The following is a 72,089-nucleotide window of genomic DNA, read 5'->3' as shown; positions in this document are numbered from 1 at the left end:
AACGCAAGGAGATGTCTCGAAGATGCATATTTATGAAGATGCAATGAGGGCAACGTGACTTGCATCTACTTGCACTTTGGAAGCAGTGTGGAGGAGAACTTGGCAAAGCTCTTGTACACAAATTTGACCCTTTGGTTGCCATGCTCCTTACTTAATTAAGGGAGCAAGTTTGATGATTGAAGCATAGCAAAAGACTTCATGGTGTCATGAAGGTCCACAATGCCTTCAAGCAGAAGACTTGATCTTACCAGGTACTTTGTCCAATCAAATATTATGGCCGTTAGAAACAAAAGCTGGTGTCAGCTAAAGTCAACAAGGCATGTCCAAATGAAGGTATGTTACTTGCGCATCGCAAGTGATGCAGTGCAAAGATATCTAGTTCAAATTCAACTCATATGAGAGTCTCCATGCATTCCAACACAACATATGGTTTTGCGCACACTGGGTTACCTTTCAAAAAATGTTCAAGTATGGGGAATTCTACTTATACATTCAAAGCATACCTTGAGTTCTTTGTTAAAATCCAAGGTCAAAAGGCCAGGTGGATTGAGATTCTTTAGGAGCATGATACAAAGCTTTAGTATCGTGGAGGATGATACAATGCGGTAGCTGATGCTCTTAGTCGTATGCCGAAGATCAACTCTCTTCTTTTCACTGAGCTTCGAAGTGACTTCCTGGAATCTCTCAAGGTCAAATATGAGGATGATGATGCATACTCCAAAGTGTAGAGCCATGTGAAAATGAGGAATCCTTCTCACTCCAATGTTGATAGTGTGTCTTTAACCTCCACACCCTGCAGAGATGGAAGAATGTTTCTATAGATGACGGGTACCCACTCCATGAGGGGAGAGTTTATGTATCAACGGACGCAGATATTCGGCGCCAAATTCTTTATGAATGTCACGACAGTCCTAGTGCAGGGCACCTCGGCATAAATAAAACTTAGGCACTCGTACAACGATAATTTTATGGCCAAGTTTACACGGCTATGCTCAAGACTATGTCTTGTATTGCCAAAAATAAAGTGGAGCGTCTAAACACAGGAGGTTTAGACAAGAAAGTATCTCTATGGATTTCATTGTTTCGTTGTGGGTTTACCAACCATCGTACGAGGTCATGACTCGATATGGGTTTTCATAAATTAGTTGACTAAACTTTGCAAGTTTTATTCCAACAAAATCCACAATTAAAACCCCAAAGTTAGCTAAATTATTTGTTGACAATCTATACAGGTTGTATGGATTGCCAAGTAATATTGTGAGTATTGTAGATGATCCTGAAATGGATGGTCAGACTGAATGTGTTGACCAAGTGCTAGAGGATATGCTACAAGCATACGCTAGCAAAAGGCAATCAGATTGGGAAGATTATCTTTCTATCCTCGAGTTTGATTATAATAGTGCTAAGCATGTGACGATGACTTTTAGTTCTTTCATGCTTATGTACGGTTTTCAACCTAAATCACCAGTTACAGTGGGGTTGGCGACTGAGAAACTTCATCAGGTCAAGGTTTTTCTCCAAGACCACAAGGAAATGTTGAGACTAGCTCGTCAAAATGTTTGTCAAGCACATTATCAATATGAAAAGTATGTTGATGAGAGAAATGTCGGCAAGTTACCTTCACAGAAGGGGAAGAGGTATTTTTGCATGTGCCAGAGCATTCATAAAGGCTAAAGACTAAGCCAACACCTAAATTATCTCCGAGATATTGTGGGTCTTTTAAGATACTCAAGCGAGTTAGTGATATGGCGTACAAACTCTCATCACTTGTGCACTCTCGCATTCATGCGGTGTTTCATGTAAGGCATAAATGCTTACATAAGGACGCTAAAGTTATTGACCAAGAGATTTTGGTTGAGTTCATTGAACCTCCAACCCAGTCGCATGAACCTAAGCGTATTCTCGATTATCATGATCTACGTATGCTTTGTCCGTTCAGTCGCATGAACCTAAGCGTATTCTCGATTATCATGATCTACGTATGATTTGTCCGTTTTCACAAGCAATAGTCAAGTGGAAAGACAGAACTGAAGAAGGTGCCAGTTGGAAAAACATTAGTGTGCTTAAAAAGAGATTTCCCACTTTTGTTTTTGAACACAAAAACGCTCCTCCAAGGGGGGAGTAATGTTCAGGCCACGGGCCAGTCTGTACACGCTTGGGGGTGCCTATATAAAGGCAGTGGATGGGCGAAGAAGGGAGGTTTAGACTCTTTCTGGTCTTATACCAGGGTTGTAGTGATTTGGGATCTAATCAAGAACAAAGTTGTACATGCAATGGAGTGTGTCTGGGTGGTAGGTAGAGGGGATAGATAGATTGTTGAACCTTAACCCAAGAGGATTACGCCCTTCATTTATTGAGGATGACAAGAACTAGACTACATAGATGTGCAAGTATGAGAATCTTGCCTCTCTATAAATTTTGAGCATTCCATGTTGTGCTATTATAATAGATTCATTGTTATGGTATAGGTATAAATTCACACTTGCTTACAAACTCATAAACTCATTTATACTTACCAAAAGGTGGATTTAACATGCATCTTTTTTTGAATGACATGTGATATTAGGAAGCCAAAGGGAGAGGCCACAACTGATTCTAAGTGTTAGTAGATTTTTTAGGATGAGGGGTTTGGTCTAAATCAAGCCTTGAAGTAGCAAGAAACTTCTTCAATCAAGCATACCTAGGTGGAGCTTCGTGGTGTGTACTTGAGGGAATAGGTTTTGAGTAATTATCACCTTTCTCAAGAAACATGATTAGATAGGGGATGCATTTTCTGTATCTTTTTCTCTCTTTCTTGTGCTCTCTCTTTTGTCTCCCGTTTGTTAAGGCATGTTGGTACTCTATTGTACCAAAATGATAAGACAAGCACAAATTGAGAGGAGTAGACATGTGCACCTCCAAAACCAGATCTTTATGCATGCATTTGAGAGAGGAATAATTACCAAAACCAAACTATTCACATTTGGAGAACCATTTGTAGAATGGTCTAGTAATTGGTGTTACCTAAACTTGCGAATTGAGAGGAGTAGACATGTGCACCTCCGAAACCAAATCTTTATGTATACACGTGAGAGAGGAATTATTACCAAAACCAAACTAAATGCATTTGCAGTCAACCATTTGCAGAATGGTCTAGTAATTGGTGTTGCCTAAACTTGCAAATCGACACCCACCTAGGAGAGAAATTAGCTCCGTGTTTGTTACACACATAAGATTTTTTTCGCCATGGTCTATGCCTAGAGTCCTCAAAATATGTAAGTGTAGCACATGAGTTCACTTCAAGGGGTTTTTTATATTTCAAAGAGTTGCAAAATTAAATGTACAAAAGGGGTTTAAAAATGAGTGTTTTAGAAAAAACTCTAGGTTTATGGGTTCTTCAATTCGTGGTGGTGTGCATGTAGAGGGATTTTATAAACACCTCTTGAATGCACATGCTATATGTATTTCTGAAATGTGAACCCCCCTGGGGATCCATGCCTCCTTAGGAGTGTTTGTCTAGCTTTGATACCACTCCAACAACTGGAAATGTGGTGTACCTACAGAATAATAGGAGAAGCACAAATCAAGAGGGAGTAGAAAGTGACCATACATGTGCACCTTCAAGGTAGGAGTGCATGGAATTTGTTTTACTAGAGGTTTATTGATAGGATGACATTGCTATCAATGACTAACCTATTGTGGTGTGTGAAGCAACTTCATTATTTGATCCTCACAATGAAAAAGGTAGACTTCAACCATGACTTCTTCGATGACACTATAATGCTCCTACTAACTAGGCATGCTCATTGAGTTATTTGTGACAACATTATATTCTATATCCCACTCAACCCTTGAAAATAAAGATCTAAGTGATATTCGTCATTTTTTAAGCAGGGATTACCCAAACCTTTAAAAAACAGGACATTGTAAAATAGGAAAGTGTAACATCTTAGGTCAAGGCTAAGTATATTAGGGAGGTTTTTTAATTTTTTATTTAGAAATTGATACAAACTTTGTAGATTACATACATTGCATATGCAAGTGAGTGTGATACATGATATAATTTACATATAGGAAAAATAAAAGACCTTCTCTTGAGTCTCTTGTGATTGCGATAATCTTTAAGTTTTAAGTAAACATTTGACAATCCTAATGGTATTCCTAATTGTCTCAAAAAAATTAAAAGGTATTCCTAATTTAAAGATTTTCTCAATAACAACAAAAACGATGGGTTAGTCTATAGCATGCAACAATGGGCAAAGCACTTAGATTTGTAAGAGTATGAGTTGGACGTGAGAAGGATGTATACAACTTTGCATATGCGCATGTGCAAGTGAGTAAGTGAGTGTGTGTGTGTGTGTGTGTGTGTGAGAGAGAGAGAGAGAGGAAGGACACTTTATAGAGAAGAAAACGTTAAAGGGAAAATAAAGGAGAATAGAAGAAAATGCTAAAGAAAAAATATACAATGTGAAGTTGATCACCTCTTTATATGGACACAAAACGTCTTTTGACTTTCCATCTTCATATGTTTTTTGACTTTCCACCTTCATCTGTCTTTTCGTTTCCTAAACTGACGCTTTAGTTACGCACTTAATATGTTTTGAAAGACTTTATATTTTTTTGAGAGTGGGGATACCTAATCATTCTATGTAAAGGAAATGTGCACATGTAAGATGGAAGGTTTTTTGTGTGGGCGCAATATTTGAAACACACAGGGAGAGCATAGGCAAAAGAAATACTTGGGGAAAGCTATATACCTTGATTCTTCTCTTCGCTAGGTGAATTGGATTGTATCAGTTGGTGGTAGAAATTGTGTATTTGCGCTATAATGAAAGGTGGCAAGGTTCTTGAGCTATAAGTCATCGCTCTAGACAACCAAGCTGCTATCTACATGAAGGGTGATTGTTGCCATGAGAGGTAGTGTCTAAAAGGACCCAAAATCACACTTGGACATGTTCACATGAATTGACCCAAAATCACACTTAAACATGTTCACATGAATTGACCAAAATTCTCTTTGTATGATAGAAAGAAAGGAGGGTTCTTTCTTGGGTTAACCTACCTCTCTCTCTCTCTCTCTCTCTCTCTCTCTCTCTCTCTCTCTCACTCTCATTGATGTCTAGATAGTCTCCAGAGTAAATGAGCTTTTTTATAGCACCAATCTATCTGGCTTGGGAGAAATCTGAGAACTCACGCTTCATACATTACAACACATATGTTTCCTCTAACGACAAAACCATCTTCTTCTCCAAATGAGGGAACCGCACCAACCCTTACAAGCTCGACCCTATTCCCTTAAGTTTGATTTGCACTATTTCATCCATCTGGCTGCTCAGCTCTCATTCTATACCATGCAAGACACGGTGTTGGTGCACTGGCGAGCGAGGATTCTTACTGACTATGCACTTTATGCCCCCAAAAAAGATTGGAAGAGTATCATACCTACTTGAGTGCTCAACTTTTGATCACATTAGAGCTTGCTTTCTCATATTTTTAGCCATGAGCTCTACCTATGCAAATCCTCTCCCAATCACGATGTGGACTCTTGATTGTGACACTCATTCCATAATTCTTGAGGATTGAGAATCAATTATCAGCTATAGAAACCCCACATGATATTTTGCTTCCACAAGTCATATTTGACTTTTGTGGATGATAATGAAATCTCTCTACGCTTATATACCATGAGCAAATAGGAACTAAGGTGAATACATGATTGGTAATAAGAAATAATCTCTTCTTATTATCTTTGTTTCCATAAAAATTTCCAAGCTCTAATGAGACTATTTGTTAACCCTCTGTGTGTGTGTGTGTGTGTGTGTGTGTGTGTGTGTGTGTGAGTGAGAGAGAGAGAGAGAGAGAGAGAGAGAGAGAGAGAGAGAGAGAGAAGCGAGTCCTTCAAAAACTTGGGGGTGAGATACATGAAATGGCAATCCAAGAAGCACAAACATAAATTGGTGAGACCAAAAATTTGTCGTTAGGGATGCTCATTCATAGAATGGACTTTAAATTTTGAACATGGACTTTATTCTACACCTCACGAGTGTAGAGATGACAAAGAATCAATTAATGGTGCAACTCACCTTGAGTGCACAGGGAGTTGACATCAACACCTAAAGACCGAAGCATAAATTTATACAGAGCATGTGCGATGCAAAGAGAGAGGAAGACACAAGATGTTATCATTATTTCATGCTAAAAATTTGGGAATATGTTTAATCATACATTTCGTTCAAAGACATACCTAGAAAATTGGAAATCAGAACTAATGAATGCATGACCATTTGTCTTCACAATGTCTCTTTAATGCTCAAGAATCTAGCAATATGTTTAATCATACATTTGGTTGAAGACATATCTAGAAAATTGGAAATCACAACTAATGAATGCATGACCATTTATCTTCACAATGTCTCTTTAAAGCTCAAGAATCTAGCTTTGATGAAGGCATGCCATGAGTGCTATATTGTAATTGTTTGACTAGATATCATTGCTCATGCTCTGACATTAGATGCAAAAATTGCACATCTATTCAAATTGTGGGCATAATATCATGGAATTCAAGAAAGAAATTGCATCACTTGACACCTTTTGTATACACTGGGGTGTGTGACACATCCGCACCACCAACTAGTGAGAACCCCCTCTACATTAGAAGCCTACACATTTAACATCACTGCCTATGACATCATATGCTCTCTCACAAATCTATAAAAGAAGCGTAAGCTACACACTTTATATCCGCTTTGCACCACACTCATTACCCATCATTCTATCCTGCTTTGTACTCATGATTTGCATCTAGTTAATTCATCAACCACTTATGATTTGCTACTTCCATTAGTCTTAATCTCTCTCTCTCTCTCTCTCTCTCTCTCTCTCTCTCTCTCTCTCTCTCTCTCTCTCATCTCTTTGTAATTAACCTAGTAATCACATTATGAATGGCTCATTAATTTTTTTGCCATAATTATATTCCCTTTCATGTGGTATCATAGCTGGTAGTTCCACACCTAGGTCTATTAATTACTATTACATTAGTGTTCTTAATAATCCCCCTCCCTAATCACTACTTGGGCATGAGCATGCTCCAGTACCCTTTGGTGATTAGAAGAGGAGGACGTTCCATTTAGCGTTGATATCTTACATAGTATTCACTTTCAATTATCCTTGTGTAATTAAGCTCACTAATCCCTCATCGATTAGGTCGATTTTCTTCACAATTAGGTGCACTCTCTCTTAACTTTGACTCATTATCATAAATCCATCTTGTTCGTGTGCATGCATGAGAGAAAAGCCTATTGCTCGAGCTTTGAGAGATGAGCCCTTAAGCTCACAATTTGCTTGAGATTATCTCCTTTAATTTTCCTTCCATTATTGGGTGTGTGTTCCTTTGTACACCTCTATTGAGATATGCATAAAAAGCTATATTTAGGGATTCTCAACAAGCAAGGAGCCTGACACACTTGGCTAGCTCACCAAAAATAGGCTACTACCGGTTGGAGATTCAAACAACTCGCATTTTTGGGAGTGTGGAAATGTGGGCGGACTCCAATTCGGAGCTCAACTCCAGCTAATACTCAATTCGGGTCCATAATAGGTCATTCCTATGCCACAAAGCCTTTTTACTCATGCCTGGATGCCAAACTCACTACTTTAAAACTTACTCAAGCCATTAGTCCATAAGGGACTACTCCCGTGCCGTCTCTAGCCTTGCTTGCGAACAAAACCAGTGCTTCTTCAATCTTGGGACAATCTCATTACCGAACATGTCCAGTTCTTGGACACAAAGAATTCCAAAGTTATGTGCTTGAGGGGAGAGAAAAGCCTCATCAAAATTGGAATCAATGTAAAATTTGCTAAGTCTATTAATCTTGCATCTTGCTTTGTACTATCACTATGCACGTATGATGTATGTAAACATGCACATTTTTCCTAGCCTAGTGCCATCACCAAGCACTAGCTACATTGATATGTATACCAAAGTTGATTGTCACTTTGATCATATGATGAGCTCTGTCTTTGTACAAGGATAAGACACCTCCCGACTTCAGGTAAGACCATCCATTACTTGCACACATGTTTGCACAAAATCCGGCACACATGCCATGCGGGCATCGGCACCTACTTTGAATATTTTTGACAACACATTTGGAGGGGAGGAGAATCATCAACGAAATCGACAATTTGTAGCTGGCATCGACAACAATGACATACTTTGACAATTTGCAGTAGGACTTCACCTTTGATCTCTGACATCAGAGAAGTCCATTTGTGTTTGACCTAACACCTAGTTGTCTACCAATCTCTAGGGGAGGTGTATTTTGATCCTACACCCAGTTGACAAATCTCTAGAAGGATGTTTTGACTTTGGTCCTACACCCTGTGGTTAAATTCTCTAGGGGAGGATACCTTTGCATTTTTGGGTGCTACAATGACACACACCGAGAAGCTTGTTGGGGTGTGTGGTGAGAAACCCCTCTATATTAGAAGCCTATACATTTGATAGCACTGCTTATGCTATCAAATGCTCTCCCCCAACTCTATAAAAGAAGCCTAATGTTGGGGTTAAAGAGGCAAAGGGCCTTACTTGGGACCGGATGTCTGATGTTCGACAGCCCACGGCCTACACCATCCTTATTCTTGTAATATACAAAGAATAAGGAGCCTTTCATTCTAGAGTGTTGCTCCACCCACACATTGCACTTTTCTTCTCCTTCTTCCCCTTCCCCACATGTATGCATGCACGCACGCATTTATGCACCACTGCACTCAACAACTGGTATCAAAGCTTTTACTCTCAGTTTGACAGGTTTTATCACTTCAAACACGATTAGTATTCCTTGTACCCACTCTCATAGGAGTGAGATTTGCATATTCTTGTGTGGCTACATATTACAGGCAGTCACAAGGTTTATAGGTTCTACAGTTTTTTGGACTTTTGTCAGATCTTTGCAGGCAGTTTTCTTGTGGGATATGGATTGAGCACTGTGTTTTCTCACTACTTGCATATATGGTTATGCGCTTTATGCTCGATTGAGCTGTTTGTCCCATATTGGGCTCACTTGGTTTAGTGACTGGAATCAGAGTTGATCTCTTCAAATAGCTGATTCCAGTGTTAAAATTTAAAGCTACTGGTAGGTCGTCAGTTCAATTAGTGAAACTGGAATAGAGAACTGAGACTGGACTGAAATAGTTAACTAAACTGAAATAGTATACTGAGATGAGAGATATACTGGACGACTGGAAAAGTATTTGCAGTTTCAAATTCATAGTTCAAGGACAACCAATACAATGTGTAATGGGTTGAATCTCAAATGATTACAAAGTGAAGCTAGAGGTGAAGAGATTGTAACTCGAAAATACTTGGAAGCTATAGCCAAAAGATAAGCAACTAAGCCAAGAGACTAAGAAGCCAGAAGCCCGATTACAATGTAATGGGTCCTATTTATAGCTCCCAAGAGTTACTGTAGTAACTGCCTGCGATAACTACTGATGTTTGACTGTTCCACAGTTCGGCCTTTCAAGAGACGGTTCCCGCCTGTTGGGATTGTCCACGCCTTCTACATACTTCCCTCCTTTCTTGAATTTTGGTATAACTCCAAAAAATTTGAAAAAATCCACGGCCTAATTTTGATTGACTAATTCTGATTGAATGTGAGGAAACCATCCGGCCTTCTGGTTAGCCTAAACCATAAACCCTAAACCCTGCTGGTGGCTGGTTTTGGCCGATGTTCCTCGTGGTATGGTCGATGTTCCTCGTGGCAATACTCTTTTGGTATTGCTAGATTTATACCATACTTCATGCTTGTTGAGTGCTTGACACCCCTATAGCTGTAATTCCAAGGGTGCCCAGTCAAAGAAATTCCAGTGCCTCACTAGGAAAATCCACCATCTGATTTTGAGATGGAACTACCCAGTATCCTTCCACTGAACCCGCTTCCTCTTGTCCTTCTTCTATGCTGGTGCCTCAAAAGTCCCAATGTCAGCATTGTCCTTCTGGATGAGTCTGTAAATGGCCTCCTACTCAAGCTGATCCGGCCTTTCAATGGACATCTCCAATTCATAATAGAGGATTGTAGGTTTTGGTGTCATAATCATACAGCGTGCGTCTACCCATTGTCAGACGGGTTCTAGCCAGCTTATGACAATGCAAGGTTGTGTGGATCCATCCCTGCAGAAGAGGCTGATTTGTTTTAATCCTAGCTTCAAAGAGAATCTCAACCATTTCTCTGTAATCTAGCCCTAGTCCTGGTTTAGCCGTGAGGGATCTTAAAGGACTCCACAGTTAGTTGAAGCAACTGATTTGTGATCTTTGTAAGACCACGGAGCTGGATCTTCCATTGTCCCATACAAAGTTTGATCCTCTGCATTTCTCCTTGCAGTTCCATAACATCATTTAGTTGGAGAGTATCATTGATCAGTGTTTGCCAGGTTTTCCATTCTACAGTGGCTCGCTCATACCAGTCCTGAAGGTCATCAATGATATTAAAGTATGTGAGCCGATCCACTGGTTCTAGATGTTGATGATACATTGTTGGGAAAAATATGGGCAGTTCAGCTTCCTTAGCAGGCAATGCATACAGGAGAATTGGTGAATCAGACACAAATTCCAAGAAATTAAGTACAATCTGGTTCTCTTGCTGCATCATCTTTCGAGTCACTCGGACTAGCTGAAAGAGTCTTTGCAGAGCAGTTGCATGTTCCCCTACTGTCATTTGAGTTCGAGGTCCTTTACTGCCGCTGGAAGTCTGATCCTCAATAATAGCTTGCACTCTCTGGTCCAAAACTCCTCTGGAAATTTGCATCTGAAGTAGAACTTCTTTCTGTTGGTTCCTAACTTCCTTCATGCAATTGTATGAAGGCCTGTTCCCAAGCAATAGATCTAATTCAAGGGCTAAAGAGTGTCTGCCTGCTAGACTGTCGATCCCAATGTCGCTGCCAGTGTGGATTGACTAGCTTATCATCAGAAGTCAGTGCCCACTCAGGTACCCTTTCCAACAGCTGGATGTTGCTGGGATGCACAGACAGTTGACACAATTCTTGATCGTGGAAGGTAGTTGATTTTGAATGCTGAATCATCTCTCTGGCATCGACATATAGTCTTTGAAAGCGTTCCAGATCAGAGAGAAGAACATCATCTTTCAAATACATCCTAGTGAGAGAAGCTTGTTGATGTCTCAATCTCTTGTTCAGTGTGATGAGTTGTAATGAATGTTGCTCATTACCCTTTAAGGTATCAGTCACAACTTTGGCTTTTCCTTTCACATTTGAACTGTATTGTTGACTGATGTACTGGAGAGTCTTCAGTGTTGTCCGTATGTTCATTGCCTGGTTGCTGATCATCAGCCCACTAGTCTCCCGACTGCTGGTCGGCCTGACCCTTGTGCTGGTCTTGCTGGTCTTTGTTGGGTTGACTGCCCCCTGTGGCAGCTCATCCACCAGCACCAGATCCTGAAGTGGAGAAGGAAGAAAGTCATTATCATCATCAGGTTTATTTGCTCGTTCATCCTCCCTTTCCTCATCCTTCTCTTTTGCTTTCTCAGAATCTTCATCAAGGTTATTCTACTTATTAATGTAGTAAAAAATAGCTTGATTTGCCAAAGCACTCTTATATTCAAAAAGCTTATCTTGCAAATCACTCTGCATAGTTTCCATATGTGCCTCCAGATTATCCATATTGAAAGTGGCCTTGCCTTCTAGATTCAAAATATCAACCAAGTTATTATATATATACCTCTTCGTTAAAGAGGCTTTTAATGCAGCGTGGCTAGTTAGTAGTGCGTTGAAATCGACCCTCTTCATTCTCAGCATAGTCTCAAACTTGTCGGCAATTCGCATAGCTTTTGCCTTGTCTTTAGTTAACTGCCTATTCTCTTTTTCAAGCTTTGACAGCTTCATTTCCAGTGTCTGAATTGTCCTGGCTGACTGACTTTCAAGAATACTGTGCCGCAAAGATTGTGCCCCTATATCCTGCTTTAATTTTTGAACTTTCTGCTGACTGTTTTCCAGTTCTTCTCTTAGCTTATTCACTTCATCCGTGGCATCCATCATTTGTCCCAAAGCATTGACAATTGTATTCCATGATGATTGGATAAGCTCTGAGCAACCATCCATTACCATCGCTAGGCCAGAGTGAATTGGCTCATAAACCATAATAGGAGCCATGTATGGTAATGTTGCAAAGTCAGGTTTCTGAAGAATTAGTCATCCTTTGAGAGGGTGAATCTGTAATTGATGTAGTCTGTCCTTTTTGGCTAAAGATAAAGCCAATTACCTGAAGGGAATAGGAATTTTAATGGCTAGACTGGCAGGTTCTGGACCCTTTCCCTTGTCAGTATGAACCGCCAACTAATCAACACTGGTCCTCTCATGTTGGTCTTTTCCAGCAATGGTATTTGCTGGAATATGCTCTTGTTGCTGGCTGGTCCCAACAATAATCCTTGTTGGAGGCTGTTCTTTAGGCGTTGCTGAAGCCTGGCCTACTAAAGTCTGGCCTACTGAAGGTTTTGCAGTAGGCAAAGACTTAACCTGACTTTCTAATTGCTCTAAGAAAGCGTTGCTTTTGGCCAATGTAGCCTTCGGTTTCTTTGAACTACTGGCTTTCACCTGCATGGCCTTCCTCTTTTGTCTAGATAGAGCCAAATGAGTGCCTGGAGCTTCTTCATCTGAAGATAGATCAACATTGTTAGTCTCTGGGATGGGCTTCTGACTCCAAGCCATCCGTACCTGATAATGAGCATCTGGAGAAGTTTCCCAGTAAAGAAACTTCCAGACACACCAAGCTTTGAAAACATTCTGAGATTTCAACTTGGCAGTCTGCTCAAGCACATTATGAGATAAGATCTGACATAAGTTGATTGGAGTTGTAGCATCTAATCTTTTTGCAAGCAACATAGCAAACAACTTTTTTGACACATACGTGGGGTTATTTTTCAGACTAACAGCTTCAGCCACAAACCGATAAGTGGCGGGGATGTCCAGACCTGCTACTACTGGAACCCCTTGTGCACTACCCTTTCGTTTTTTCTTGGCTAATCTGTCTTCCCTGAGAGCTGAACTTATATGTTCTGCAATTGCTATGGTCGGCTTTGGCTCATTTGGCATTTTGAAAGCATAAGCAATGCTGTCAGGAGTTGTTGACACTTTCATACCACTCACTACAGCACTGCCCTCATCGACATTGAAGGAATCAAGAACCTGCTTGATTATAGCCATGTCAAAATCTATTCTTGTGGCTTGTACCACTACATGCAAATCCCACAGTCACAACAACACTTTGGATTGCTTAGTAAACACATACCGCTGTATCTTGCTATGGGGAATAAGTGGTAGAGAAGCTTTAATAGAGGTGATAAGTGCCGAAGTCTCGTCTATGGTATCCTGCATCTTCTCCCATATTTTTCTTCTACCCATGCACTGTGAAGATGATGAATCTGTAGAGGAAGAAGACTTACTTGGATAGTCAAAGCCGTAGCCAGTGTGTTTGGTAAGGATAGACAGTGATCGATAGATGCTTCCTACGAGGAAGTTTATGGTTGTAGTGAAGAAGCCTCTCGGGGGGTGCACTGTGTAATCATGTTAATGTACCACGTGAGTTCAGCGGGAGGGGTTTTTTAATGGAATTTTTTAAGGTAAATTAACAGAGATACATTGAAATAAGGGGTTTTTATATTCAATTTTGGAAAAATTTCCTAAAATAAGGGGCCATTTTATTCATTTAGACATGTTAAAAGAGGGATTTTTTAAACGCACGTTATATAGGGGGGTACTAAACGGTGAACCCCCCGAGAGAAGCCTCAGAGCTTGGAGATGGCGAATGTGTAACAGCAAGCAGGCATTGCACAGGAGATTTATGAGGAAGAATGCCCACTCCTTATTGTTATAGGAGTTCGCGCCATAAAAGTTCCACTACTTACTGTTCCTAGAGTTTTGTGCACCTCCACGACGTGGCACACATACATTGGTTAATACTCCCCATGTTCCATTTATCACATGCAGTCCCATTGACTCTTTTGCCCATAAAAATTGATAGTGGCTTGGATACGCTATTGTCTCTGCAACTGGCACAGCTTTGTCGTATTAAGACTTTTCTGACACCTTGACTGGCTCTGATACTGGTTGTACATGAAAAAGATTTAGAATGGCTGATTCTGAATTTTTCTAGCCATCAGTTCCGAAAATGCCAGTATCTTCTTCTTTGGAAGCCTCTTTCTCATTAGAATAATATAGCTTAATCTTGGCCCCATTATAAACACATGGTAGCAGTAATCCAGATAAATCTTTCAACCTTACTGTGCCATTGGAAAACACCCAATTAACCTCATACGGACTGGCCCAAACTATCTTCAAATTTGGTTTTTTAGGCCCCAATTTGGATGGATAGAGCAGAACCAAGTCGCCCTTCTAACTTTGATTCGTCTGTCATGCCAGTGTTTTCTTCTTTGTTGAACAATTTCCTATTCCAGCATAGACATTGCCTTAACTCATCCAACTGTGCTAATTCCTCCAGTCTATTTTTAAGATTGTGATTGAAATCCAATCCATACTCTACCGCCATTCTGAAACTGGGGATCACAAATTCCATAGGCACTACTACTGGTGTTAGTCCAGTAGTAACTTTATAAGTTGTCTTGTAGGCCCATAGAGCAGTCTAGAGCTTAAGATCCCACTGGTGTGGCTCCTTTTGCACAATCTTAGTAAGAATGGTCTTGATGGTTTTATTACTGCTCTCTGCTTGCCCATTGCACGTGGGATAATATGGCATGGATTTTCGGTGCTTTATTGAGAGTGTTTCCATCAAAATATTCATAGTAGCATTGATAAAGTGTGTCCCTTGATCAGACACAATCTCCACAGGACATCCATATCGGCATATGATATTTTCAAATAGGAAAACAACAGTGGACTTCGCTGTGTTATTTGGAAGAGCCTTGGCTTCCACCCATTTGGTGACATAGCAAGTGGCCATCAATATTGTCATTAAATATCGAATATCTAACCAACCCAAATGATTTTCTCATATTAAACTAATCATTTAATGTGGGATAATAAATGGGAACAAGGGTTAGAATATAGACATGTGCTTACGAATCTATCTCAACACGAGGCCAATGGTAAAGGGGCCCAAATGAGAGATGGTCTGTCAAAGAGCAAGGTTAACTAATGGAGCTTAAAAGACCTTAGGGTTAGCTTCATTAAAGACCTCCAATGGTTAGTAGTAAAAGTCCTTTGACCTTAAGCAAGCTAGGGCTGAGCTTGAGATGGAAACCCGACTGAAACTTGTCTTTGATCTTAAGCAAGCTAGGGTTGTGCTTGAGGTGGGAACCCGACCTAAACTTGCCTTGCAAGCTAGGGCTGAGCTTGAGGTGGGAACTCCACCTAAGGTGCTTGTCATGCTTGATGACTAAGGTAGTTGAGGTACTTGTCATACTTAATGAGGAAGTTGCTTGAGAAGCTTCCTATGCATGGGGGGTAAGATGCTTGAGTCAAAAAGAGACCCTACACACTTAATGAGGAAGTTGCTTGAGAAGCTCCCTATGCATGGGGGGTAAGATGCTTGAGTCAAAGAGAGACCCTACACACTTAATGAGGAAGTTGCTTGAGAAGATTCCTATGCATAAAAGTCTCAAAGTTAGGGGAATCTTTGACCTAACCTTCCACTCACCCAAGGGGCACCCCTTTTCTAAAATGGCACATAGGACACATGTCAGACTCTCACTAAGCTTAACCGCATGGGGTGCTTGAATACTATTGGTTGGGCTAAAGAGGGGTCCAATGAGCTTCTACTTCTATCCAAAAAATATTTAGATATTTTCAAGCTCTCTCTCTCTCTAAGTGGTAAGGAGGACACTTGTCAAAAGACTACCCATGTACTTGATTGCATGTTGCATGTGATTGGCTAAGGGGAGAGGGTTCCAATGAGATTGAAGCATGTGGAAAAGCTACCACTCACCCAAACCAAGGAGGGGGGGTGCTAGGGGGATATACTCCACACACACACTCATTTGGAGGGGCATTCTCACTTGGTGAAAGTTGAGGAACACCACCTCCTTCTCCAAGCTTGTGTGAAGTGAGAGCCTACATCAACACTCTTGGCTATGGAATGCAAATCCAACCAAGAGCCATGCTTCAATGCTTAAGCTTGCCATCTTCTCCATCTCCATTACTATATATTATGTATGCTAGCAAGAAGAGTAATGATAGGTGAGGAACTATTTCTTAATCCTATGGAATGTTTCTTCTTCATCTTCCCTACCCTCATTCCCCGCTAGCTCTCTCCAACTTCGAAGGTGTTTGAGGCCTTGGGACGGAGGCTTGGAATAGTTAATGCTTTCTACAAGTTTATGTTATGCTTGTGATGCATGAAGCTTTCCATCTTCATTGCATCACGTAGGTCACAAGGAACACAAAGATTGTATTGTACCAAGTCTCTCTTAATGGGAGAAACTATAATACAAATGCCTATTGGAGGGTGGACCGCTGGCTCCATATGAATCCGGTCCTCAACTATTGTCATGTTCTCTAAACTCTCTCTCTTGCAAAAGTATTGTTCATGCCAAGTTAACTAAGTACCATGTTTATGTTGCTACCATCAATTAAGTTCACCCGCTATGCTCACAAAAGTAATCTCTCAAAAATGCTTCACCTAATTTCCTAATTCCGCTACTGTCAAAGTTCATAGGCCATTTCCATTACATTGGTATCAAAGCATTTGGTTTCTCTTTTCTTGCTTAAGAAGAGAGGTCCTTAAGTAGCCTATTAATGGTTGTTTTTGTTAATTATATTAGGGTAAGTGGTTCTGGGATCTATTATTGATTTTGTTGAGCCCATCATGTGGGTTATGGTGCACACCTCGAGAGCTTTGGTCTTAATAATGGAGTCTTTTTAGACTTGCCTATGGCTTTACCATTATTGAGCCATAAGAAGTTTGAAAGGAGCTATCCCTCGGCAACTTCGCTATGTTAGACTCACTCCACTACTCTCTATAATTAACCAATTCGAGCCGTGGGTGTAGATACTTAAGTGCCTATTTTTCAAAGGCTACGAGGAGTAGCAAGTAAGTTTTTGAATTGCCAAAGCATACACTAAGTAAACATATAAGTTTAATTAACATGGCTAACAATAACCAAAAGAGTAGAATGAACATTGATAACTTTGATTTTGCACATGAAGATGCCAATGATGATGCCCCCATGTTTGTTAATTATCTTGTCACTAGGTTGCAACAAGCTATGGGCAACCCTACTTTGCAAGCCGAAGTTACTCAACAACTTCGTGCTTATGGGATTTCCTTTCCTCTCCAAGAGGAGAGAGACCTTACGAGGCCTCTTGAAGAGACCCCCAAAAGAAGACTCTCTCCCATACAAGAGAAGGAATCCAAAGATCAAGAAAGCAATGAATCTCTAAATTCCTTCGAAGATGTGGCTCCACGAAGAAGGCAGACTAAAAGATTGCCAACTCCTCCAAAGAGGAAACGGTTAACCCATAGTCCTTCTCCTCGTCACTCCAAAAGGGAAGAGAGGAAACCAAGGAAGAAAAGGGCAAGGAAGAGGTCACCCTCTTCTCCTTCTTCTTCACCTTCCTCCTCTACCAATGAAAGCTATTGCTATTCTCCTAGAGAATATAAGAGGGGAGGACATCGCAAATCTTACCCTGCATGGCGAAGGTCAAAAAGCTCAAGAAGTTCAAAGAGGGAGGAAAGAGTATCTCTTTTCTCACCTATGATGGCACCTTTGGTGCTACCGACAAAGTATTGGCCTTCATCCAACAATTTGATGCGGCCCTTGGAGACGAGGGCTTCACGGAGTCCTCCAAGCTACGTCATGTAGCTATGCACTTCCAAAAATCGGCTCGTCAATGGTGGGCTAGCCTTCGTGGCATAGGCGAAGCCCCAAAGACATGGAAAACTCTACGAGTTTCCATCATGGAGCAATTCCTTGCAAGCGATGCAAAGGACAAAGTGCTCACCGAATGGCGGAGTTTAAGGCTTCTCTCTCATGAGTCTATCCACAAATATGTGGACAAGTTTTGGGATTTACATCTCAAGGCTAGTGTCTTTCAAAAGATATACTTTGCTGAGAAAAAACAACAATTCTGTGCGGGATTACCTGAAGAGATGGCCGAGTATGTCAAATCTCAACGACCTGACTCTATGAGTGAAGTAATCCACCATACCATGGTTGCTTCATGCATCAATTTCCAACAAGGGGTTAGATGGAATGTCAAACCCATGGAAAATAATGACAAAAGTGATGCAAAGGGAAAAATTAATGTCCAAAATCTTTCCCACAGCCATTCCAACAACAACAACAACAATCGGTCCAAGGAGAAAGGAGTTTAAGCAAGGATCACAAATGTTTTAAGTGTGGGGAGCAAGGACATGGCTATCGTTCTTGCCCCAAAAGAAATGCTCACAATGAGACTCCTAGAGCTTTCACTATCGAAGCTCCAAAAGAGGATACTCATTGCAAAGGATCACATCTCTCCTATGCTTGGGGAAAGGTAAGGGAGCATGATGCTTTCATTTTGTTTGACCCTGGTTCTACTCTCAGCTTCATATCAATGGAGGTGGCCACCAAGTTGGGCATTCAAGCTTTTGAGATGGGAGATGCTGTAACTACCGATGCCGCTTTAAGGGACAGCAAGCCTCCGTTACTCCCTTGATTGGGAAGTTGAGGCTTCATGACCTTAAAAGTGGCTACCATCAAATAAGGATAGTGAATGAAGATATCCTAAAGACCGTGTTTCGTACAACGTTTGGCATTTATGAATATCTAGTCATGCCTTTTGGCTTGACTAATGCACCAGCTACATTCAATCGACTAATGGAGAAAATTTTTAGACCCTACCGCAAATTCACTGGAGTGTTCTTTGATGATATCATCATCTACTCCAATTCCCTGGAGGAACACAAGCAACATCTCCAAGTGATTTTTCAAGCATTAAGGGAGAATAATCTCTTTCTCAATCAAAAGAAAAGTGAATTTTTCCTTCAAGAGATTCAATACTTAGGTCATATTATCTCTCGAGATGGTCTCCGCACGGATCCATCAAAGTTGGAGGTAATAAAAGCATGGCCTAATCCAAGGAATCTACATGAGCTAAGAAGCTTTATTGGTAAGTGTGCATACTATAGACGCTTCATAGAAAAATTCTCTCACATAGCAAGACCATTACATGACTTAACAAAGAAAAACATTAAGTATTCATGGACTGCTAAGGAGAAAAGTGCTTTTGACAAGCTCAAAGAGAAGCTTATCTCCCAATCAATCCTTATGCTTCCGGATCTCTCAAAGCCATTTGAGGTCCAATGTGATGCTTGTGGTGATTGCCTTGGAGCAATCTTGCTTCAAGAAGGGCATGCCATAGCATATAAGAGCCGAAGGCTCAACACGGATGAACGGGTCTTAGGCATTTATGAGAAAGAGTTGTTAGTTGTTCTACATGCCCTAGACACATGGAAGCACTATCTATTGGGGACTCCATTCATCTTACGAACAGACCATCAAAGTCTCAAGTACTTCATGATGCAAACAAAGCTTTTCGACAAACGAATGAGGTGGGCAAATTTTCTTTCACAATTTAATTTCCACATTGCTCACATTGTTGGTAAGCACAATCAAGTGGCTGATGCACTTTCACGACGACCAAAAGTTAATTCTGTGTCAATAGCAACTCACAATGATCTATCTTCTATGATAGATGAGTATGCTACTGACCCTCACTTCAAAGACATAATGTCAGCCCTTGCTTTGGGGAAGAAAGAGAAACCATTCACCTTGCAGTATGGTTATCCTCTCCATGGCAATAGGCTATGTGGGTCCCACTCCCTTCGTGAGAAAGTCATGTATGAATCCCATGCTCCTTCCTATGCGGGGCATGAGGCATTCAACCTACTCTTCAAGGAGTAGAGACGTACTTTTATTGGCCTACCATGAAAGTGGACATACAAGAGTATGTCTCAAAATGTGTAGTATGCCAAAAGACCAAGTATGATAGAGGGAAGCAACCTGGATTACTCCAGCCATTGCCAATTCCTAATTCACCATGGGAGAGTATATCCATGGATTTTATCTTTACATTACCAAAATCTATCCATGGGAATACGGGAATATGGACAATAGTCGGCAGGTTTAGCAAAGCATACTTTATCCCTGTCAAGAAGACTATTAAGGCACACCAAATGGCAACTCTCTTCATATCACAAATTTTCAAACACCATGGATTGCCAACATCCATCATGTCAAATAGAGACCCTAGAATGACCACTAATTTCTGGAAAGGTCTCTTCAAACATCTAGGTACAAGATTGAATTTCTTTTCGGCCTATCACCCACAAACGGATGGCCAAAGTGAGATAGCCAATCTTACGATTCTTGATCTACTAAAGACCTATGTTACAGAAGTAGATCAACACTCACAATGGGAAAAGTACTTACCTCTTGTAGAGTATGCGTATATTAATACTATCCATACTTCTACGGGAAAAACACCTTTTGAAATCATAGAGGGAAGACCTACAATTCCCTTTCTACTTAAAGTACATGGGAAGATCTTTGCTGCAGATGAGTATAGCCGTGACCTGTAAGCATCTTTTCAAAAGATTAAGGAGGCTATATCCATCTCCCAACTAAGGCAAAAAGTTGTTGCTGACAAGCACAGAAGGGCCTTAACGTTCAAAGAAAATGATTGGGTCTTACTTAAGTTTCCTAAGGCTCGATTGAGGCAAACGACGGGCAAAAATCCTACGCGCCATCAAAAGTATTATGCTAAACTAGCAAAAAGAAACTATGGTCCTTTTCAAATTTTGAAGCCAATCAATGAGATGGATTATCAACTCAAGTTGCCTAACCATTGGCTCATACACAATGCTTTTCATGTGAGCCTACTCAAGCCATACAAAGGAGAGCCTCCAAATGAACCAATTATTGAAGACCCTCCCGAAACCGAAGATCAAGAAGAGGTACTACAACCCAAAGCTATCCTTTGGCATGACGACATGGTAAGATTATCCGACGGTATCTTATTAAGTTCAAAAATTATCATTTTGAAGATGCTAGATGGATGAAAGGAATCCAGCTTAAGGATAGTATGAACCTTGTCAATGCTTACAATGCTACATTAGAGTAAGTAAATGTACATGTTTCTTTTAATGATCAATGTTTTGTCTTACAAGACTAATTCTCTCTTTATTGTGTACAAATTTAAGTAATATGCATTTTAAGAATCATATTTGGGATGACGACGTCTCTCAAACACCATGTAGAATTTGTCACTCTACTTGGGAAGATGAAATGGACTAAAGAGCAGACATGCTTGCGGCAGTTATATCTCCCAAGCACCAAATGGATTAGTCATCCATCTTGGAATGATGTCGTAGGGTAAAAAGGGATCCTCTACCCGCTAAGACAAATTGACTAATGACTATGACTTTATCTCTTCAACCTCATAGTCGAGGACGACTATGATTTCAAGAGAGAGGTAATGTCATTAAATATCTAATATCTAGCCAACCCAAATGATTTTCTCATATTAAATTGATCATCTAATGTGGGATAGTAAACAGAAACAAGGGTTAGAATATAGACATGTGCTTACGGATCTATCTCAACATGGAGCCAATGGTAAAGGAGCCCAAATGAGAGATGGTATGTCAAAGAGAAAGGTTAACTAATGGAGCTTAAAAGACCTTAGGGTTAGCTTCATTAAAGACCTCCAATGGTTAGTGTTAAAAGTCCTTTGACCTTAAGCAAGCTAGGGGTGAGCTTGAGGTGGGAACCTGAGGTGGGAACCCGACCTAAACTTGTCTTTGACCTTAAGCAAGCTAGGGATGTGCTTGAGGTGGGAACCAGACCTAAACTTGCCTTGCAAGCTAGGGCCGAGCTTGAGGTGGGAACTCCACCTAAGGTGCTTGTCATGCTTGATGACTAAGGTACTTGAGGTACTTGTCATAATTAATGAGGAAGTTTCTTGAGAAGCTTCCTATGCATGGGGGCTAAGATGCTTGAGTCAAAAAGAGACTCTACACACTTAATGAGGAAGTTGCTTGAGAAGCTTCCTATGCATGGGGGGTAAGATGCTTGAGTCAAAAAGAGACCCTACACACTTAATGAGGAAGTTGCTCGAGAATCTTCCTATGCATGGGGGGTAAGATGCTTGAGTCAAAAGAGACCCTACACACTTAATGAGGAAGTTGCTTGAGAAGCTTCCTATGAATAAAGGTCCCAAAGTTAGGGGAATCTTTGACCTAACCTTCCACTCACCCAAGGGGCATCCCTTTTCTAAAAGGGCACGTGGGACACATGTCAGACTCTCACTAAGCTTAACCACATGGGGTGCTTGAATGCTATTGGTTGGGCTAAAGAGGGGTCCAATGAGCTTCTACTTCCATCCAACAAATATCTAGATATTTTCAAGCTCTCTCTCTCTCTCTCTCTCTCTCTCTCTCTCTCTCTCTCTCTAAGGGGTAAGGAGGACACTTGTCAAAAGACTACCCATGTACTTGACTGCATGCTGCATGTGATTTGCTAAGGGGAGAGGGGTCCAATGAGATTGAAGCATGTGGAAAAGCTACCACTCGCCCAAAGCAAGGAGGGGGGGTGCTAGGGGGATATACTCCACACACACACACACACACACACACACACACACTCATTTGGAGGGGCATTCTCACTTGGTGAAAGTTGAGGAACACCACCTCCTTCTCCAAGCTTGTGAGAAGTGAGAGCCTACATCAACACTCTTGGCTATGGAATGCAAATCCAACCAAGAGCCATGCTTCAATGCTTAAGCTTGCCATCTTCTCCATCTCCATTACTATATATTATGTATGCTAGCAAGAAGAGTAATGATAGGTGAGGAACTATTTCTTTCTCCTATGGAATGTTTCTTCTTCCTCTTCCCTACCCTCATTCCCCGCTAGCTCTCTACTCCTTTGAAGGTGTTTGAGGCCTTGGGATTGAGGCTTGGGATAGTTAATGCTTTCTTCAAGTTTATGTTATGCTTGTGATGCATGAAGCTTTCCATCTTCATTGCATCACGTAGGTCACAAGGAACACAAAGATTGTATTATACCAAGTCTCTCTTGATGGGAGAAACTATAATACAAATGCCTATTGGAGGGGGGACCGGCTCCATATGAATCCGGTCCTCAACTATTGTCATGTTCTCTAAACTCTCTCTCTTGCAAAAGTATTGTTCATGCCAAGTTAACTAAGTATCATGTTTATGTTGCTACCATCAATTAAGTTCACCCGCTATGCTCACAAAGTAATCTCTCAAAAATGCTTCACCTAATGTCCTAATTCCGCTACTCTCAAAGTTCATAGTCCATTTCCATTACAAATACATACGAGTTCTTCCTTGGAGTGATTTTCTTGAATGGACCCATGAAATCTAGACCGCATTTCATAAATACTCCCGATAGTTGAATTGGAGTAAGAGGAGTCATATCTGCTGTTGGTCTGCCCATCCTCTGGCAGATATCACATGTTTTGAAAAATCTTCTAACATCAGATATTAGAGTTTTCCACCACAATCCAACCTCCAAAATCTTCTTGTAAGTAATATGAGTGGAGAAATGTCCTCTAGAATCCCCATCATGTGCCTCAAAAATAACTTGCATTCTCCCTTCCATTGGCACACACCTTCGAAGAACCCCATCTACTCCCAGTCTATAGAACATTCCTCCTATGATGGTGAACTTCAAACTCTTAATGATCAGAGCCTTCTTCTGATTTTGAGTCCAGTTTTCTGGGAATCATCCTTTAGAAAGGAACTGGTATACATCATACCATTCTGGATCGGTGTTTTCTCCAGCTGTTACTTGGAACAACTTTGCGTCCACTAGCTCATCTCTCAAGGATACTTCGGAGTAGCCATCAGTACTCCTAGATAGGAAATCAGCACCACAATGGGTTTTACGGGGCTTGTGAAATATACAAAATTCAAACTCCATCAGGAACATCATCCATCTTATCAGTCTGCCTTGAATAATGACTTTGTTAATAAAAAATAATAATGCATGATGTTGCACATAAAAATGAAATAGCTTGCCCAACAAATAGTGTCAAAATTTAGTAGCACTAAAAACCATTCCTAAGGCTTCTCTCTCCGTAGTGGCATATCCTTGTTCAGCCTGACCGAATATCCTCCTGGCAAAATACACTGGGTAATCAGTCCTCCATTTTGGTTGAGCCAATATTGCTCCCATTGCCAGTCCTGAAGCATTGACGTGCACATGAAAAATAACATCCCAATTAGGTTGTCAAAGGACTGGCTTACTGATAATGGAATTCTTCAAATCTTGAAAACTCTCCTCACATTCAGCAGTCCAAATGAACTTGCTGCTCTTCTTTGTGAGCTCATACAAAGATAATGCCTTGGAAGAAAACATATGAACAAATATTCTATAAAAATTGATATATCCGAAGAATGAGCTTAACTCTGATGCCGTGCGTGGTGCCTTAGCTTGCTGGACACACTGGATCTTGTCGTTGGCCATGCCATTCCTGGACACTATGTGTCCAAGTAGTTTTCCTTTCCAGACCAAGAAAACATATTTAAACGGGTTTAGACAGATCTGCTTTTCCTTACAGCGTTGGAAAACCATTTCTAGAAAGAGCAAATGCTTCTCCTCAACTGAATAGACAAGGAAGTCGTGAATATAGCGAGAAATCGGTGGAGAAATTAACTGAACATTTCTATCTTACATCTTTGGAAGGTCGATGGAGCATTGCAAAGACCAAACGGCATAACTAGATACATGAATGCTCCCTATGCCATAATAAAAGTAGTTTTACTTCGGTCTTCAGGAGCAATCTGTAGCTGATTATAGCCACTATAGCCATCCATAAAGCTATACATCTCGTGGCCTGCAATTTCATCAAGAAGCATGTCCATAAAAGGTAATGGAAAAGGATTCTTGATGGTCTGAGCATTCAGCTTTTCATAATCCACACAAACGTTGAGCGCTCCATTTTTCTTGGGCACTACTACAATAGGAAATAACCAGTCACTACTGGCGACCTCTGATAAACCCAGCCTTCAGAAGGTTATCGATTTATTCTTTGACCTTCTTGGCATAATTCGGATTCATTCAATACCGTTGCAGTCTCACTGGTCTGGCATCCGGTTTCAAAGGTATTCTATGTTGACAGACTTCAGGATCTACCCCTTTTAGATCAGTATGTTCCCATGCGAATACGTCTTTGTACTTTTGAAACATGTCTCGGGCTTTTTCTTTCATCCCTGGGTCTAGATGCTTGTTGACTTTGATTAATCTAGGATTTCCTCAGAACCCAGGTTCCATTCTTCGATTTCCTGATCATCTGGAAGCAACCAGTTAGTCCCACCTCCCTTCCTCTTGGTTGACTCCTCAGCGTAATCCCAAGACGGACCCCTTAATTCTGAACCATCATTCTGAACTTCCGTAATTTCCTCAGAGTGTGTTTGTTCAGAGGTCGCTGGCGTACTAGAGTTTGAGAATTCCTCTTTAGAGTCAACTGACTTCTCTGGCCTTCCAGTTAGCTGAACTGGTTGTTCTCCAGAATTTAGTTCGGTGAGCTGACAATTGCTTCCTTTGCTTTTCAGCTTGATCTTTGTCAAATAATATTGCATTTAGATCTATCTCAGCCAATGGAAAGATATTCATTGATGCCAGCATCCTCTTAATTTTCTTTACTCCATACTTCTGGCAAAGCTCTTTTGGTCTCAGTGTCTTTCTCCAGTTCATAGTGTTGTTTGTCTGGATCTGAATTCTTCTACTGGCGCCTTGTATCGTCAGAGTCTGATTGGCATAGTCGTGAACAGCCTGTGCCATTCACAACCATGGGCACTCCAGTATCATCCCATATGCGCCTTGCACGTCTAGTACCAAGAAACTGGTCTTGAACTTTTCTTTTCCCACCCGTATCTGCATACTTTCTATCATCCCAGCTACCTGCACAACTCGATGATCGGCCATTCAAACTTTGAAAGGTGCTGGTTTCAAGTTTGTGATACCCATCCTTTGCTGAAGGTGTGTCCCCAGGATGTTTACTCCTACCCCTCCATCCAGTATGACACTAGATAGTGGCTCCCACTGTTTTCTAACGTTGTAGTCTACCTGGATCACTGGAATTTTATCATCTCTAACAACAGCCAAGTCAACTGCTCTGGCTTCCGCTTCAGCCTTCCTTCGCTGTCCGATGAATTTCGCTGCTTCAGGCAAAGTTTTTCTAATGTCATCTGGTTCAACTGTCAGTTTCTGAATTCTTTCACAAATTTTAACATGAATTTCTTCTTTCTCTTGATCAGGGTTATTATCAGAACTTGAAGAATCGAAATTATCTACACAGTGCCATTCCTCTGTTCTCGTACCTACGTTGCCTCTTTCAGTGTTTCCTGTTTACAGTTATATCTGATTTAACGCTCCCTAGTTCCTCCACCAGTCCCTAAAATGCAGCCAACATAGCCTCAGGAATCCCAAACCTTGATTGATCTGGTTGTGTGTTCTTAGAAGACTGGGCTAGTATCTTCTGAATGACCCGAGCATCAGAACTTTCTGGCTGCTCTAGCAGCTTCTTGGCTAGATCTTCTGTGATCTTAGCCGCCAGTTCTCTCTGCTCCTGTCATTCATTGACTACCTTTTCTTTACCCTTTGCCTTCCACACCTCTCTCTACTGAGCCCATTTGCTACTTTCAGAACTGATTAGTTTTGCCGGCTCATATGGAATTTCCTCAATGACTACCCCTTTACTGCGTGTAACTGCTCGTACTGGAACTGGCTCTAGAACCTTCGCCTCAGTAGCTGCAGTGCTAGGTGCTTCTGGACACTGAGCCGTAAAATGCCCATACTTGCCACAAGTATAATAGTTAAGGCTTCGATTTTGAAAGTTACCACGACCCCGGTCCCGGCCAGTACCTCCCTGGTACCTGCCACGCCCTGTACCAGTACTAGTGGTACCTGATTTCTCCTCTTGGGGTACATTGGTTGTCTCCACTCTGGCTGGTTCAGCATTGGTAAATGCCACTACAGACAAATCTTTTCCCTTCTTGAAGTGATGAATGCGAATGCCACAATTGTTCCATAAATGACCATATCCTTTGCAATAGGTACACTGTGGACACTCATTGGAAACATGATCTTTATATTTGCACCTTGAACACCAGGTTTCCATTCGTCTAACTGATTGTCTAGTCTGGCTGATTTCAGCAATCTGCCGAGCCATTTCATCAATCTTTCTGGACCAAGACCCCTACTTGGCCTTATCTTTGCTCTTTTCATCTGAACTGCTTTCAGAGCTACTAGAGGTCTCACTGGAATCAGAATTCTCAATGGAAGAACTGCTACTACTGGACCTCCTCTTCTTGTGACTCCTCTCCTTCTTAGCCTGCTGTTTAAGCTTCAGAGCTCGTTGCACTAAATCATTAAATTTCTTTGTTGGTGCAGGCACCTCCTGTTCTCTGAGCTTCTTACTGCCGAACCCATTTAGCAACCATGCGCGTAGCCTCTTTTCTGATGGTGGCTCCTGCAAATGCCTGGTTAACTCCTTAATTTTCTCAACATAGCTTTTCCTTGTTTAATATTATCTAGCTCACAGAGGATGTCCTCATCTCCCCTGTTGTCTGAATATTCCAGTTTGAAAGCCTTGAGAAATTTGTTGTATGATCTGAGATGGCAAGCTGGATAATGGTAGCACCATTTCCTCGCTGCATCCTTTAGTGTCTGAGGAAAGTATTCTCCCTAGTCATCTTCATCAATATTCTTCAACTCGGCATATTGTTCAAAAGCTTGGATATGAACATTTGGATCATCTTTCTTCCCTCCTTTGAACAGTGGGAAAGAGATTTTTGATGAAGAGGTATAATCATGCCGGTCATCATCATCTCTGCTTCTTCTGACCTTGGGAGCCTGGCTTCGTCGTGAAGACTTCTTGTAGTGGTATGTATCATCATCCCAATCAATCTCTTCGTCAGTCTCCGTTTCTGTCTCTTCTCATGATTTTTTGTTGGAACTGTGACAACTCCCCTTGCTGCCCTTGGCCCCAACATCCCTATGTGTGGATCGAGAACTTCTGGTCTTGAGTTCTTCTCGCTCAACCCTTCTCCTCCGGGAATGACTGGAGTGCTAAGAGTCCTTGGCCTTGTCAGCGTGACTGTGCTCCTCCTGAGCCTCAGTCTCAGTCTCACCGAGTCCTTCTTAGGATCAAAGTCTCTTTCTGATTCCTCAAGAATAGGGTCGACGCGGTTGGAATCAGTGCCTAACTGGGTAGACAGTTTACGACCACAACTGGCTTTGGGCGCCATCAGTACAACTGAAAATTCTAATTGGGAGATAAGAGTATTCTAGTCGAAGATCGAACAACTCTAACCACTGTGATTGTCGAAATGAAATTGGAGCTGATCTCTTCAGATAGATGATTCCAGTGTTAGAATTTAAAGCTACTGGTAGGTCGTCAGTTCAGTTAGTGAAACTGGAATAGAGAACTGAAACTAGACTGAAATAGTTAACTGAACTAAAATAGTATACTGAGATGAGAGACATGCTAGACGACTGGAAAAGTAGTTGCAGTTTCAGATTTATAGTTCAAGGACATCCAGTACAATGTGTAATGGGTTGAATCTCAAATGATCACAACAGTAATGATTACAAAGTGAAGCTAGAGGCGAAGAGACTGTAACTAAAAAATACTTGGAAGCTATAGCCAAAAGATAAGCAACTAAGCCAAGAGACTAAGAAGCAAGAAGCCCGATTACAATGTAATGGGTCCTATTTATAGCTCCCAGGAGTTACTGTAGTAACTGCCTGCGGTAATTATTGATGTGTGATTGTTCCATTGCTCGGCCTTCCAAGAGACAGTTCCTACCTGCTGGGATTGTCCACGCCTTCTATAGTGATGTTGTTTATGCCTGTAGTTTGTAGAGCTATTTTATGCATATGTGAGCATCGATTTTGATGCGGACTGATCATGGTCATGATCGTGCAGTGGTCAAGTGATCTCTCACTTTGCTGTCATCTTGGCATGTTTTCTTGGTTTGATGTCCATATAGCAGACATGTGTGATAGTTCAGAGTCAATAGTGGATGACTCGTGTGTGAGATGGCGGTCTCGTAGTTACGAATATACGCAATGTTGGCATTGTGGTCACACGAGACATATTAGGCACTGTTGTTTCAAACGTATGAGACAGGAGTGGAGATAATATGCGTGACGCAAATATGGTTTTGATACATGCTAGAGTAGTGGCTTCATATGCCAGTGATGGTGATGTCACATTCACCTTTAGCATTCCTCTTGCTTACATGTCTTGGAGAGGTGGCACTTCTCCCCATTGGTTGTTAGTAGATGAGGATGCAGTTTTTCATGTCACCCCACATCGTGAGTGGTTTAACACTTTCTCTAGTGGGAGCTTTGGTTGTGTACACTTGGCCGATGGTTCGACATATGTTTGCTTGTCATTTCCCAGTGGTGCATCCTATATGCTATGACCTATGCGCTATGGTCCTCAGCTAAGACAGTTTGATCTCAGCGAGAGTTAGCAAATTATGGGTGTCAAACACTACTTAGAAAGCAGTCTTTTCAAATGCATTGTGGATCACTAGTGATTGCCATGGGAGCCTGGAGTGGCTTGGTATATCTTATGCATGTATGTGAGGTAGGAGAAAACATAGTCTTGGTTTTGTTGCTTCCATGCATTGAGCGAGAGATGAGACGTGTCTCCTTCATGAGTGAGCTCTAGTATGCTCAAGAGTGAGATCATGTAGTTGTGCAGGACATGTCAGTGGACTTCGCAGAGGCAGAGGTGGACCGAGATTGCTCCAATGAGACACAAAAGGTGTTGTTAGAGTCTATGCAGACACAGGTAGAGCGAGTCTACTCCTTAGAGACACACGCAGAGATGACGGATATGGAGTTCTTTGATATGGTCATGCTAGAGGTTGATGAGTTGTTGCTAGGATGCATAGTTCAGCCTATGGATGAGATAGACGTAGCCATCCCAGTGTCAACGATGACACATCCATAATGATGAGTAGTGCTGATGATGTAGTGTATGTAGTTAGCGCTGAGGAGGCTAGTACAGCCAGGTTTGTACAGATTTTTTCAGTATTCGGGCGTCTCATGTACGACTAACTAGTGTCGAGGCCCGACCTAGTAGTTGCAGTGGGAGCATTTGCAGCAGGGATTATCAGTCGTATGATGACTGACACCAGCATGATGCATTGTGGAGCTATGCAGATCATTTAGAGATGTCTGTGAGATTTACATGTAGGCTCTAGCATGGATACGCACGCTCGCCTATCACTAGAGCCGATACGGCTGCATGTAGATTGATTGAGCGAGCCAGTGGGCATAGTCCTTCACCTATTTTCTTGTACATACTAGTAGGGCCCACTTATTGGCACATTCGCCTTTAAGTGGGAGGTTGTTGGGGTTAAAGAAAAAGTGCCTTTACTCGGGACTGGACGTCGGTCGCCCACTGCCTACACCATCCTTATTCTTGTATTATACAAAGAATAAGGAGCCTCTCATTCTAGATTGTTGTGCCACCCACACACTGTACTTCTCTTCTCCTTCTTCCCCTTCCTCGCATGCATGCATCTGTGCATCATTGTACTCATCAACACCTAAGCTACACACTTTGCATCCACTTTGCACCACATTCATTACCCATGTCCTTTGCATATGAACTTGCAACTAGGGAAGGTTGAAACAAATTTTCTTGCAACCTAGCTTACAAATCTTAATTAATTCTACATGAACTCTATAAAGAAAGTTCATCCCCATCTCCCACGCCAATGGTTTTGCAACTCATTGCTACTGTATGATATTTTAGATAGGTGAACGAAGGTAAAAGTTGGGTGTCTTTGTTGGTGCATATTTTTTTGGGGAGTGTGTGTGCGTCTAATTCTACATTCCCATCCTTTATAAGGAAAATTACCAAAATACCCCTCAAATTTAAAAAATTCCCAAAATTCCCCCAATATTTTGTCATAAGTTCCCAAAATGCCCTTCACATTTTCTAAAATTCCCAAAATACCTGTGGTTGTGAGATGCAAATTTCTCTGAAGATAAAAACATTTATAGCTTTTCATAAGAAGAGTGATTATCTAGCAATACAAGATGCTAAAACTAGTTGGTTATGTAGGCTTTGGAGATGAACTGCTTCATTATTTTTAGCCTTTTTTTGTGACAAATTACATGCTAGGCACTCAAAGACGGATCTCAATCGTCAAAAAAGAACAAAGGCTAGAAAATCTTGAACAATCTAGCCAAAATAGATAAAGGGTATTTTGGGAATTTTTGAAATTTGAAAGGTTTCTTGGGAATTTCCACAAATTAGAGGGTATTTTGGTAATTTTTCCTTCTTATATCTACAACCTATTGTTGAGGTAGCAGAGTGGGACAGACATCCATGTAGCTTTATCCAATGGTCCACAAATGCTCCCAAGAGTTCAATCTAAACTAACATAATATGGCAGAAGGGAGAGCCCCTTACACGTGTCAAATCTGCGACATGAAGGCTAAACTTCAAAACTGAGAGAAGGCCCAAAACTGAGAGAAGGCCGAGGCCTTACTAGTGCTACACTAAGGCCAAAAGGATGTGAAGATCTAAAAATACCTCAATGGTCCACTTTTTGAAAACAAACAAAATGTATATGATTGATTTGTTGTTTTCATCTTGACCACCACCATCAGGCAGGCTTCGTAAATTTTCCGCGACACAGAGAGAGAGAGGGACGTTTTGAGAACTTGCAGGAGGGTGGATATGGAAGTTCAGGCATAAGCAGGGTTGAAAATTCTAGCTGCATTGGATCACTGGGTCTTCGGATTTGTACTCACAGCTTTCCTGGATGTCAGTGCTGGAAGAAAGGCCCTTCTTCTTGTGGTGTATTAATATTAATATTGGAAGGAAACTGCACAGCTCGTAGATGAGGGAAGAAAGCACTTTGCATGAAACAACCAAATGATGGAAGTGGTCTTAAACACATGAAGGATTGCTTGGTCGACAGTTGGCTATCGCAAATCTGCCGACCGTTCTGCCTCCCAAGGGTTTTGTACACTTGGAAAAGGTGGTTTGAAGCTTTAACCTCTTGCTAAAAGATCATGGAGGGACTGAATAGAACTTCATTGGACATTCCTCGAAAATTGGTTGAAGCAGATTTTGCAGAGGTATGGAGTTTCTTGTTTGAAAGATAGTTCCATCCATTGTTTTTAATGTCAAGGATGTGTTTGTTTAGAGACTCATTATGCTGTGAATATGTTCCGAGTCCTTCAGTTTCTTGTATTATTGGAGGGCTTTGTTTCTAGCACCCACTACATGGTAAATTGCAAGAATATTGTCGCAAAAGAAAACAAATATGGTGCCAATGGAGCGGAGTGTCAGCACCTATATCATAGAGATTGACAAGGCTATTCCAGCTCACAGCTGCCCAGCTATGGCGGGGAGGCATCAGATTGATGCCTGCTCATGAGGATGGGGAGGATGCTTTTAGGCAGCTGATCGGCCTCCACTTGCATGCTGTGCCTCTATATTGTCTACAGTGGATCATCATGGTTGCCATTATTGATTGTTTTTTCATCCCTTTTTATTAGTCATTAGTCCATTGAAGTGGTTGATTCTATAGGTAAGCTGGTGTTGCGGACCCACTTTTTCCTATTGTGGATAATCAGAGCTGGCAGTTGCCGGATGCGGGAGGTTCCTTATCTCTACTGGACCTAAAGAGTGATACTGGCCTCCTGCTGAGGATCATGCAATTTCCTTCTTTGAGTGCATAATCAAAGTTGGCCATCATTTTGTTGGGCACCACATCAGCTTGCGTGTGTTTGTGAGACTAGCTTGATGGTGGGCTATTTCATGCTTCTTTTATATCAGTTTTGGTCATGCATCTAAGGCCGCAAATTATGCAGTCATGTCCCTTTATTTATTGAATTGACAGCCATGATTCGACTTGCATTCCCTGCCACCTATGTGTGGCAGATTGTTGCGTCATCGCTTACAGTTTCCAGCGGTTGACATGTTCTTCTTGGGGTTTGGAGAAAACAATGATGTTGTCAAAAGTCTGTGCTCTCTAAAAATTTGATCCATCATCCTGTTGAACGTTGCAAGAGCGTTTGTGAGACCGAAAGGCATTACCAAATACTCGTACAGTCCGAAGGATGTCCTAAACGCGGTCTTGTATACATCTCCAGGAGCAGTCCTAATAAGATGATAGCCACTATTAAGATCGATCCTACTAAAACAAGTAGAATCCTACAATCTAACAAGTATGTCAATGATCCTAGGTATTGAAAACATGTTTCTTGATGGTAATCTTATTGAGCAATCTACATCTCCCGCGGGTAGACTGCCAGAGTGAGAGCCCATGGGTCATACTTAAAGGCCCTTGGCCTCTAAAAGCAGTTTACATGAAAAGTTTCAAGTTCTAAAAGCATCTGGTCCCAAAAGTTGAAGCCCAAAGCTACCAGCACGTTTCACGGAAATCCATATACCTGGCACGTCAACATGTCAGCGCAAATTGCAGGGTGTCTGTAGAGCTTCCACGTTATCATCTTTTACATAGTCCTTTGTGTGTGCACTCGTGCCTTAATTTAATATCCTTTGTGTCACTTGGGCCCCATCGGACGGGGTCACATAAATTGGTGGGACCTTCTTTAAAATTAGGCCCCTCTCGGCGAGGACTTGTAAGTTGGTGAAAACTTGTTTAGCTGCTGCTTCTACTTCTTCTGTTGCTTTTTCTTGGGGTTTAGGTCCTTGACCGGGATCTTCAAGATGGCTCGGGTCTTCAGTGGCGTGACACGTCAACAGTTTGTGACATCCCTCCTTCTTGAAAGAAGCATCCGTGATTACCGTATATCTGCAAAGATAGCTCAAAAGTTTCTGAGGGTCATTGCGAGGGACAATTAGTTTTCTCATTCCAGATTGGAGCTCTTGATATCCGGGGTCATTGACTTCCCAGAAAATCTGAACCAATAAGGAGTATATTCTCATTCCAGATTGGAGCTCTTGATATTCTGGCGTAGCAAAATTAGTCATCACACCCAGACCGTACCGATCTGTAACGAGTGTCTTGATGTTCTAAAATTACATGCCTAGGAAATCTCACCCAATTAGGAAATATTCAGTGGTTGGCACATCACAATGCAACATAAATGTTCGCATATGCATGTTAGAAGACATAGAAACATACAGTCTCCAATGAACACTCCTCTCGCAATTAACCATCCCAGTCTGGGCCATGAGTTGTTCAATGACTCCCTCCTCACTCCTCCCGCAAATAACCTAAAGAGGTCTGGGCCATGAGATATAGAGGCCTTTTACAACCAAATGCTCCCCAGACCGCAGCCTACGTCGCTTGGAGGTGCTGAGAGTAACCACTACTCGGACCTTTTAATCCGTAAATAACCAACTAGGTTCGGGCCATGAGCAACAACAACAATACTCCCCCCGTAAATAACCACAAGGGTTCGGGCCATGAGTAAACCTCACTTTTCAAGCGTTAAATACTCCCCCCGCAAATAACCACAAGGGTCCGTGCCATGAGTGTGGTCCGTGCCGTGAGTGTGGGAAAGGATTCTCAACCATCAAATTCTGTCAATACTCTTCCCTGGAGTAATCACGAATCATTGAAACCGATATCAAAACCAGAGTCAAACAATTCAAATCGGCACCAAGACATGTTTAAACAGACTCCATTCATTTCAAACAAATTTCGATCAGTATCAAAGCTCAAAAGTATCTAAATACAAAAGAAAAATCATTTGGGTTTTTGTTTGGATAGCCGAAATTTGAGGACGATTGGCTTATCCTTCTGCATCAAGGTAATTGTATGGTTACGGATCTGGAGTGTCATGTTATTCTTGTCATGCCAAGGCATGCCAGGAGAACTCCACAATTGCTGAACTTAATAATGTGGAAATTGACTTTTCCGCGATATCCTTGGATGGTTACGGGTACCACATTCTGGGTCTGACTGGTGGCTAACTGGGCTACAATTTTACCATTGTGTCGATTATAATCAAGCCCATTTGCTGCAGGAATTCTGGATGGATAAAGTTTTTGGTAGCTCCAGGGTCGAAGAAAATTAGGGCTTTGAAGCCATTGACTTTGCCATATGCTCGACACAATTCATTTGTACTTTCAAGGCGTATGCCATAGATGTCAGGTACAAGGCCAATGGCCGGTTTAGCTCGTTTGACTAGAGATGGTCCTCGGGTTCTGTCGATCGTCGACGTGGGCGTCGGCTCCATTGGTCGTGCTGGAGGAGGTACCACTTGAGGCATAAGGGGAGGTAACATGTAATTCAAAAACTATTGGAAACCTTGTAGCACTGGGAGATTTTGGTGTGGGTGTCGTGAAAGAATGTTGCGAAGCTCGTCGAGGAGAAACTGTAGGTACTCTGCTCAATCCATAAACGCCATGTGATCATGGGTTCTTTATGGCTAATGCCCCTTTAGACAGAGCGATGAAGATGGGAGCACGCCCAATGCGTGATGGACTAAGGGTGGGAGTGGCTAATAACCCCGGGGTAGGCACACGAAAAAAAATTTCTGTAAAATCTGGAAGCACTTGTAAAATCTAGAAGCACCTGCAAAATCTAGAAATGTCGTCTTGCTTTGTCTGATCCTGAAGGACCGGTATGCTTTCAAAAAAGCACACGCCTAAAGCTTTGATACCACAATAACGGGACGGGCACCACGTGCCAATGGAAAAGAACAGATTGAACAACTTTAAGCACTTCAAATAACATTGAACTGAAAGAGATACATGATACACGAGACGGGGAGTGGTGGAGTTCCACCCCAAGAGAGCATTGGCCCCAAACCCTGGTGCCCCTTTAGGTATTTCTTTATATTGCTTCAACAAGGTACAACTCTTATGGCTCTGCTCTACATCTCCTGCTGGTATTGTTCATATTTAAAGGCCCTTGGCCTCTAAATGTAGACCTTAAAGTTCTAAAAGCATATGGTCCCAAAAGTTGATGCCCAAAGCTGCCAGCACGTTTCACAGAAATCCGTACACCTGCCATGTCAGCATGTCAGTGCAAATTGCGGGGCGTCCGTACAACTGTCACGTCATCATCTTTTACGCTAGTCCTTTGCGTGTGCGCTCCTGCTTTTTTTTCATATCCTTTGTGTCACTTGACCCCATGAGACAGGGTCCCATAAATTGGTGGGAACTTCTCTAAAATTAGGCCCCTCTCGGCGATGACTGCTTTTTTCTACTTCTGTTGCTTCTTCTTGGGGTTTAGGCCCCTCGGCCGAGATCTTCAAGATGGCTCGGGCCTTTAGTGATTTGACACGTCAATAGTTTGTGACAAAGGCTTTTGTAAAATTGCCTCTTAAGAAAGCGGTGTTGAACTCCTGAATAAAGGAGAGGGTCTTATGGGTATCCTTGTGGCCCGAAAAAGTGTCAAAACTTCATGCTTTGACCACTGTTCTTGAATTCCTCCTGTCCTTTCTCCGTTCCAAGTTGTTATACTTGAGTTTTTGAATGAAGTGATTCCTCTTTTGCCAAAAGTGGTTTCGAAGGTGTAAGACTCGTCATCAAAGTCCTCAGAAGATGAAGAAGTATCTTGGTCTAAATGACGTGATTTCTTGTAGTTCTTTCTTGATTCGCTTTTCTAAGCTAAGGAATGCAAGGTTGCAGATGAAAGGCTAAGCGGCTAAGGCAGCTAGGAATTGATGGGGAAGCTAACGAGGCTAAGGGGTGTGGGCACGGGATGCAAGGCAGTGTATGCAGAGCTACGTGATAAGGCAGTGGATTACTGTGTGGCAGCGAGCAATGCAGGGCTAGTGGCGCGAAGGAAGCAGATGAAAGGCTAAGCGGCTAAGGCAGCTAGGAATTGGTGGGGAAGCTAACGAGGCTAAGTGGTGTGGATGCAGAGCTATGGGATAAGGCAGTGGATCGCTGTGTGGCAGCACGCAAATGCAGCGCTAGCGGCGAGAAGGATTAGGATCGAGAGGGTGAATATCGAGGCTACAAGGGTGAAGACATCAACGAAAGGGAGCGGGGATGTGTGGCATGTTGTCACAAATTGCTGATGTGTCAAGTCACTGAAGATCTGATTGGGTTAGGGTGTAAGCGCCCTGTGCTAAAGAACTTAACAAAATATGAATTACAACACAAAAAAGAGACGAGACAAAATGAGGGTTGAAGATGGGCAACCCCCCCTCGAAGGAAATATATTTCTGCTTAATCCAAGTACTTTAGGATTGAGCTCAATTAACAATTAACGTGAGAGTGATTTTAAGTAGACTCACACTCGTAGATCATGCAAGATGTTATGTGCACATGCATAAAAAGCAACAAAATAAAAGATGATTCCAACATATTTACAAAGAGGAAATTCAACTGCTTCTTGGGATAGTACAGTAGTTCATCTTCTTGGTCGCGTTCATGGTGAGAGAAAGAGCTCGAAGTTTTAATAGTACAGCTGAATTTTCTGATCTGCAGGTTTGCTGCCCTGAAAATCATCAAGCTAAAGAGAGAGAGAGTTGTCTACTTGGAGAGAATTCGAGGATAGATGTAAAGGGAGATGATGGCGGTAGCGTAGAGGCTTCTTGGGCTTATGATAATCTAGTAAGTAGATGATGCTCAAATGAAGGAAAAAGATTGTATTTATAAGTGGAGTGGTCTCCTTTGAATCAAAGCCTCCTTTGAAATTCAAGGTCTCCTTTGAAATCTAAAGCTTTCTTTGATATTCAAGACCTCCTTTGAAATTCAAGGCCTTCTTTGAAATCTAAAGCCTCCTAGGCATTCCTTGAAATCTAAGGTCTCTTGTGAAACTTAAGGCTTCCTCCTAGAATTTTCGAGAATCTTCTAGAAGCTTCTAGAACCTTCTTTCCTTGGAAAACTGTTTACAAAAAGAAATATCAATATGGGTATTAAATGAAAGCTCTTGTCGTGTAGATCACGATTCTAGCAAGCACTAGTAGCGTAGGGGTGAGGATCAAGCCAAAGCTCTGATACCACTGTAAGCGCCCTGTGCAACTAAGAGTGCTTATCCGTGGTTCAATACTTAAAGAACTTAACAAAAGATGAATCACAACACAAGAAAGAGACAAGAAATAGAATGAGGGTTGAAGATGGGCACCCCTTCCCCCCCGAAGAATATATTTCTGATCGATCAAAGTACCTTAGGATTGAGCTCAATTACAATCAACGTGAGAGTGAGTTAAGTAGACTCACACTTGTAGATCATGCAAGATGTCACGTGCATTTGCATAAAAACCAACAACATGAAAGACGATTCGAACATATTTACAAAGAGGAAATTCAGGTGCTTCTTGGGATAGAACAATAGTCCATCTTCTTGATTGCATTCATGGGGTGAGAAGGAGCTCGAAGATTCAAGAGTAGAGCTGAATTTTCTGATTTGCAGGATTGCTGCCTTGAAATCAGCAAGCTAGAGAGAGAGAGAGAGAGAGAGAGAGAGAGAGAGAGAGAATTGTCTACTCAGAGAGAATTTGAGGATAGATTTAGAGGGAGATGATGACTGTAGCGTAGAGGCTTCTTGGGTTGATGATAGAGTGAAAATTCATGAAGTAGATGAAGATCTTGCTATTTGTGAACAAATAACACGATTGAGAATGAGATGATGATGAATTCGGAGCAATGAGAGCTCTAGAATGAACCTTATAACGATAAGAATCATGAATTTTGAATCATGATGAATGATTGAATGGAATTGTTGTGAGCTCATCAAGAGTTCCCGAGGGATGAGATGGCCATAGCTAGAACTGAATGATTGAATCACTATGTTCAGTGTGAACTCAATGTTTGATTGATGGATTGAAATTCTCGGAAATGATTACTCACACATGATAGTGTTTGAGTGTAGATGGAATGATTGACGAAATGACTGCAACATTTCGGTCTCGAGAAATCTATGGACATGATCGCAACATGGGATTAGTTAATCCGACATCAATGAGGTGCAGTGTGGATCTAGATGCGATTGCTAAATACATTGCCAGGAATCACGGTCCTAGATCAGAGTGAATTCTATGTGATATGATATGAATGTGATGTGACTGTTGTCTTTGTACAAGTGTTGGATTTGTGTTGACTAGTGCGTCGGTACTTAGGGTCAGTGTCTACTGAACTGGGTAATGGCTTATGTCTGATTTTGCAAGCGTAATCGAGGGCAATTACAATTCTTTCAAGAGGGGGGTATGTCACAAATTGATGACGTGGCAGGGCTACTGTACGAACAAATGACGTGACAGGCTATACGGCAGACCTGCGATTAGCGCTAGACAGGTATCACGTGGCAGCAGTACAGATTTCCGCATTTTGCTCTGAGTGGCTGTTGTACGAATTTGTGCAAATTGCATTGATTGGTTTTTTGCAGTTTTTGGGACTAGATGCTTTTGGTTAGAGTTGCTTTTGAGTTTAACTGCTTTTGGGGCATCCCTTATAAGAATAAATTGAACCTTTGGGACCTCACTCTACACAGCATGTGGACGCAGAGTCTGAGAGCCGAGGTTCCGCAGGTGTTGTACTTTGCTCAAGTATTAATATAAAAATAAATACCGAAAGGGGCGCCAGATTTTAGGGCCAATACCTCTGGACACGGAACTACACCGGGCCATGTCGACTCAAATTTCAAAGTTGTGGAGTTTTTTAAATGATTCTCTCGTGTGTCATGTCAGATTCTTGACTTGGGGTGTCCAAGTCTGTGACACAAATATTAAAAGAGTTCCCAACTTATGGGACCCTATCCGATGGGGCCCAAGGCCAGTAAAATAAAGCAAGAATCACACACACACACAAAGGATTAGTGCAAAGATTGATGACATGGTAGCAGTACGGACCCTTTGCAAAATTCATTGGCATGCGGACAAGGCACTATGCAAAAGCTCGCATATTACGGGTTTGCTGATGTGGCACTGTATGGATGCCCGCTTTTTATGGGGTTGGTGACATGGCGCTACTGTACGGACAACCCCTAAGGGCGCTAGCTTTTGGGAGGCCAGATGCTTTGGCACCAGGACATCTACAGCCTTTACCCATACCCTACCGCCCCAAGCCTGCCCAGGGAAAGCATTGCTATGGATTTTATTTTTGATCTTCCCAAGAACCAAAGTGGGCACGATGGGATTTGGACAACAGATTTAGCAAGCAGGCATTCCGGTAAAGAAGACGGTCAAGCTTGACCATTTGGCGAGACTATTCGTCTCACAAAATTTTCCTTTACATGGCATGCCTAAGTCTATAGTCTTGACAGAGATCCCCAATTCACGAGATTGTTTTGGAGGGCATTTTGGGAGAGCATTGGCACGCGGTTGCAGTTCACATCCTCATTCCACCCACAAACAGATGGGCAATGTGAGATAGCCAATTTAGTGGTTTTGGATTTATTGAAGTCTTACATTTTGGATCAGAAGACTCAATGGAAAAGTACTTGCCCTTGGTGGAATTTGCCAACAGCAACACGGTTCATTCATCGACGGGGAAGGCGCCATTTGAAGTAATCAAGGGTGCTAAGAAGGTTCCTCCATTTCTAAGCACCAAAGATAAGATTTTTGAAGCAGATCAGTATACGAGAGATTTGGACACTGCTTTTGCCAAGGTTCGCGAGGCCCTCGAGAAGTCTCAAGCACAGCATAAGAAGGCAACTGATAAACATCGACACGACTTGCAGTTGAAGGAAGATGATTGGGTGCTCTTATGATTTGAGAAGGCACGCCTCAAGAAAAGAAAGGGAAAGGAGCAGCTTTTTCCAAAGCTAAGTAGGAGATATTATGGCCCTTTCCTCAACAAAAGATAAATGATGTATCCTTCAGACTGAAGTTGCCAGATACTTGGAAGATTCACAATGCTTTTCATGTAAGTCTTTTGAAACCTTTTAAGGGTGATGTGCTAGTTGACAGGGAGCATGGTGAGCAATGTGAAGTGGAAGAGAGCGAGGAGATTGTAACAAACTGCTGACGTGTCAAAGCCTAAAGAATGGAGCCAGCTTGCAGATGTGGGCTGAGGGGCCGAAACCCTAAGAAGAACAAGTAACAGAAGAAGAAGTCCTACCAACTTACGGGGACCCCATTCGATGGGGCCCCAAGTGACAAAGGATTAAAATAAAGCAGGACCTGCGCACACACACAGAAACTGATGACGTGGCAGAATTCCGAAAATTGCGCTGACATGATGACGTGGCAGGCTGTACGGATTTTCGCGTTTTGCGCTGGCTGATGACATGGCAGATTGTACGGATTTCTGTGATTTACGCTGGCAGCTTTTTGGCTTTGCTTTTGGACCATATGCTTTTAAGTTTGAATGCTTTTTACTGTAAACTGCTTTTTAGGCCAAGGGCCTTTAAATATGAGGTTAGGGCTCATTCTCTGGCATACTTCCTGGAGAAGGTGCAGAGTCTGGAGTACCGGCTTGTACTGTGTTGATGCAATATAAAGAAATACCGAAAGGGACACCAAGGTTTGGGGCCAATACTCTTTGGGGTGGAATTCCCCACTCCGTGTTGCGTGTTGTCTCTCTCTTTCAGTTTAGTTGTTATTGAAGTGCTAAAAGTCTGTTCAGTTTGTTCTTTTCTATTGGCACGTGGCGCCCGTCTTGTGACTGTGGTATCAGAGCATCAGGCGTGTGCTTTTTTGAAAGCATATTGGTCCTACAAAAGAGCAGACAAAGCTATTGGAATTTTTATTTGAGGTATCTTCGCCCTCCAACCCGGACTCACTAGCCACTTCCACCCTTACTTCATCGCACGACCCGCTACCTAGACGACGAACCGACCATCTATATAAGATAACGATAATGACCCAACGGCTACTACTCATAGATACAATCATACAGAGCCACCAACTGCCCATAAATGTCAGCCAGCTAAGTGTGACCTGGCCACATGTCCACTAGGCCACCATCCGTATCCCTGCCACGTGTCACTGCCCAGAGTGTCCGTCCAGTGTGAACAGACCAGACCAACTGTACTAACTGTAACTGTGTCCTGTGAAAGTGACACTGTAGCCTGCTACAGGTTGCCCGCCACAAGACTGGTCACCGTCTCGGTGAGCCAAAACTGAATGAACTGCAAAAGTAACTATATGTACAATGAAAGGTGGGGTAAGAGCAGAGTCCTGTCACCCAAGGGAAAGTGTCGTCGCCACTGCTGCTCCAGAAGTATCCGGATCGGGAGGAGCCATCAGATCGATTGTGTAACTATGCGGTTGTTGTATTGTGCTCTGCATAACCTGGTTTCCTGTGGTTGTAGCAGCCATCTGCTGCATAGCGGATGGAAGCACCTGCCCTGAAGTGAACTCCGGACGCCTAGTAACACATCCATGGCGGTGTGCACCAGCAACACCGTCACAGCAAGGAACACTCTGGCTCTGCATGTGTAGCATCTGGACCTGAGACCCCTGCTGAGTGAAGTACTGGAACTGGGGCTGTGGGTAGTGTCCCATGAACTGCTGAGAGGGCTGAGAGGGACCTGCTGGCGCTGCAAAGCCTGCTGGATTCTGGACCTGTATCCTTGGCCTAGTCCATCCATATCCCACAGGAGCCTGGGTAGGCCTGTTATCATACATAAGCATTTCTTGAAATCCCTGCACCTGTGCTTTTAGGTCATCAATAATCCTCGACTTTATCTTCAATGCCTGCTGTAGTGCAAAAATCGTTGCATCTCGATCTGCGATGGCACTCTCGGCAACTCGCAGAGATCCCTCCATAGCTGCGTATGTGGCGGAGTGATGCTGGTGGGTTGCAGCTAGCTGCTCCGCGCCTAGCTCGATGGTGGCAATAGCAGCTCTGGAGTTCTGAAGTAACTTCTCTGAAAGCTGAAACAGAGAAGTGGAGTCGGTCCTACCTGAAGATCCCTCAGATGGATGTGATGCTGGAGGGCGCACATGTGGCACAGTCGGTGAGCTAGAAGTAGGTACAGTTGGTGTAGTAGGTGTCTCGGAGATTGTTGCTGTAGGTGGAGCGAGAGATATGTTGACCGGTGTATAAGTGAAGATGGGAGAAGAAGGAAGAGGATCCTGTATGGTTGAAGTGACCATCCTGTCCTGAGGAGCGGCAGTAGACACTGGTGCCGGCACAACAGAACCAGGTGTAGAAGTAGACGTATGACGCTGAAAATGTACCCTAGTCTACTGGCTCTCAGAAACTGGCAAGGAGAGTAGAGACTTAACTGTATCCTTCACCACTTTCGCCTTGATCTTCTTTTTCTTGGTGACTGTGGGGTCAACCTGCATGCTCAAAGGTTTTCCTTTTCCCTTTCGAGGTTTCCTGTTCCTCATCCACTTCATTTATGTTAATAGGTATGCTTATGACCCATGCCAAGAGAGGTGCCGCAAAACATTTAAAACTTAACTGCACAGACTGCACTTGGGCCCGAAATCTTTTAGCCCTAGACTGCAAAGAGCTGAAGAGAATTTGGTGGAATCCACATGGGATAGTGTGGATTAAACAGTATAGCCTGTCGCAGTGGGAGAATGTAGTGAGAAGATTTGTTTTTACCTTGTCTTCGTTGGCATCCCGAGCCAGAAAGTAATATCTGAAGATTGCGAGAAGCCGTCTGTTTCGCTCATAATTTGGGTGATCCGAGCTCAATAGCTCTTGACATGCTTGAGTTGTCGCATCCTTGGACAACAAAGAGAAAGTGCGAGTAGTAGACTTCACAGCCGGAAAGTTGGTCATACCCATGGCATGGCCAAGCCTTGTAGCTGTTAGCTTGTGGCCCCGGACCTTTGGAAAGTCTTTCAACAGTTGATGTATCAGTTCTGTTGGAACCGTATCAGGTAAATTTGCATCAGCCAATGCTGTGAGGCCCAGAGTCCGTAGCTGAGCAGTCGAAAGCACCTCAGTGAGAGATGGTCGAGGTTGCTGCATATGAAAATTTAATGAGAATGCTGTGCGATTTTTTGAAGAAGCAGGCCTCTTGATTTCATGAGTGATGATTTGCTGCTTTTCTTTTTTCTGAGCCACTTTTGAATGTTCCTCCTGATCATTGGAAGCACCTGACTCGGAATTTACATCTGAATCATCAGATGCTGCTGAGTCTGCTTTGTAGCTCTCATCACTTGGGTCACTGGAGGTAAAGTCATCTATGTCATAGCTACTGCTGCTTGCAGATACTTCCTCTGCTTCGCTCTCTGATTCTGCAACCAGAGGTTTCCTCCTCTTCAACTCTACGTTTTTCTTGCTACTTCCTTCTGGCTGTTTCTCGTGCTTGTTACCTCCTGCCATGGTGATGTCGGATGGATGACAACCAGAGCAGTTGAGTAGACAAGTGATGGAAAAGTACTCAGTCAGATGCAAACCAAGTTGGATTTTCTGCAAAACGATTTAGGCTGGGGCGAGTTCGAACAAAAATAGGGCATGGGCGAAATTGGGTGGGTAGAGGGTAGGGCGAGAAGAACAAAAATAGGGCAGGGGCGAAATTGGGTGGGTAGAGGGTAGGGGCGAAAGTGAAAGTGTAGAGGGTAGGGCGAGAGGGGTGCTGAGAGAGGGTAGGGGCGAGGGGTTGCTGGGAGAGGGTAGGGGTGAGAGGGGTGCTGGGAGAGGGTAGGGGCGAGGATATAGGTAAGGGGCGAGAGGGGTGCTGGGAGAGGGTAGGGGCGAGGGTATAGGTAAGGGGCGAGAGGGGTTCTGGGAGAGGGTAGGGGCGAGGGGTATAGGGTAGGGGCGAGAGGGGTGCTAGGAGAGGGTAGGGGCGAGAGTTAGAGGGTAGGGTGTGAGGGGGGTGCTGCAGGGGTAGGGGCAAGGGTGGTAAGGGAGAGGGTAGGGGCGAGTGGGAGAGGGTAGGGGAGAGAGGGGTGCTGAGAGGGTAGGGGCGAGGGTTAGAGGGTAGGGGGCGAGCAGCAAAGGGTAGGTAGGGCGAGGGGGTTGGGAGACTATGGTAGGTTAAGGGCGCTGCGAGTGTGAGCAGGTACAAAGTGCTAGCAGATGCAAAGAGAAGGTACAAAGTGCTAGCAGATACAAAGAGAGGATAATTTTTGAGCAGTACAAAGTTCGAGCAGATACAAAGAAAGGGCAATTTTGACTCCAGATAAAGAAGGGTATTAGTAGATTAAGGTTCTTGCAGCAAAGCTGAAATTTTAATGGCACCAAAGGTTTTTGCTGCTATTGGAATCAAAAGTCCTTTGACATAAACTCTGACAATTCTTCACATAGACAGTATTGCATTGGGAGTCTCATCTAGTCCTTGATTACACCTTGTTCACTGTCCCAATCGCCATCTAAGCAGAGTCCCCAAGCAGATTCCACTTTTCAAACTGAACAAAACCGCTCCGACTAGAAGCTTGACTGAAAGCTTAACTGGAAGGACCTTAATACTTAACCGCAAATAACATTGAGAATAGAAACACTTAGAGGAGTGACTGATTAGAGGAGTGACTGGACTGTAGAAGTTCCCGATAATACCCTATTACCAGGACTTAGTGGAGAAAAGATATCTTAGAGGAAAGGCGGAAACTTGCAGACATAGCAGAAACTGAGACAGTAACAGAACACCCGTTCTGATGGAAAGATAGTGGGGAGGAGAGAGATGGGACATAGAACCTACAGATGGAAGAATAGTTGCAGACCCTTTACTCAGAGGAGTAATAGCACTTGATTCTGGAGCCATTTACCAGTGGCAAAGGAACGCCTTCCAAAGTGACTAACTGGTCAGCCCCCTGTGCCAAAATCTCATGTACTATGAAGGGCCCTTGCCAGGTTGGAACCAGCTTCTTTGCTTTTTTCAAATATTTTGCTTGATAGAGTAGCACTAGTGTGCCTTGTGTTATTTTCGGCTTTTTGAGGTGGCGATCATGCCACGCTTTGCGACGAAGTTGCTCCGCTTGCAGACCATGTGAAGCTAAACTGTGGCTTTCATCCAATAAGGTGAGACGGGATATAGAAGCAGATTCCATGCCCCAATTTGCACGCAGACTGCCCACCCTAGGGGATCCGGAGTTGAACTCCTAGTTGAAAAGGCGTTTGATTCGTTGTTGCTTTGAAAGATGTGCGGTATGCCCAAAGAGTACCGTGCACAGCTTGAGCCCACGATGCTAGATGGAGATGACATGCTTTCCGCAGGAGGGCGATCAGAACCTTGTTGGTGCTTTCGGCCTGCCCATTGGCTCTAGGATAATAAGAGCACGACTTGCGATGAAAAATCTTGTAATTGTCCAGCAAAGTTGAGATCAGGTCATTGACAAAATGACTGCCCCTATCACTGGTGATCTCTAAGGGACATCCAAATCTGCATAAAATATTTTCATATAAAAATTTGGCTACTGTATTGCCAGTGCAATCTACTGTCGCCACTACCTCTACCCACTTTGTTGCATAGTTTGTAGCCACTAGCAGATATTTGCGACTACCTGGTTGAGCCGGGGGATATATTGGACCCACAAAGTCCAAGCCCCATCTCTCAAAAGGTAGCCACGCCATCGAGATCTGCAGAGGACAGTTGGATTGCTTACTTGGCTTCGGCCCACAGCGCTGGACACATCACAAACCTTAGAATATGCTATTGCATCCTTAAAAATGTAGGGCCACCATAGACCACTCTATAGAATCTTCTGGGTAGTGATGTGACCAGGGTAATGGCCACCAGTGGGACCATTGTGGGCATCCTCCAGAATATGCTCCACCTCATGAGGCGAGACACAATGCTTCAGAACACCATCTGGTCCCGATTTGTAGAGCTGGCCCCCAATCAGAGTGAAAGGCTTGGACTTCAACAGCAATCTCCTCTTCTGCAGTGGAGATGCCTTCTCTGGATACAGCCCAGTAGATAGAAAATGTAGGACCTCGCCGTACCATTCCGGTGTTGTATCGATTTTAAAAAGACTGCTATCTGGAAAGTCATCCGCAATCCCGGTAGCTTCTTCACGTGTGTGAATGCAAGAGAGGTGGTCAGCCATTACATGATGCTTACCAGGACGGAGTACCACTTCAAAATCAAACTCTTGGAATAGGAGGAGCCATTGCCATACTTGACCTGCGACGTGTGGCTTATTAAGCAGATAGCGCAAGGCATGGTGATCAGTAATAATTGTGAAGTGGACCCCTAACAAATAGTGACGAAATTTTTGTAGAGCATACACTATAGCCAAACCTTCCCTCTCTGTGGTGCTATAGTTGCGCTCTGCTTTGGTGAGCAGGCGACTTGCATAATGTACAGGGCGATCCAAGTTGAACTCTTTGCTAGGCTGAGTCAGCACAGCACCCACAGCCAGCAGACTGGCATCTGTATGCACATGAAAAGGTAGGGCCCAATCCGGGGCAACTAGAATAGGCGCTTCAGTGAGGCGTTTTTTGAGGTATGCAAATGCTTCGGCCTCAGGTGTTGACCACTGGAAGGGAACAGCAGCACTGGTGAGCCGGGTCAATGGTTGAGCCACCTGTGCACACTGCATACATACGTATAAACCTGCGATGATAGCCGGTGTGGCCCACAAAGCTCTGAACACCTTTGGGATTTATGGGAGGAGGTAACTTCAAGATGGCCACTATCTTCTCTGGGTCAGGTGCTAAACCTTGAGCAGAGACCACATGGCCCAACAGTGTGCCTTCTGTGACCAAAAAATGACACTTGTTCGGATTGAGCTTTAACCGTGCTTCTCTGCACCTGAGGAAGACTGCAGAGAGCTGAGCAAGATGCTCCTTTAGATTTTCTACTGGGGTCGAACATTGAGCACCCGAGAAGGTGGAAAAGTCGTCCATGAATATGCGAAGGTGATCAGTAAGCAGAGGACAAAAGATGAGATATACTATGCGATTGAAAGAAGGCGGTGCATTTTTAAGCCCAAAAGACATTCTAGTGTAGATGAAAATACCCCAGGGAGTCACAAAAGCTGTTTTGATTTGGTCGTCGTGATGTATTCCTAACTGATTGTAGCCGTTGAACCCGTCCATAAAACTATACAGTACATGGCCAGCGACATCTTCAAGGACTCTCTCAGTGAAAGGTGTCGGAAATCCGTCCAGGATTGTGACCTTATTCAGAGCCCGGTAGTCGACGCAAACTCGAATTTTGTTGGACTGCTTCTTTGGGGCAATAACCATAGGGGACAACCATTCTGAGTGCTCTACCGGTACAATAATACCTTCTTCTTGCATTTTTTCCAACTCGATTTTGACTGCTTTTGCATACTTGGGATTCAGTTTGTAAGCCCGTCCTCTGACCGGCTTAGCCCCCTCAACCAGAGGAATTGTGTGGACTCCTAGCTCTGCTGGGATTCCTTCCAAATCGTGGTAAGACCAGGCAAACACATCCTTGAAAGAGCGCACGAAAGAGATTACCAGGTCGAGTAGAGCGGGGTGATCCCATAACCAAGTGGCTAATAAGATGGGCTGATGGTTGTCAGGGCCGCCTAGGTTGACCTCTCTGACTGGGTCAGGCGGTGCAGTGGGCGAGGCTGCGTCAGAGGGAGAAGACCGTGCCGCCTCCGTTAGCTTCTGGACATTATGAGCTGGCGTTTGATCAATGTTGAAATCAGCATACTCTTCCTACAACCATCCTGATGGAAGCTCTGCAAATGGTAAATCCTCAGATACCTCAAAGTGCTCCGGCATGGGTGGAGAGTCAGATGGAGTAGAGGCTAAGGAAGGAGCTGGGGTGTTGGCCAACTCTTGCAAGGGAGACTTTTTCCCCCTTCTATGGTGGGTTATAGGCTCACCCAGGTCGACGGTTTCCATCAAGGGACCCTCTGAAGGATGGGCACCAGAGACCGGTCCACTTGGTTCTGGCTCACTTGGCTGACTGGGATTACTGGCTTCAGGGGTAGCTTCATGTGTAGGATCAGGGGGAGAGGGTGAATCTGTTGGCAAAGGTTGAAGAGAGACTACATAGCATGGCATCGAAGAGGTAGCTTCTAACCAGTGCAGTAAGTCTTCATCGGACCCATCAGGAGGGACCGGCTGCTCCAAGTCAGGGTTGGACTCTACTGACAAAGAGCTCTGCTAAATGACGAGATCCATACCTCCTTCGAGACGAATTTGTTGCATTGGAGAGCCAGGAGTATGTATCCACATGGCGTCGGTTCCCCAGTCGTGAAGTGCTTTCGTATGTCGCAACCATGGCCTACCAATCAACAAGGGATAACCTCCCTCTACCTCGGGAAGATTAACTACCACAAAATCCAAGTTAAAAGTGAAATCTTGTACCTTCAGAGGCACCTTGTCGACTATGCCCACTGGGTAGACTGTTCTCTGATCGGCCAATGTAACAGTGAAAGGAGCAGGTCGGGTAGGCTTTAGACCTAAGGCCATCATAGTGAATTCGGGCATCAAATTGATTAAATTGATTCCAAATCCTCCATCAACGATGACGCCGGATAGCTGGTGCCCAAGAATAGATACAGTGAGGCGAGGACTTTTATAATCGGTGAGGGGAGCAGATGGATAGGAAATCAAATAAGACTCTGAGGGCTGTACAGGGAGGTGCCCACCACTAGGCCCAGCCCCCGGGTAGAGAGACTGAATGACTGACAGGGTATCACTTCTAAGTGTTGCGTCGAGCCTTAGCATGTCGTATAGTGACACCTGTTGAAAAGTATTTTTCAAGATGGCTTCTGATGTGGGCTTGGCGCCTTCGAACTGGGCTCCCTTTGGGACCTTAATCTGTTCCAAGTCCGCCACTGCTTCCAAGAAGGCTCCATCAATGTCAGATAACAGTGAAGTTGGTTTGCTCTGAGCAATTTTGAAGGACTCGTCCTTTGGGTCAAATAGACCAGCTTGAGGAAGTGGGGACTGGCGAGGTGGACCTGTGGGGAGACTGAGACCAAGAGCTGCTCTTTGTGCCCTAGTAAGGACACGAGCAGGCTCCTCCACTTGCAGTGGCTTAACCACATGAGTAGCAGGTGATGGTTGAGTCACGGTGTTCACAGTAATCAAGTTTATCTTCGGGAAGGTGAATTCTTGCTGGTTCTGAGTCGAGCTTGAAGACGTGGATGCCCTTTGCGTGGGACAATCCTTACTGTAGTGATCCTTCGAATCAGGGCAATGACGACAAGGAGGGGACCCCCATATTCTCCGCATCTGTAGCAGAGTATGGGCCGATTGGAAGGACGAAACGGGGGACGAGGTGGTTGCTGCATGGAGTTGGAGGCTGAAGTGTAGAAGCTCTGAGGGGTTGAGGTGGCATTAGCATTATAAAAACTTTGAGTCGGGAAAGTACTTGACATACCTTGGACAGCAGGGGTATTGAGCAAAGGTGGCATGTAGTTGGGATGGCCGTAGTGGGAAACCATGTTGGATGCTGGTGCTAACCCCTGTTGGAGAGTAGGACCAAGTCTTTGCTGTATTTTGTGCAATCCCTTTATATAGTAGCAATCCTTATCTTCATGACCCGATTTTTCGCAGAAGTGGCAATAAGAGCGAAGGGGACAGTCCTGTGGAGGGTGTCCTGGAGAGCGGCATGAACTACACCATACCATAGCCTTAGTCTCCTGCTGAGACCTGAGCTCTTGTAACTCTCTTTTAAGTTGATCATAAGCCTCTTGATGTGGAGGCTTCTCCTGTCTGAGAGAGAAGGATCTCTCTTCGTGAAGGGCCCGCTGTAACTTGAGGGCTTCTAGTTCCCTTCTTAACGAAGTCAAGGGGTCCGATGGACTGTCCATGAGTACAGGGGCAGTATCTAACTGAGGAGAGTCAGTGAATTGCCTTCTTGCTCCCTCTATTCTAGTAGCAGTAGCAACAAAGTCCTCCAGACTGGCTTCAGGACGGAGACTTTCTCTGAGCTTTTGTTGAGAAGTCTTAGGCAGAGCCTTCTCTACCCACTTCTTCACCATGAATTCCCCTGGTTGCTGAGGCAGCTTGGCGACCAAGGACTTTGTTCTAGTCATGAGCTCTGCAAATGTCTCCTTGGGCTGGAGCAACAGGTTGGCCAACTCATCTAGAATCTTCTCTTGATAATCCCCTGGTCGGAAAGCTTCACAGAACTGCTGTCTTAACATGGTCCAAGTAGTAAAGTGGTTTTCAGCAAACTGACTGTACCATTTATATGCAAGACCATCCAAGGTGGACGGGAAGAGCACCAGGTATGCGTCTTCTCTGTTGAGGCCACGACCTCTGCAAAGAGAGACAAACCTTCGAGCATGGTCGTCTGCATCTTCTGCGGAGAGACCTTTAAAGGTAGGGAACTTGATGTTCACCTTTGCCAGAACACTTGTGAGCTCCTCCATGGCCCCTTGCTCCTGAGTTTGTTGCTCACTAGCTTGCTGTAACAGAATAGGGGAGAGCCTTACCGGAGAAGGTGACCTGGAGGATGTAGAACCGGTCGAAGGAATGGAGGTAGCCGTATGAGTAGGTATGGGTGATGGGGTTAATATGCTTCTACTGGGCACCAAGGGTTGACGTAGTCTGTGGTAGTACTTCAGAGGACTCAGTAGTGCACTTTGACGCTCCAAAGACCTCCTTGTATGTGTCATGCAGTAACCGCAAACCCCACCAAGCTTTGGGCAAGAAGACCTTCACTTGGGCAAGACAACCTTCACTTGGGTGAACATTGGTCTAGACTCTACTAGACCAGGGCGAGTGACTAGACCACCTGGCCTGGACCAGGACGAGGAAGGCCTGGACCAGGACGAGGAAGGACTAGACCAGGGACGAGAAGGACTAGACCAGGACGAGCATTGGGTGGACCAGGGCGAGAGAGGACCAGACCAACAAGGCGAGAGACTAGACCAACTAGATTAAGCTGTCAAGGGTGAAACTGGACGAGACCAACAGGCTACACAGGCGAAGCGAAGAAACCAGCTACTCAACAGAGTGAGACTTCAGTTGAGGTGCCCACCGTGATCGCCAAAATGAGAGCACCTGTAGCGCGGATAATGTGTCGTGCTCTCTATAGTGTGGGTGCCCCTCAGTGCAATGTGCGCGACAATCTCACTTCAAACAAATGGAAACTCTCTCAACAGAATGAAACACAGGAACAATGGATAACAACAACAGAGACACAACAGTGGACCAGAACATGCGGACTCGACTAGCTCAAAGAACCATGTACAGACTCAGGCGTGGCAGCACACTCAGCTCCAGCCCAGGACTCACAGGTACAAAATGGGGTGTCGAGGCTCAGATGTGCAGGGATGGTGAAGCAGTGCTCAGTGTAAGACCCGCTACCTAGACGACGAACCGACCATCTATATAAGATAACGATAATGACCCAACGGCTACTACTCATAGATACAATCATACAAAGCCACCAACGGCCCATAAATGTGAGCCAGCTAAGTGTGACATGGCCACATGTCCACTAGGCCACCATCCGTATCCCTGCCACGTGTCACTGCCCAGAGTGTCCGTCCAGTGTGAACAGACCAGACCAACTGTACTAACTGTCGCTGTGTCCTGTGAAAGTGACACTGTAGCCTGCTACAATCACTTGCAGGAGAAGGATCAAGATTTGTTTCAAGTCACTGTTTTTCTCAGAAGCAGTGCCATGCAATGTTGATGTCTACAGCTACCAAGCCGCACACTTCCAAGGACTTGGCAAGCTTTCAAGAAAATTTTTTCTCGAAGTTATATGGTTTCTGAACTCTTCCTACGGAGTGCAACTTCTGGCAAAGTGGGGTATCCTAAAATGCTTGCCATGGAAACCCTAGCAGATTATAACTTGAAGTTTCTCGACATCTCCCAGTAGATGTCTCTTCACGATCAGATGACTTTGGAGGTCCAGTGTGATTGCTATCTTGGAACTACCATCGCCGCCAAAGAACACTGTTTGTCCAAGAGCTGATGGACCATGTTGTGCTCGGCTACAACCCTATCGAATGAACCTAACCCTATTTTTTTTTGTGCGGGTTTCAGAATGGAAAGTCAATCGACTTTGCGAGCTTGACTGATATCGAGATTGCTTTTTAAGTTTGAAATCTGTTTGAGAACTTGTTTGGTGATCTTGTTTGAAATTTGTTTGAAATGGATGGTATCTGTTTTGAACCTGTCTTGGTGCCGATTTGAATTGTTTGACTCTGGTTTTAATACTGGTTTCAGTGATTGGTGATTTTACTCCTGGGTGGAGTAGTGAGAAATTATGTTTGAGAATGCTTGTTCATACTCATGGCCCATACCTATTTGCGGGGGGAGTATTGAATGATTGAAAAGTGTTGTTTTTACTCGTGGCTCGGAGTATTGTTGTTGTGACTCCCGGCCCGGACTAGGATGGTTATGCAGGAGGAGTATTAAGAAGTCTGAGCAGTGGTTACTCTCAGCACCTCCAAACGACGCAGGCTGCGGTCTAGGGGGCGTTTGGTTGTAAAAGGCCTCTATATCTCCCGGTCCGGACCTTTTTAGGTTATGCAGGAGGAGTGATGAGGGAGTCGTTGAATATCTCTTGGCCCGGACCTTGTTAGGTTATGCGGGAGGAGTGTTCATCGGCGGCTTTATGTTTCCATGTCTTGTAACATGCATATGTGAGTATTTGTGTTGCATTGTGATGTGCCAACTACTGAATATTCCTGATTGGATGAGATTGCCTAGGTATGTAATTTTAGTGCATCAAGACACCCGTGGAACATCAGTACGGTCTGGGTGTGATGGCTAATTTCACTACGCCGGAATATCAAGAGTTCCGATCTGGACGAAAAAAGAAGCTAACTCCTTGATCAAAAAAAGAGCCGAAAGGAGAAGCTAACTCCTTGATCAAAAGAGCAGAAAGGAGAAGCTAACTCCTTAATAAAAAGAGCAAACTCATGTCCCTCGGAATGACCCTCGGAAATTTTTGAGCTAACTTGAGTTGTTTTGCAGATATGCTGTAATCGCGGACGATTACTCTCTTTCAAGAAGGGGAGATGTAACAAACTGCTGACGTGTCAAAGCCTAAAGAATGGAGCCAACTTGCAGATGTGGGCCGAGGGGCCTAAACCCTAAGAAGAACAAGTAACAGAAGAAGAAGTCCTACCAACTTATGGGGACCCCGTTCGATGGGGCCCCAAGTGACAGGATTAAAATAAAGCAGGACCTGCGCACACACACAGAAACTGACGACGTGGCAGAATTCCAAAAATTACGCTTACATGATGACGTGGCAGGCTGTACGGATTTCCGCGTTTTGCGTTGGCTGATGACGTGGCAGGTTGTAAGGATTTCCGCGATTTACGTTGGCAGCTTTTTGGATTTGCTTTTGGACCATATGCTTTTAAGTTTGAAGACTTTTTACTGTAAACTGCTTTTTAGGCCAAGGGCCTTTAAATATGAGGTTAGGGCTCTGGCATGCTTCTGGAGAAGGTGCAGAGTTTGGGGTACCGGCTTGTACTGTGTTGATGCAATATAAAGAAATATCGAAAGGGGCGCCAAGGTTTGGGGCCAATACTCTCTGGGGTGGAATTCCGCCACTCCGTGTCGCGTGTCGTCTCTCTCTTTCAGTTCAGTTGTTATTGAAGTGCTAAAAGTCTGTTCAGTCTGTTCTTTTCTATTGGCACGTGGTGCCCGTCTTGTGACAGAGATACTCGTTCCAGAATAGATACTGGCTCACAAAGAAAGAAAAGTGAAAGGTAAAGTGATTCGGCAGTTTTTAGTGAAATTCAAGAACTATCCGACATTAGATGCGAAGTGGATGGAGGAGGAGGACCTAGCAGATACTCCTCAGATATTGGAACTTTACCTTGAGGCTTTCGATCTAGTTGCGTCTATTCTGAGAGATCTAGGAGATCAGCACGGTTGAATTGGTGCAGCGGGACTGCACAAGAGGGGAGTTACTCCGCTTCTTTGTCACAGATTACCCAGATGGAATAAAGTCATTGATTTTTTGTTGGATTTCAAGGATATTGATGTGCTCACAGTATTCTGCTTTATGACTTTATGAATGAAGAACTTTGAAATGTGAATCTCCGAAAATGAATCTGATTTATGTGTACTCTCTCTCATGTGATTTTGTTTGATTGCAGGATTGAAAGACGAAATGACTGTAGCATTTCGGTATTGAGATTCTATGGACATCATCGCAATAAGAATTAGTTAATCTGACATCATTGAGGTTCGGTGTGGATCTAGATGCAATTGCTAAACACGGGTGTGGATCTAGATGCAATTGCTAAACACGTTGCCAGATTCATGGTCCTAGATCTCGATAGATTGTGGGATTTGATTTGAATGTGATTTGATGTTTAGTGACTCTTATCTTTGTGCAAGTGCTGGATTTGTGTCGTCTAGTGCGTCGGTACTTAGAGTCAGTGTCTATTAAATTGGTTTATGGCTTCTGCCTGATTTTGCAGGTAGAATTGAGGGCGATTACAGTTCTTTCAAGAGGGAGTATGTCACAAAATAATGACGTGGCATGTCCGCCCGGAAATTGACTACAATTAAAGGTATGAGTTGTTGCAACTTATAGGGTCCCGTCTGATGGGCCTTGGGGACACTAGCGAATAAAGAGAGAGAGAGAGAGAGAGAGAGATCACGAAAGATGCTGACGTGGCAGCTGTACGGATGCTCTGCATTTTGCGATGACTAATGACGTGGCAGTTGTACGAAATTTCGTGATTTGCGCTGAGCGTCAGCTTTTGGGAATGATGCTTTTGAGTTCGAAGCTTTTCATGTACTGCTTTTGAGAGCCCATGGGGCCTTTAAATATGTACTAAGAGGCACTCAGTCTTGCTGACGAGCAACTGAGCAGAGAGGACCCTCGAACTCTGTTACTTTGCTCAAGCATTAATATAAAAATAAATACTGAAAGGGTTGCCAGACTTTGGGGTTAAACTTCTGGGCACGGAACTACGTCGGGCCGTGTCGACTCAAGTGAATTGTGATTAAATTCGTGAAGTACGTGATTCTCTCGTGTGTCATGCCAGATTCCCGACTTGGGGTGTCCACGTCTGTTACAAAAAACGAACTCTTGTTTCTAAATCTCCTCCTCTTGTCGTTTCTTCTTCATCCCACTCCATAGTTTGCCATTGTAGGTTTGTGTAGGACCGGTTTGCTTGTTAGAACAGCAAACAATTGCTGCTCGGATATCATTGTAACGGGAGAGCACCACGTGCGAAGTGAAAAGAACAGAATGGAACAGACTTTTAGCACTTCAAACAACTTGAAAACACACACACACACACACACACACACACACACAGATTCACTGAGTGGTAGAGTGCATTGGCCGCAAAACCCTGGTGCCCCTTTTGGTATTTCTTTTATATTGCTTCCCCGAGGTACACGACTGGGTGCTCTACTTTGCTTTTTGCAAATCTGGAATGCCAGAGTGTGACCCGTCTTTACATATTTAAAGGCCCTTGGCCTCTTAAAAGCAATTTCATAAAAAGCTACAACTTTTAAAAGCTCTGCTATCTAAAATCTCTTCTCCCAAAAGCTAGAGCTCTTGGCGTAAATCATGCATGTGCCACGTCAGCGTTGGTTCTGCGATTTGCGATAGCATCCATACAATTGACACGTCAACACTCTTTGCGCAATTTTGGGTATCCTTCTGCTTTAGGTTTTAGGCCCCTTGGCCACCATCTTCAAAGTTGGTCAGGGTTAGCTTTAAAAACCCTAACCCATCGTCCATCTGCTACCACGTCACCAACTTGTGACAATGCAATTGTCTGTATAGTTGCCACATCAGCACTCTTTGCGCAATTTTGGTTCCCTTTTGCTTTAGGTTTTAGGCCCATTGGCCACCATCTTCAAAGCTGGTTAGGGTTATGTTTAAATACTTGAACCCATCGGCCATCTACCGCCACGTCACCAACTTGTGATAGAGCACATCGATCCCTATAGAATAGAGAGGGGCTAGGGCATGATGACGCTTCTTGATTCTAGAGGATTTGTAGTTTCTCCTCCATCAACTCTGCGACATACCCTCGAAGCACCCTCAACAGAACCTCCCGATTCTATAGAGCTTCCAGCGGTTTCTAAACTGCATGTTGCAAGCTTTGTTGCCTCTAAGGTTTTCCCCCTCCGACAACAGAAAGCACAAGAGCCTCCTCTCGACAACTTACAGAGTCTTCTATTCCAATCGGGGGAGTTTTTAGGAACATGGTGCAACCATTCGACTCCAAGCTTGGGATTAAGACAGGTAGATTCAGAGGCATACCAGCAGACAGGAGGATATGTCAGTTATGCCATGCAGAGCCAGAGACAGAGTTTCACTTCGTATGTCATTGCACAGTCTACTATGAGATTCGGGGACGCTTTCACTGTTTATTCAGAGATGGTTTTGACTCGTTAGATAGAGTCATGAGATATCAGGATCAGAGATGTCTCGGATTTTTTCTAATTGAGATACAGAGACATAGAGACTCTCTATTGAGAGGACATAGACAGAGATAGTCCCAGAGACGCATCTCAGATTTCTTCAGTCCGAGTACCACAGAGGCAGAGGGGCCACCACCACCACAGAGCTCGGTTCCCACCCATACACACACCAATGGTACTCTCATTGACCGAGCTTTAGAGTTGGGGAGATCGAGACGACCACGATTGAGGAGGGGAGCCACGCAGCACCGACGGAGATTGCAGCAGAGGATCCACAGGATTCTAGCGGAACACCCAGAGTGTCGATCAGGATAGGCTTCATGTTACTACTATATTGTATCATGGTGACACTTATCCCCACTCTGTACCTTTGTGGCATTATACCATTGCTCAGCTTACCAGCCACCCATAGGAGTCGTTAGCACTCCTATCTCAGTTTCTAGTTTGTAGTTTTCTTTGTTTGTACCCAGACTTGGTAATAGACTCACCATTGTAATCAGTTTGGTCTCATAGGTCATTTTGGCCTTTTGTAGACGTTAATATATCATTTCATTTCATCTCTCTCTCTCTCTCTCTCTCTCTCTCTCTCTCTCTCTCTCTCTCTCTGCCCCTCATGCGTTCTGTGAAGCTAATTTGTAGGTCGTTGTCAGGGCCCTCTTGCAAGCAGGCGCACATGCTCTCCAGTGATTGCACTGCCTTGCTCGTTTAGATTTCAGCAGTGCAGAACCTGCAGAAATTTCTCAGAGTTTGAGTAATTTCAGAGGGGCAGGAAATTTTCAGACTTTCAGAAATTCAGTAGTGCAGAGATTCTCAGATTTTCAGTAATTTCAGAATTGCAGAGAATGTAGATAGGTGTGGCATAAGCATGTACGCGTGATGTGGGAGGCACAATACACATGTGTGCATAATGAGGAAACACGCATCTGCATAGTGTGGTCTTCTTTACCCTTTTTTCTCTCTACCTCTCCCTCTCCCATTGTGCTTCTCGAACATGAAGAAGCAAGTGGACAAGGACGACCCTTTGGAGCAGGCCATTCAAAAATGCAAAGATGAAATGTGCGAGACCATCAACAAAATTAACCGTCACCTCCTAGGCACAATAAAGACGCTCGAAGAACGCGTGTCAGCTCAGTAAAGCAAGATAAACACACTTGAAAGTCGTGTGGATGTCCAAGATGCAGAGATTGCGTTACTCAAGGAGCTTGCAGACGTGCAATCACAAAACACACTCGAAGAGGGAGAGCTTCAACCCGCAGTATTTGAAGAATTCAACACGATCAAAGAGTAATGTGCGAGACCATCAACAAAATTAACCACCACCTCCTAGGCACAATAAAGACGCTCGGAGAACGCGTGTCGGCTCAGTAAAGCAAGATAAACACGCTTGAAAGTCGTGTGGCAATCACAAAACACACTTGAAGAGGGAGAGCTTCAACCCTTAGTATTTGAAGAACTCAAGGAGCTTGCAGAGGTGCAATCACAAAACACACTTGAAGAGGGAGAGCTTCGACCCTCAGTATTTGAAGAACTCAACACGATCAAAGAGTAAGTGCGGGCCATCAAAGAGGGGGAGGAGCAACGCAAAGAAATAACTACTTCTTGGGTGGATGTTATCACAAAGACTCAACGGAAAGTGAACATGGCTGAGAAATGGATCCCGGTTGCCAAGAAAGGGAAAGGCAAGGAGACAAGGTCCACACCTACCTTATTAACTCGACACTAGAAGAGGAGCAAAGGAGACGTATGTGTGCCTTATATGTGAGAATTTGTGCCCTTAAAGACAAAGATAATGTGGATGAAGAGGTAAAAGAACTCATGACTATGATGGGGATTAATGAGCCGAGCTTGGAGAGTGGGCAATATGAAAAATGGCAACAATGGGGAAACCTCGAAGGAAAGGGCACTTATCGTGTGTTTCCCCTCCACGGAAGCAAAGGACTTTTTGAAGAAGAGACCAACTCTTAAGTAGACGGGCATCTTTCTCGGGGAGGACTGCACCCTCTCGCAGATTGCTCATATGCAGGAGGTAATGCCAAATATTAGGGCGGCAAGGGAAAAAGGAAAGATCGCTTTTAATCGGGATGGAAGAGTGGTGATATTGGAGCGATGCTCTGCATGACAGTGCGAGAACTATGGGACCACACTCAAATTTGCCACTTGGAATTGTAACGGATCCCTACGCCTTGGTGTGGGTGCTTTTGAGGATAGTTTCACTGGGAGGGACATCGTCTTCTACTTTGAGACACACCAGGCCACTGGGCAGTCTATGCCACATGTCAGAGGATACAAATGGGAGACAGCTTGCAGACAGGAGACTCTATTAGAGCACAGAGGACGGGGCTTCGGGGGGGTGACAATTTTATTCAGGGAGGAGTTGCAGCCATTGGTATACATAGCTCGCAGGGATGAGTAGGCTAGGTACTGTGGGTGAGACTCTGGACAGAGACAAGCAGATATCTCTACATTGTTATTTGCTACTTTCCACCGAGTACATCAATATATGCACCACGTAGAGAACATTCCCCCTTTTCTATTTTGGATGATGACATATGGGAGTTCTTTGGGGATGGTGACATTATCATCCTAGGGAACTTCAATGCTAGGACTGACCATCACTAGACGGTATTTTATGATACTTCAGAGGAGATGTTGAAGCCTATCTAGATTATTACAAGATGTGGAGCATACTGAGTGTAGACGGCACTTGATAGACATGGGGACTGCACATGGATTGACCATTTTGAACGGCCTACAGAGATTTCCCGCTGGGGGAGGCTTTACATGCTTTCCACAGCCAGCACAGTGGATTATGTCATGGCACAGCTGAGCTTTATCTCTAATATCCAGGACCTCACAGTTGGACCTGGCTTCCGCATTGCACTATGGAGTTCAGATATGGGGGCCTTCTTTGGACCATCATGGGAGGTTGGGTCGCACTGATTGATGGAGAGGCATGGAGAAGCCTCTGGTCTCCATGATCTCGCGGCTTATTAGAGCCAAGGCTTTGGTACCACTTGACCTTATTCGAGCAGCTAGCTGCCCCCTCACTAGTGGTTGAGGCGCTCATCAGATCAGTCTCCTTTATACACCACTTATGGGACCTCCCAAAGATAGATATGTCCGCTAAGCACTTGAGTCCTCTCGACAATTAGCGATGCAAGGAGATATAGCATGCCGATATGGGGAGATGACATCATGGTTTCAGGGATTATGGGTTCAGCATGGACAGATTACCCACCTTCTAGGATGCACCCTCTTTGATTCTTACACAGTTCGAGATCACCAGGCTCATCCGCCAAGACCTGACTCATCTAGATACCAGGAGGACTTGGATATAGCCGGCACAAGAACTGGGCACGAAGATGGCTTTCTATTGAGAGCATCTTCTCCAGCTTACTGAGGATGGTTTTGTGACGAGGTCCAAATACATGGACACCCACTTATCTCATGGGATACGATGCGCTATTGGCCAGATATGCACATCTTCGCACCAACTTCAGGTCGAGATTGGTAGATACAGTGGAGTACCAACAGAGGCTAGGACATATCCCCTATGTCACATGGAGCCTGAGACAGAGTTGCACTACACATGCCATTGCCTAGTTTACTATGAGATATGAGGCCACTTTCAGACCTGTTCAGAGAGGGCTTTGGACCACTCTCTAGCGTCATGGGGTATGAGGACCAAAGATGCCTGAGATTGTTCTTGCTCGAGCTACGCAGACATAGAGAGAGCCTGATGAGAGGAGAGGCTAGCCAATCTTAGAGGCGGATCACAGACTTCTTTAGAGCGGACACTGGGCAGCCGGAGGAGCAGCTACCACAACAGAGCTCACATTCTCCTTGCACTAGAGGCACGCTGATCGATCGAGCGACTGAGCTAGGGAGATCCAGACGCCCACGACTGCGGGGGACTATGCAACATCGACGAAGGCTGCATCAGAGGATTTGGCTCACTTTGGCCCGACGTGCACACCACCCGGTCAAACTACTAACCATGGAGGAGATTGATGAGATCCGCTAGCGACCGATGATATATCTCCTGTGATTTAGCTCTTTTGAGGATTGTACACCGTGCTCATCTTGTACCAACCTTTGTATCAGCTCTTACCCATTATTATATCCACACACACACACACACACACACACACACACACACAGTGTGTTATATTAGCTCTCATTCACCACTTTCACTCCCCCCTTGCTCATATTCTACGCAGTTCCATTTCAGCACCTTTTCTTTTTTATTTTTGTACTCAGACATCGTATCAGATTCACCGCGTTGTAACTTTTTGGTCTCATAGGTCATTTTGGCCTTTTGAAGACGTTAATTTAACATTTCATTTCATTTCATTTCTCTTTCAACCTTGGCTTTGTAGGTTCTACTCAAAGCAACATTAGTAGAATTTATGGCAGAGGAGTACAGAGACATTGTATCAGAAACCACGTTGTAACTTTTTGGTCTCATAGGTCATTTTGGCCTTTTGAAGACGTTAATATAACATTTCATTTCATTTCATTTCCCTCTCAACCTTGGTTTGTAGATTCTACTCAAAGCAACATTTGTAGAATTTATGGCAGAGGAGTACACAGACACGTAATGTCTAGGTAATACAAGCATTTATCTTACTGTCAGGAGCTACATATCCACCATAGCCATACATGAACGGTCGTAGACCATTCCATTATTTCTCAATTGTAGCAGGCTGTCATGAGCCCTCATCTTGGTAAAAAGAATAAATGAGAAATTTGATTTCTCCTATTTGTAAATCATCAAAGAATCCTTAGATGGGCCATCTCTAAAAGAAGTAGGTATTTTGAGTGGATATTAAAAGGTCTTTTTATTATACTGCGATGAGTGTGCACTCAATTTTTCTTGCTTACCGAGTTTGATATTAATCTAACTTGCTTTCCCTCCTATCTTTTCGCTCAATCAATTCTTGAGCAGAAAAAAAATAAGCAGTATAATTAACATGCCTCTTAAGGACATGTGAGGATATCTGACCAGACCTTGCAGGTTGCATAACCCATCCCTTGTATGGACTACAAGCTGAGCGGCAGTTTTAATGTGAGGTGGTGACATCAGCATCTTTAGCCATCCACCTCCTACAGCAAAGCCATGCTAAGGCTGGGGAGAGAGAGAGAAGGAAAGAAAGCTTTATAACGTTGTCTAGAAGCTGAAGTCAGCCTATCTTGAGCAGAAAAAAAATAAGCAGTATAATTAACATGCCTCTTAAGGACATGTGACGATATCTGACCAGACCTTGCAGGTTGCATAACCCATCCCTTGTATGGACTACAAGCTGAGCGGCAGTTTTAATGTGAGGTGGTGACATCAGCATCTTTAGCCATCCACCTCCTACAGCAAAGCCATGCTAAGGCTGGGGAGAGAGAGAGAAGGAAAGAAAGCTTTACAACGTTGTCTAGAAGCTGAAGTCAGCCTATGAAACAGATTAATATACATGAGTATGTCTTTGGACTATCCAGAAAAAAGGACAAAAGGTACAAAATAAACTGCTACTGCAATAAGCTAGGCTGGAAGGTGGGGTGATGATGAAGGTGGGATGGAGCTCTAAGTCTATGGGTATGAAACAATATGCTGAGGGAGTACAATCGTGATATGCATATACCCTAGCTCCATCCGGTACTAAAGTGAGGGTGTTTGATCACAACCTTTCTTGCCAGATTTGATCGACACTTTATAGACAGGTTCTGTTCAGGACCAAGACAACATTTTTACAGTTTATCAGGTAGTAGAGTGGGCAGGATGGCCTACTGCTATCCTCGTCCTCGATTTTGAGAAAGCTTATGATAGAGTGGACTGATTGGACGGGCTTTCTTGCTAGATGGATTGGAGGAGTTTCAGCATTGTATCGATCTGGTAGCAGTGCAATCTCGATTGGGGCTTTTGTTGGGCTGTCTTTTCAACTGTCTTGCTCTGTACTCCTCTACTTATTTCTGTTCTTTGTCGAGATGTCTTCTTACTTGCGACGAGTTCCAGAGCAGGGACTGCGCATGCATGAGCCAGAGTTCAAGGGTGTTTCTTTGCTGGACCAGGAGTATGCAGATGTTAGTCATTTGTGTCTTTTTTGAGTACACTATATTATCAATTTGATATCATTTGTGTTTGCTTCCCCCACATTTCTGCTTTCTTCTTTAGAAGGCCCTCCTGAAATCTCACCTTGTTCTTGTTCTGGTCTTGTCATCTGAATGTTCATAACCATTGTTTGTGGATTGACGAGCAGGATCAAACACGGGGCAAGAGGGAAACACCATCCGAGTATTATGAGACTGTCTGCTGGGGATGTGGGCTTTCGGTAGAGTGCGCTTTTGTACATCCAGCCTTTATGTGCAGCTGGTGTGGGGCAATTTCATATCGCAATAAGCAAGTCAAGAAGCAAGGACGGTGCACAGGCTGCTATCATGTGCTGGATCGCATACTTGTATCTATCATTGTCTGCATAGTAATACTAGTCATTGGTACGTATTGCAAGATCGGTGCTTATAAAGTTTCTGTTATCATTGAGGTAACCTGCTGCTATGTGCAGGCGGTGGAGTTTGGGCTGTGTTTCCAATTTTATGCCCGGAGCTAGGCTTCACATTCTTTTTCCACACATTGCTTACAGGCATTTTCTCCTTCAACACGCTGTTTAACTATTGTGTCGCAGCGTTTGTGCAAGCAGGGCCTTTACCAGACATAGCTTGGGGAAGTGTTGATTGTGTAAGTGAAGGTAGCTTACAGGGATATCGATTTTGTGAGATTTGCCACAAACCAAAACCACCAAAAGCACACCATTGCCGAGCTTGCAATGCCTGTGTGAATGAAATGGACCATCATTGTCCCTTCGTAAGCTCTTTCTGCTGTTGTCTTCTTAACGGTTTCTTGTTGATTGGGCATGTTCTCATACTCCATTTTCTCCAAATTTTCAGATTGGAAACTGTGTTGGGGCGGCAAATCACAGACCTTTCGTACTTTTTCTTTTGTTCGCTGTGCTGAGCAACGTGTATGTATTTCTCATGTCACTAGCTGCAATTGTGGAGATTTGGAAGACCCAAGTTGATATGCCAGAAGTTTTTGGAGTTGCCTCCAGTAGCCAGGTAATGGTTGTTATCGCAACATATCTGCAGGCATTGCTTGGAAGCTCCATCTCGTCCTCTGTGAGGGCCCTTGGACTATTGTATCTTGTTGCTGTCAGCCTCTCAGTGACAATTGGTGTGGGGCTGCTACTACACCACCACATGCGGCAGCTTTATGATGGTGATACCTTTATAGAAACACTTCAACGTGAAAGTGGTGTGAAAAGGGGATTGTTACCACAAGGGGAATGGAAGAATTTTCAAAGAGTGTTTGGACATGGGAATCCACTTTTCTGGGTACTGCCCAGACTTGTTACTGGTTCAAATGGGAAGGTGCATGACAAATGAATGCCTGTGCTGATTGCCTGTGGTTATCATATGCACAAATTTTCTATTTAAGATGCTCGAAGAGACAATCGTTCAGGCGCACATCTATGATGATGGGGTTCACAAGTCCCAACAATTTATGTGAAGTGGTCCTTTGTGCACAACCAGAGTACCTGTCCCCCTGTGATTGGTGAAGAAGAAGAAGAAGAATTTTAACGACGTAGAAAACAATCTCAAGAGGCATCCAAGATCTATCCGACGAGTCTTGAACTCAAGACCTGTTGTTCACGAGGGAACTGGGTTAACCAATCTACCACACTTCGGGTGAATGGGGCTCACGTATGTTGACACCTCTGTCAACTTGTTGCATAGCATGTTACCTCTAGAGCACGCCAATTTAAAGACATTTTTTTCATGTAATCTAGTGTTCTTGACCCGATCAGAGTAAGCCGGTTTTTGCTTTTTCCTAGTTTTTTTATTTTGAGTTATTGAATTGCTGCCCTTGATTAAACGTGAAATCTGGTTTTGCTTTTATTTCCTCCTGGCAAGAAATGTTTAAAGAAGCTAGCTTTTTGTTTCAACTCTGACAAGTAATAAATACATCACAGTTTCATAGGTCTATATATTTTTATGATATAGAACTGGGGATTTTGATAAGTCCTGTTGGTATGCAGCATCCAAAGCTTTTAGGATCAGGAAGCTAATTCTGCCATCACTTTTACAACTTGTGGCGCTAAACCTGTATGCTTATTGATACTAACACTAGCTGTTTAAAATATTCTATGTATATATAATTGCATACTACGATTTTTCTGTTTTTATGGTAGGAAAGGAAAGCACAATTGCAGAATCTTAACTCTGGATTATGAAACAGGTTTGTGGTTTTCAAAATTCTAGAAGTGTTGTTTTTCTCCATAAACACAGTTACAAACAGAGTCATTGGAAAACAAAGACATATCGGGGTTGTAGGACAGGTCAAGGCATGCGGGAATCACGCTTACATCGATGGCCCACCCACATGAGTTGCCCAGACCATAGTCCTTAATTTTTCATCTTAGATGTGCAATAGAATCCTAAACAAGTGGCACCTATCAATGTCTTTGGTTCGTATTTATCGTATATCTTGTAATCTCTATAGACATTTAGGTGTCAAGGTTTCCTTGTCATTACCAGTATAAGTAGTTGCAATCCTTGTGAGAACCACTATAAGTGTCATTACCACTTTTGATTATGATGTAGGTACTATTTCTTCTTCTTTTTTTGGTGGAAATAATGATGTTATTATCTCATAATGTCGCCAAATGATATAACCGATGGGCTTCCTATAAGGTATGTCACTTTGAATACATCCGGCATGTAATGAGACTCCATTTCTAACGGTGGACCATGGGAGAGAGTGTGGCCACTTAAATTTTGGAAAGTGTGGCATTTCTACAAGTTCACCTCCTAAAGAGAAACCAATATTGAAAATGCTCAAGCACAATTTTGAGAGGTTTTCAAAGTTTAGGGGACCACAAGCCTAGTGTGACTTGTCTTTCAAACTTGAGCTAACCTGATGGGCTTGTGCATCCAAGAATATCTATTCTTCAAATAGAAGAGGACATTCACATTTACATTGGAGAAGCTTTAATACTGTCATACCTTTGCATAATTGGGGTGTTAGCTCAAAAATGCTTAGCATGATTGAGGTAGTCATGTAAAGCCATTGATACGAAGTAGAGTTTCTGAAATATAGTTAGAATTGGTGTCCATGAGATCAATATCTTGAATATCAATAAAATTACAATAAAATGAAAACTCCAAGGTCCATACATTTGGTGTCTTTATATCGACTTTGACACTAGCAACTTGTACACTTTTACTACTTACCTTCTAAATTGTGCGGGCACTAGTTCAAATAAGCTATAAAATGGTATGAGTGAGATAACAAAATTTATTCATAAAAAGAGACTCTCTCTCTCAAATTGGATAGATCTTTGAGGTCTCTTGGGATTGTTCCTACGAAGTTAAAACATGTGTGTGTGTGTGTGTGTGTGTGTGAGAGAGAGAGAGAGAGAGAGAGAATAAAAAGAGGAAAATGAAATAACCTTTCCATCACCCATGTGGTAGATTGGTTATCCCAATTCCCTCGTGAATAACAAATCTTGAGTTCAAGACTTGTTAGATAGATGTTTGAGTTCTCTTGGGATCTTTGAGGCCTTGTGCAATCATAAATGGGTTTTTAATGAACCTTATAATGAGCTACAAGTGAAAAGTACAAAGGCATACAAAGAAAGGACCCTCATATGATAAGTTATAATGTTATGATGCATGTGTGCAAAAAAAAACATCCAAAGGAGCATCGAGTATGTCCCCTATGACAATGAAATACTTGTAACTAGTTTATATTTGCAGATTTCCACAATATAAATCATGGAAGTCAATTAGATTTGCTAGAAATAGAAGTCATGGGAGAAAGGGGTGGTGCTTCATTTGATATGAATGTGAAGCATCTTCTCTCTCTCTCTCTCTCTCTCTCTCTCTCTCTCTCTCTCTGTGAACTTGCTTCCCTCACATTGTTTCAACCATGACCTAGACCTACATAATTTCCTCTCCCAACCACACAATGTGGGTTCTCCATTGTGATTCTCATCACCATGATCCTTGAGCATCGAGAATCACTTATCAACCCCACACATAGTGCATCACATGTATCTTTGGTTCCATAGGTAATATTTGACCTCTAATGAAAACAATACTCTCTCTCTCTCTCTCTCTCTCTCTCTCTCTCTCTCATGACGTTAAAATTCTGTTCTTCTCGGGGGCGGGGGGGGGGGGGGGGGGGGGGGGGGGAGGGTGTGTGTGCACGCGCTAAAATGGTATAACCTGTATATCACCCAAGTGTGGTAGATTGGTTATGCCAGTACCATCTTGAATAGCAGGTCTTGAGTTCAACTCTCCTCATCAAATAGATCTTTAAGGTCTCTTGGGATAGTTTCTTACGACGTTAAAATTCTCTTCTTCTTCTTCTTCTTCTTCTTCTTCTTCTTCTTCTTCTTCTGTGTGTGTGTGCGCGCGCGCCCAGTAGGTACAAGAGGCGAGTGGATGATGCAGTGAGGGCGGAGGGGATGAGGAACAACTATGAAATAGGAACAAACTTCATGTACCAGTCAGATCATTCCGCAACATACATCATGTTGCCTTCTCACCACCCGTAACATTGCCATTCCACAATCCTACTTCCTTGTGCATGCCACTGTGAATCTTCCCCTTGTTAAATAAGCGTTCATTTGATGCCACACCCACATCCCAATTGTATTGTTGTATTACTGGTTATCTTGCATTTTGTAGGGCATGACTACGATTTTTACTTTGATTACCATTTTGTCCATTGCACAACTATCAAGAGCGACAAATATAGTTTGACTTATGCATCTAGTAATGAAATACAAGCTTGCAGTCAATGTTTGTGGTGAAATAGTTCCTACAATATCCAACACCCACCAGTCCTTCAAGATCATAGACTACACGATTGGTTGTTACGCAACTCTCATACTCGGTTGAGAGCCAAAACTTCACTTTTGTTTGCTCTCCTTCCTACATCTACATGGCATGATCAATTCAACGCTATATGGCAAACACAATCAAGGCATTCACAAAGGTCATGATGCCTTGAAGCATAGGTTGCTTTTGTGCCGTCCTCTCAAATAACCTCCCCACAAAAGACACTTTGCACACAAGAGGATTCACATTTGGCATTTGTTGTAAGTGCCACCTCAAAACAATAGATGTTTTCGGGTAACTCTAATATGGAGAGATGAATGCAAATGGGGTTATAGCTCAAGCACAATTTGGAGAGGTTTTCAAAACTTAGGAGACCACAAGCCTAGTGTGACATGTTTTTTGGGTAACTCTAATGTGGAGAGATGAATGCAAATGGGAACATAGATGACTGCACCAAACATTCATTATAGGATAGTACCAATATTCCCATTTGCGCTCCTCTTTAACTCTAACCCTAACACCATGAGTAAGCTAAAACCTCATCCTCCATAGCCTAACCTAACTATTGGTAATTAGGGAACACGCTTTCCAATATATTTTTAGTAGCTCCACTCACATCCTATGTCTCCTGCTTCTCCTCCCTCACACTTCACATGCATTACGTACCGCTTTTGCACACAATCGACACTACACCTCATCCTTTTAGAAAAGAAGAAGGTGAGGGGTTCAAGCTACTGGACCTCACTCCCTATGCACATGCGAGCTAGGCTAGGCCATGATGCTTTGGCATAATTACGACATTCCAGTATTGCTGCAACCTATTTACGGTGCCCCTTTTTATAAAAATAATTCTCGTAAAATTTTTGATTAAGCCTGTTTCTCCATCGTATGTCTGTTTTTCACTCATACAATGACTAAAAAATACCATTGTAAAAAGCACCTTTTTTTTTTTGGAAACGCCAAAAAATATGAAAAGAAATAGCATAAAAAGCTTTCAAAAAAAGCAAAAAAATCTAAAATTGAATTACGTCTTTCCCTTATCCACCAAACTAGGAAACGAACTCGCTTTTCCTTGAAAAGCACTGAAAAGCATGGAAAGCTAAAAATAGAGCGAAAAGCACTCAAAAAGTGGATTTTTACAAAATTAAATCATAGCTCCCTCAGGACTTATAGATAAAGGATCCGGCTTTGCTTTTTACAAAAAGCGCCGAAAAGCGCAAAAAGCAAGAAAAAGCTAAAAAAACAAAAGTTTCCAAAACTGAACCACACGCCCGTCTGACCTACAAGAACATAAAAACGACCTTGCCCTTCATCTTGAAACCTAACAGTATTGTTGAACGAGCATTTTAGACCCAAAAACAATTCAAGAAATATACATTGGAGTCTAATTTTCTTTTTTTTAAAGAGACCTGAAAATCGGAGATCTTACAAATTTGATACTTTATAGTTGATCAAAGTGATTCTCTTTTTAGATACTGTCAATGACATGTTCTATATGGCTATGGTTAGGTACACCTCTCAAGGGTCATTAGTATCTTCCAAAGGGTCAAATAGTATCTCCCAAAGGCCAAGAGTGGCTCCACAGATTAGGGATCCATTTTTGCAAGTGAGGGGTGACTAAAATTGCAAGTGAGGGGTGACTGGGAAGATCCTTAGACTCTTGTGAAACTCGACGCCATGTGTACTAGGCCACATTCCCTCACATGCTCAAATGAGTAAATTGTTGATTGTACAAGAGGTGGTATTTATAGAGGCTAGAGAGGTCTTGGCCAAAGGCCATAATCCCAACAATCCTTCCCTTGGACTTTGGACTAAACAAGCTGGATCGAGACTCAATGCCACACAAGCTAGTAGTCACACAGATCGAGGTAGTCACACAAACTAGAAGGTGGTTTCAACTGATATGATATCACACAAAATAAAGAATCCTCTTCCCAAATAAAGAAGGTAGAAGATCATCCATATCCTCTACAGCACATCAGTAAAGTTTCTATAAGGATTAGGGATTGTACAAACATGAAAACAGTTCTCCTCCTATTGATCTTTGTCTTCGTCTTCACCCTTTGCAAAGTTGACTTTGCCTTTGTCTCTGCTGTTGCTGCCACTATGGCATTTTTTTGGTGGATGACTTTTGACACTGCATTTGCTAATTGTTCTTGTAGCAATATTTAGAAAAATTCCATGTTTTGCCACACTCGTAACATCTCTTGTTATTTTTCCTAATTGATGAAAATGTGGTCCTAGATGATGATGCAATGAAAGCTCCTCCATTGGATAAAGTCTTTTTTGTTTGCTTCTTTTGCGCTTCAAGTAAGGCATTGATGACATGTTGCAAAGAAGTTTTTGTTCCTTCTATTCTAGCACTATGACAATGTTATCAAAAAATTTGAGAACATCACTTAAAAGCACACCAACCTTATCTTCCTCAATTCAATGTGAGTTTGTAAAGGTTCTTTTTAAGGCTTATTTGCTCATTTTTTGTTTGGCACCAAAATATTCCTCTAAAGTGGTGCTTGGATGGCTATGGTGTAATTGTCAGTGCAGTAGTGCACATAACTTTTGTGAAGTGAAGTAATAATTATGCTAAGAGCCTAATCATGTTTGGATTGAGCTTATTCTAATTAAGCTCTGGTAAGTGTGACTTCAACTGTAAATGGTTCGGCTACCTGTGGTTTTGACAACATCCCAAATCTCTGTGCACATACGATAGCTTTATAGCATTATCTGCTGGGTGTGAAACCCCTCCAAAGAAGGGAAAGAGATTCAAGATTTTACATGGGAACAGGCCCCAAGGGCCTTTAAAGCCTCTGTGAGCCAAGGGAAATCAATCACAAAAAGCAACCCCCTTCAAGGGCTGGGGGGTGGGAATGGCCCCTTGGAGCTCGAGGTGACAAGGTTCTCACATGGGAAGGAGGTCTAGCGGAACTAAAACAAGCCTAGGATTGGATTTCATTGCGGCTTCATGTCCGGGTGGCAACACAAAATATTTGGTGCATGTACCTCAGCCTATGGACATACGAAGGGATTTTATTCACTTGAGCACCCCCATTTGAAATCCGCCCGGCATGCGCACTCTAAAAAAAAGGATTTGAACCCATGGTCCAAGTCCCCCCAATAATAGAGTCATTCCATTGAGAGTTTTCAAAAACTAAAAGCTTATGCTTGGCTTTATAGTGGATGCACACACATAAGAACTCTTACACACCTATATTTAGAAAAATAATTAGATAGGCTAACTATCTTGGTTTTGGGAATTTAGCGGCCTGATAGATTGCTGTTGTTGTGTACTATCTCCACACACAAAAAGGTATTTGATAATGGTAAAAGTGAGGGAATAATGAGAGGAGCAATATCATATAAAAATGCACTCTAGATGACAGGAATTTGACTTAATTCATTGGAGGTGGAGGGGGAAAATTCTTCCTATCAACTTAGCTTGAGAAAATTACTCAATGGAAACACTTAAATTCACACGACACCTATAACTCCTAAATCAACTATAATCGAGCTATGGAGGGTAATGGCTCATTGGACTTCACCAAGAACATGCTCACACATAAAAGATTAGGATGTAGGAGTCACTAAACCAATGGATATAGGTGTGATTAGAAAATACCAACCGCTATGTGGCTCTGATACTAGTTCAAAGGTTAGGGTTAAGGTGGCATGATTAGTGTAGCATTCATAATGACTAATTAGAGCGTGTGATTGGAAAATACACAAAGGAAAAAACTAATAACAACTTCATAATGAAATGATCAATCAACACTAAGAAGTGTGTACAATGTGTAGCCACTTAAGTAGAAACATCATATGGGTAGGTGCACCTCTCAAGGTTCACTAGCATCTTTCCCAAGGGTCAAATAGTATCTCCCAAAGACCAAGAGTGGCTACATAGATTAGGGGTCAATTTCTGCAAGTGAGGGGTGACTCAAAAGATCCTTCACCATGCCATGTGTGCCAAACCATGTTCCCTCACATGCTCAGAAGATGATTAGATTGTTGACTGTACAAAAGGTGGTACTTATAGAGGTTGGAGAGGTTTGGGTCAAAGGCCATAATACTCTCTCTCTCTCTCTCTCTCTCTCTCTCTCTCTCTCTCTCTCTCTCTCTCTG

General features: G+C 43.2%; 2 protein-coding genes across 3 annotated transcripts; both read left to right on the top strand.

Annotated features, from left to right (window-relative positions):
- The first annotated feature begins 31,521 nt into the window (after positions 1-31,521).
- Positions 31,522-64,955, top strand: LOC147444608 (DHHC-type zinc finger family protein). Of its 2 annotated transcripts, none has more exons than XM_086527157.1 (4): positions 31,522-32,131; positions 63,332-63,566; positions 63,635-63,933; positions 64,017-64,955. In XM_086527157.1, the coding sequence occupies exons 1-4, from the start codon at positions 32,066-32,068 to the stop codon at positions 64,509-64,511; spliced, it is 1,095 nt and encodes a 364-aa protein (XP_086383283.1). In that variant the 5' UTR covers positions 31,522-32,065; the 3' UTR covers positions 64,512-64,955. The 2 variants fall into 2 exon arrangements, with proteins under 2 accessions (XP_086383283.1, XP_086383284.1); XM_086527158.1 differs by lacking the exon at positions 31,522-32,131 and adding an exon at positions 55,110-55,210.
- LOC147444607 (uncharacterized) lies at positions 64,819-65,668 on the top strand. The gene is made up of 4 exons (XM_086527159.1): positions 64,819-64,934; positions 65,130-65,231; positions 65,318-65,364; positions 65,465-65,668. Exons 1-4 carry the CDS (start codon positions 64,819-64,821, stop codon positions 65,533-65,535), a joined length of 336 nt encoding a protein of 111 aa, XP_086383285.1. The 3' UTR covers positions 65,536-65,668.
- Positions 65,669-72,089: the final 6,421 nt, after the last annotated feature.

Source organism: Adiantum capillus-veneris, chromosome 13 (genome assembly GCF_014529385.1).
Source record: "Adiantum capillus-veneris isolate H3 chromosome 13, ASM1452938v2, whole genome shotgun sequence".
In the NCBI taxonomy this organism is placed as follows: Eukaryota; Viridiplantae; Streptophyta; class Polypodiopsida; order Polypodiales; family Pteridaceae; genus Adiantum; species Adiantum capillus-veneris.
The sequence above is the reverse complement of the archived record's forward strand: the minus strand, read 5'-3'. Positions and strand labels throughout refer to the sequence as shown.

Excerpts from the sequence above, each read along its gene's own strand:
- LOC147444608 (XM_086527157.1), top strand. The coding sequence starts at position 32,066 with ATGGAGGGACTGAATAGAACTTCATTGGACATTCCTCGAAAATTGGTT. Across the intron at positions 32,132-63,331 it reads TTGAAGCAGATTTTGCAGAG|GATCAAACACGGGGCAAGAG; the intron begins GTATGGAGTTTC and ends ATTGACGAGCAG. Across the intron at positions 63,934-64,016 it reads TGGACCATCATTGTCCCTTC|ATTGGAAACTGTGTTGGGGC; the intron begins GTAAGCTCTTTC and ends CCAAATTTTCAG.
- LOC147444607 (XM_086527159.1), top strand. The coding sequence starts at position 64,819 with ATGGGGCTCACGTATGTTGACACCTCTGTCAACTTGTTGCATAGCATG. Across the intron at positions 64,935-65,129 it reads GTGTTCTTGACCCGATCAGA|AACTGGGGATTTTGATAAGT; the intron begins GTAAGCCGGTTT and ends TTTATGATATAG. Across the intron at positions 65,365-65,464 it reads AACTCTGGATTATGAAACAG|GTCAAGGCATGCGGGAATCA; the intron begins GTTTGTGGTTTT and ends GTTGTAGGACAG.